Source organism: Nicotiana tabacum, chromosome 2 (assembly GCF_000715075.1).
Source record: "Nicotiana tabacum cultivar K326 chromosome 2, ASM71507v2, whole genome shotgun sequence".
Classification (NCBI taxonomy): Eukaryota; Viridiplantae; Streptophyta; class Magnoliopsida; order Solanales; family Solanaceae; genus Nicotiana; species Nicotiana tabacum.
Genome location: NC_134081.1, coordinates 22,989,706 through 23,061,794, shown reverse-complemented (window position 1 = coordinate 23,061,794; position 72,089 = coordinate 22,989,706). Strand labels below are relative to the sequence as shown.

Genomic DNA, 72,089 nt, shown 5'->3' with positions numbered 1-72,089 from the left:
GTTTTGTGTAGAGATTATGATTATGATTACACCTCCACCCGCACACATTGGGATGAGGTGGCGGGGCCGCTTTGTGTAGATCGAATGTCTTTGGGTGAGACAGCCTAGCCAATCGGGCCGTGATCATACTCCGTGCTAAAACACGGTGGTATATCAGTACTAATGATCTCCCAACTAAAACATATATATGTTATATCCATATTTTGAAAATTGTTATGTTTTAAACTTGGCATTTGGATATTGTTGATTGTTACTTGTTGTTTCCATAGTTTTTCCCCTTCTTATATAGGCATTCTGTTTCAAAAGAGGACATTTAGCTTCACCTACTAGTACTATTTCACATATACTAACGTCCCTTTTGATGGGGGCACTGCATCTTCAATAGATGCAGGTGGTTCGTCAGCGAGCAACTTTGACCCTCGTTAGTAGTTACTCCCTATTCAGCAGATTTTGGTGAGCCCTACTCTGTTCCGGGCTTTATGTCATTTGACGTTATATTTTGTGCTTTGAGGTATAGCAGGGGCCTTGTCGACAACACTTCCATTCTTCACTTATGTTGTACTTAGAAGCTCTGTAGACAGGTTGTGGGTGATGTCTGATGTTGGGAATTGAACTAGAAGTGTTGGTATTTGGCAAACCTATTTTTCATCATATCTATAAACTTGTAATATTTTGGAAATCGTAAATGGATATCTTTTGAATAATGGGAAAAGAATGTGGAACACTTTATTATCCTCATGTATATCTCTGGATATTGATTTTGTATTGGTCATGGGTAAGATTGGATAGAAGGCATCAAGTAGGCTTTCTTTACCGGGGTATCTCGATTGAGCGCCGGTCGCGCTCCCCAATGTCGGGGCGTGACAGTGAGCCTGATGGTTGACTTTGTTGACTTTTCCAGCGGAGTTGGAAATTGTTATTAATGGATTAATTATGAGTGTTGGAGTATATTTTTCTTGGTTTACATGTTGTTTGACTAGTTTTGGATTGACGGACATCGGTTTGAGGTGTTAGAGAGGCGTTGGAGCCGGTTATGGAATTTCAGAGTGAGGTAAGTCTTATGTCTAACCTTGTGAGGGATAAACTACCTCGTAGGCATTAAATTGTTATGTTCTACTAGTTGTGGATGCTACGTACGTATGAGGTGATGAGAGTTCGTACGTAGCTAAAAGTATGTTTATGTAGGGGTAGACTTAGGACTTTATCATATAATATTTGAATTATTTGAACTCAATTTGCTAGTTTAATTACTTGAATTTATAACTGAAATTGATTTGGGAATATAATAGGCCGAGCTTTATCACCTTGAGTTGTTTGGCGAGATATTTAGTAGACAGTAAAAACATGTTTCTTTTATGCTCATGTACTTGTATTGCAAACACTTGACCCGTAATTCAATAAGTTTCTTCATTTCCTGTGGATCGGGTCGAACACCTCGGCTGTATACTGAGATGCATCTCTGATTCGTGTCAGTCGACCCTTGGCAGTGTATACACCACTCTGGATCAGGTCGTACAACCTCGGCAGAATTGTGCGTGATACCGCTAGGAGTCCGAATATTCATGAGATTCCCCCATGATTGAGACCTGGCATTTATGTGGTATGTCTTATCCATTTAAGAATGCACTTGATATTTCTGAACTGTTGAGATAGCATATGAGATTTGAGAGATTTATATCGTCAAAAGAAATGTTGGAGGATTGTGTGAGTTACAGTTTTTACCTCATTGTTACTGTTGTGTTTCATATGTGTTTATACTTTATATTATCATTTTATTGGACCACTAGTAAGTGTTGATGTCGACCCCTAGTCACTACTTTTTCGGGGTTAGGCTAAATACTTACTGGGTACACGTTGATTTGCGTACTCATGCTACACTTCTGCACTAAATGTGCACGATCCGATAGGTTCATTTGGTGGTCATCTTGGCGCGTAGGCGCAGCTGCTGAGGGGACTTTATGGTGAGCTGCATTCCATGCCACGTGTCACAACCCATAGAGTCTCCATCATATTTATTTTCTTTATCCTGTCTAATTTACATTCCAGGCAGATGTTGTATTAGTATTGTACTCCTTAGTAAATGCTCATGCACTTGTGACACCAGATTTTTGGATATTCTAGTTGATGTTAATAGTTTTTCTTTAATATTGTAACCTTTTGTTTTATATCCTACTAATATTTTATGTACTTATGATTTCAAATGCATTAATTTCTTTATTTTAATAAAACTTATGATTCAAAAGCAATAAAATAAATAATTATTTAGATGGTTCACCGTTGGCTTGCCCAACGGTGGCGTTGGGTGCCATTATGGACTATAGTGAATTTTGGGTCGTGACAGCTTGATATCAGAGCACTAGGTTCACTTAGGTCTCACGAGTCATGAGAAATTCTAGTAGAGTCTTGCGGATCGATATGGAGATGTCTGTACTTATCTTCGAGAGGCTACATGGATGTTAGGAGAACTTCCCTTCCTTGATTACTCATTGTGCGGTTTGATTCTATTGAAGCTTGTGTGTTCACTTCCTTCCTACTCATTCTTATACGATGTTGAGTGCTTGTTACCAATTGGGCATCGAGAAATTGTAGTGGTGTTGTAGCTATGGTGCAGGATGTTTTTCCCTACGCATTTGGGCGGGCTATTATCATCGCCTTGTGGAAGGGTGATATGCCATCTCAGCTTAGTGGTAGTGTTGTCTACGGTTCGAGGCTATACATGATGTATTGTGATGTTCATGCATTGTTGTCGTGCAGTGCTGGTGTAAATCGTAGGGTGCCTAAATAAGTGTTGTGACAGTGAATGACTCGAGAGGAGGATTATTCGTTTCATGGTTTAGAGGTTCGGTATTCAATTCCAGCGGAAGAGAGGCGATTTAACTATGGATATTCAGTCTTTGGTTGACGGAGTAGCGAGATTTGATATTTCTAACTTGGTGGAATTCTTGTTGTGTTGTGGCATCATCGTCCCTGTTTGAACGCAGTAAGGCTCGTTGGTATGATGGTCTCCATTTGTTTGACTTCGGGGCATGTTATTGTGAAATAGTGCTTTAGAAGCGGTTATTAGAGATGGATTATGATTTGAGGCAGTATCTTGGGAACGAAGGGGGAGGAAGGACATGGTGGGAGGTGTCTCGCGGTGGTTGAATTGCTAGAGGTTGAGTAGTTTGCTTCGGAAGATGGTTAACTCAGAGTGAGAATGTTAGCGTATCGTATGGATTTTATGGTGGGATAGCCACATGCTTGAGAAAGTTTGGTGCGATTATGGTCATGGTGGACAAATGACTATGTCTATGAATTTCATTTGGGATGGTGGCTACTGTAATAAGAAAGATTGTAATATGACGGAAATGAGTTTGCTTGGAATGAAGAGGGGTGTGAAAGCTTGATCATGGTTTTGGGATGCAACATAACTTTGAGTTTTGGAACATATTGTTGGACCTTCAATTGATGCTAATAAGGAATGAACGGACTCTTACAGCTGGTGGACGAGCATGGGCTCGGGAGGGTTTACTGATTTCGTAGTAGTTGTAACCAGGGCTTGTCGTTGGAAGATGTAGATATGGAGTTACACAATTGGGCTATATTCTGTTAGAAGGTTAGCGGTTGCATGATTATTGATGAAGTTCCTACGAAGAGTTCTACTTTCTACCCAACGGGAGGTATGTACTGATATATGAGCTTGGATCGCTTGAAGAAGATGGTATGACTTTCAGGAGGTCAAATGTGAGATTGTGGCTGACAATTTGAAATGTTTTATGAAAAGTTTAACAAAAGATTGCGAGAAATTTGATGGGTTAATGGTGTGAGATCATGGTGACTGATAAGGGGAAGTCATTGTGGGTTCTGATTTTATGTGATTATGTCTTAACGCCAAGTGGGGGAGCCTACCGTCTATGATTGGGTCACGTGGTTGTCTGCTTGTGTAGTTTCTGGTCATCAGTACATTAGTGGATCATTTGTGACTAAGGAAAGAACACATTGGGGGTAATTCGAGAAAGGGATTTGATGGGTGTGTATCTTATATTTTTGCCTTATCGGTTTATGTGAAGGTTGGGAAATGACTCGAATTTCATACTTCTTGTGGATGTGATGTAGAAGGAAAAGAATTCATCTGGTTACTTTTTTGGGAGTGTTCATCTACTAACAGAGCACTAGAGTTTGGTTAGATATTCGGGACCAAGTCAGAGTGGGTGACTCACAACAATGGGTCTAGTGGGTTCAATAATTAAATTGCGGTGTCTAAGGATTTTTGGTTTGTTGTGTAGTTAAGGATTGAGTTTTGCAATGTATTATGAAATGGACTTTGGGGTGTTTCTCTGTAGCAACAGGGTCTGTGGTGCGGTGTTAGAGAGATAGAAGGAAACAACTTCGGATTCGCAGAAGATCTTTCAGAACGGGTGTATCAGTTGGAGATACTATTGAATGCAGGAGGAGAGTATGAGATAGCTTATGGGTATTGAGACAATGCGGTCTCGTGATTTGGGTCACTCGGGATGAGTGTTGTTTGAGGTCCGTTATGTATCTGAATAGAGCTATTATTTTGAAGGCAAGTCAAGAGTAAATTGGAAAAAGTTGAGTCAGTTAGTAATGGTTTGGATCAGCATGGGTTTGGAAATGATCAGTTCCTTCGATGTGGTAAGGCTATACAGGTGATTCGTGGTTGTACGTGCAGCTTGACATCTATCGTGATTTGATTGATTTGGAGGTATTTGATTCTGATGGCTCAGTTATGTGTAAATGGATCCCAGAAAAGTTATGGCGGTTTATACCACGACTTGAGGTTTGTATTTTCTATGGTTATGGGAAGTTGGTTGTGGGTGGCGATTCTTTTTTGAAATGAGTTAAGTGAAAGGTTCGAGACGATGAAGTGTTAATTGTACTGATTATTCAGGAGTTATGATGAAATTCATGTACTCTCGCGTAGCAGCATGATGTGTGCAGTGAGCGGTATAGAATTTGAAAGTTGAGGATCAAGGTTGGGGTTTCGTTTTGATAAGAATGTCACAAGCTCGGAGGAGCGGGGGCGGGGGAAGACTTTAGATGTTCAGAGTATGCTGGTGCTATCTTAGTGTCGCCTCAAAATGGTATCCTATGTAAGAGGCATTGTATATTGATTTGCATATTCTTTATTTGCATTACAGAATTAATACGGTAGTTGGTATGGATATGCAGACTTTTCGACCGGGTGCGGAAGGTCGTGTGAGTACCTCCCATGGGATGATCGTATAAGCATGGTGTGTTAGTCATTTAAAGGGCAGAGATTGAAATCACGTATGGTGATTTTGGTATTGTCGTTGAATGGAGAATTTATGTCTGAGAGACACTCTATTCCTTTAGTTATGGACTATGGAAGTTTGTTCCGGATTTGAAGGTCGGTCGTATGTGTCATGGATAGGGTCATTGTGGATCTTTAGGAGGTTACATACCTATTTGGAGATGATCAGAATCAGCTTTAAGGTTCTTGGGTAGAATGGGGATGTATATTTTATGCCATATCAGATATGCTTAGTCAGCATAGCGTTGCTTATGGATGATTCTTCGGGCATAGTGGATGATATTCCTAGCGTCGTCTATTTCAGGTGCTACTCTTTTATGCCATATGGATTATGAGGAGGCTTGATTATTCACGCGTGTGTTGTGATCCGGCATAGCTTGTGGTATTATATGAGAGAGATGGCTTTCGAGATGTTGGTTGTTTGATGCAACTTTGTCGTGCTTGACTTCTGTAGCGCATGACGCTACGTCTCCCCCGAGTTATATCTCTGCACTTGATGTGTTGTTGTCGATATTCGGGCATCTCGTGGGTATGAGCATTATGACTTGACGAGTTTTTTTCTTATTGGTTGTTAGGTGTGGATCGGGTGGCACGTCGCCTCGGGTATGATGTTCGGAACGGTATCATGTTGGGTATGGTCCTTATACGTACCTCAAAAGCTCAGAACACACACCTAAATTATGCTCGCTAGTCAAATATAGTATAGTATAATATTGTATCCACATGGATTGGATTGAAACAGTCAATATGATCAACAATTGAGATTTCTATGATTTCTAACTACAATTAACTAAGAATCTAAAGCTATTGACTAATGACAATCGCAAGAAAGGTAAGCAAGGAAGTTATAAATGGGAGAAAATAGGGGTTGATAGGATAGGTGAAAGATAATTGTTGGGATCTAACTCTATGTAATTCACTTCTAATGTTTAAGTGAGTTTCTCTAATTCACTCAATTATTAGTCCAAACGTTAGGCAAAACTCCTCTCTCGATTAAGTCTTAACCTCACAAGATGAACCAATTTAAGCACGTGAAGATATGCAAGAATGCGTAGTGGATTGGTCTTTAGAAAAACCTCTTTCGATTATTCTCCTAACTAGGTTTAATCAATGATTCAACTAGCCTATTTCGATTACTAAGAAGAATTAGTGAACTCAACAAACAATATAATGCAAAAAGATATCACAAGTTATGCATCTCTCGATCACATGAACAAGTGAATATAGATGCAACAATTAAATCATCCAAAATTACTTCAATACATAAAGCTAGAGTTATAATCCACAAAAATACACCAACTCCATCAAACCCTAAAGAGAACTATTCCATAGATATGGAGCAATTCATCACAAATATAAGGCAAAATGGCCTCCTGGCCACCTAAACTTACACTCGTTTGTCAATCCGGTAAAGAAACTTAGAACTTTCCCATTTGAACACCTCAAATCAATGAAATAAATATCAATAAACACATCCATCAGAACGTGAGCTTCAATTGCCTGACAAGAATGACAAGTCACACTATATAACTTTTTATTTCGACACGTGTAATTTGTGGGTACCACATTTGTATTACCAATTCAGCAAATTTCTAATTTATTATTTTCTTTCTCTTTATCACTGTCATGTACCAACTTTTACTCCACCATAACTCCGCCACCAGCACCACCACACATCGTCAAGTCAAGCCTAAATGGCCAAACCAAAATTTAACAGAAAGCCTACTCCTTCTGCGCCTTCTTCATTATCACCAATTTTACTTACCGATTTTGATTCTCGGCAAAGCCACCATTTTCTCTGGCCAACTCCAACATTTTTAGCCGCTAAGTAATTTGGTCCGGCAACGGAGTAGTAAAGAATTTTATCGGCGTCAATCTGCATCTCCATCTCCTCAATACAATTTCCTCCTATTATCAATTTCTCTATCCATTAATAGACTAACTATCCGTCAGACTAAACATCCCATCTTCTTCTTATAAAGCCAATCCTTCACACACAGTTATCTCTTCCACCTTCAACTCTTTTTCTTTTTTTAACTGAAAAATACCTTTTGACAAGAAGAAAGGGGAGAAGAAAAAAAACGAAGAGATTCTGGACGGGAAAAAGGGGAGGAGTAGAGGAATGACATAGCATAGAGGAAAGGGGGACAAAGGGTATTGGGGGTGGGGGTGGCATGGGGGGAGGGGCGGAGAAAGGGAGAGATGGGAGAATTTGATTTGTTATATTTGCTTTTTCTTTTTATTCTTTTAGTTACTTTATTTATAAATATTTCTATTTCAGTATTTTTAATCAAATTGTTTCTATCGACGCGCCTTTTAAGTGTGATTTGTACACACTTTTGCCACATAAGAATAGTCAACGGTCAAAGGTATTTATTGATATCCATTTTATTGAGTTTAGGTGTTCAAATGGGAAAATTCTAAGTTGATTTACCGGTTTGATAAACCAGTACAAGTTTAAGTGGTCAGGAGGCCATTTTGCCGAAATATAATAAACGTATAGGAAAACATAAGTTCGATCCAAACTCGGGTCTTGAGCGAGGAAGGAATGATGAAATCCATGTGCTCGTGTTCTTCCAACTCCTCCTTAGCCTCATTAGGTCGATTCTATGTCAAAAGTCCAGAAAATAATATTTTTCCATGTATTTATACCAAGTAGGGTCGGGCCTAGACGAAATCACCTTCTCCTAACCGAAATTAGATTTTCACTCTGTAAACATTGCACAGGAGCATCGCATGGGGCGACGCGCCATGCGGGGCATTAGTGGAGAAATCCAGAGAGATAGTTCTGACATGCAGCAGAGAATTTCACAGCCGCGGAGCCCCACACTCCGCGCCGCGCACCGCGGTAGTGAAGATTTCTGAGAGTACAGATTTTTCGTGCGTTTTGACGTTCAGACTTGGTCCTCGACCCCCGAACACAATCTCGGCTTAATCCCTTGGGCTTTTACTCAAATTTCAAAGCTCCAAATCACTCGAATTCATTCCATAACATCTACATAGTTTGGAATCACTCCTACAAGGCATAAAACACACAATGAGTGAAAAACACTATCAATTAAAGCTCAAAACAAGTAAAGTGCAGTAAATTAGAGTGCAATAAGAGACTAAAATATGAGATTATAGCCTACCATCAACACCCCACACTTAAACCATTGCTCGTCCTCGAGCAATCAAACTACACTTCACATAGACACGATCGTTTTCAACAACTCTCATAACTCATCATACCAAGAATATATAAAATAGATTAAGCACAATACCGTAACATCCTAGCCTCAAGATTTGACTCACAGGCACCATGCATTATTTATAACCCGCTCACTTACTCTAACATAGAGGTCAACGACATTACTTGTCCTTCATGAATCAAGTGCCCTCACACAACAATAGAGAGTATTTCCACACACAATAAAAATTAAGAACAATTAGGAACTCAAGATAGAAAGAATTTGCTCACTCTCAGAAACAACATTCATATGACACAAAAGACGTATCATAAGCTGGTCCGTAGTGTACTACTCTACTAATTTAGCTCATTCAGTCAAGGATCAAGTAGGACTTTAACTGGTTGTAATATAGGCTACGGGATGGGTAGGATACATTTGGATATAAGAGTGACTACACCTCCCTAAGCACTTTAATACATACATTTCATTGTTCAAAACCCCACACTTATGTCAAACCATACCTCCGCCTTCACATCAATATACATCAACTCCCTACTTCTTTAAGCACAATTACATCAAGAGCCACCACTATCAAGGAATATTTTGTACAACAATACAACTATATTTTATAATCTCTTTCAATTCAAGTGGCTCTTATTTTTTTCAAAACAATGCACTTTCTGTCCTATTTCAATAGTTCCACTCAAAAGCCAAACCAACCATCCCACACTTCAACTTTTACAAAGTTCATAACAAATTCAAGTGCTCACGAGAGGTATAATGTTCAAATAGATTGTCAATTCAAACAAATAGGTAGGGCTTGTAATGTGGTTGCCAAAGAAATAGGATTATAGGCTCAAAGGGGTTAACTAAGATACATAACAATTAGGTGGGTAAACATATCATTGCTCAACAAAGAAATGCCTATATCATTTCCAAGACTGAATAAAACAATTATTTCGTTTTGCAAACACATGGGGCAAGTTCTAGACATCAATTGCAATGCACAGAATACCACAAAACCTCCCACACACATGGCACATGACTTACTCAGGATTGGACTATCAAGATACTCTAGTCAAAGCACTTAAGCAAAGTTAAGATCATACAATTTAAGGTACTTATACAAGAGTTAAAAACTGAGCCTAAGCGTCACAACTAAAGTACTTACTATTCTCAAGGTATAATAAAGTCAAGAGATATTGCTTCCAATTCAAATTACAGCACAAGGCCTCCTACTACTCTACAAAACAAAAACTAACTACACTCGGTTCAAACGAAATCCTTGGAAAAGAACCACGGCACAAAGAAAACCCAAGGAAGAATTAATACACTACCTACAAGAGAAAGTCTTTTTGTCTTTTTTATTTAGACTTTAATCTCTCAAGAAACCAGTTGAATGATATCTATCGTCGGGAAAAATAAAATAAAAAACATTTTTTATGGTTTTTTCAATTATTTTCTATCTCTAACTACTAAAACCAACAAAACTAATACATATACATACAACATACAATATATTCCCCACCCCACACTTTAAGTTGTGGTATGTTCCCATGACACACAATTAAAAAGTATAAGTTAAAGGAAACTTTCTTGAACATCTAGTCGGGGTCTGAGTCGAAGTCGGGAGCCATCCTCGCACCCGAACCAATGCACACATCCATGCCGATAGCTTCTTCTCAGCCTTTTTGGGGTACACCCCACACGTATCTTTCTCACTTAGTGCAGTCTTCTCTTTTAAGCCCTTTACTTTCTACTCAACACTTGCAGCTAGTTTTTTCTTTTGTTCCCTCTTTGCTACATTCATCTAAAAATCGCAATCTCCTCACTCACTCCCAGCGTGAGTTTTCTTTTGTGTATATCTAATATAGCTCTACCCATTGCTAAAAATGGTCTTCCTAGGATGATAGGGACCTCCTTGTTCTCCTCCATATTCACCACTATAAAATCTACAGGAAATACAAACTTATCCACCTGAACTAACACATCTTCCACTATCCCCTCGGGTATTAAAGTTGTTTGGTCTGCCAGCTGCAAAGATATGGGTACAGACATTATCTCTCCAATCTTTGTCTCCAGTTTTGTGTAAATAGATAGAGGCATTAAATTAATTGAGGCACCAAAATCACATACTGATTTATTAAAATGAATAGTTCCTACAGAGCAAGGTATAGTAAAACTCCCTGGATCTCCACACCTTTGAGGGAGTTTGTTTGCAATATCGCGTTGCAATGCTCTGTGAGCTTGCCCACTGAGGTCTCCTCAATTTTCCTCTTATTTGTAAGGATCTCTTTCAAGAATTTTGCATAACAAGACATTTGTGAGAGCACTTTTGTGAATGGTAAGTTTACATGAACATGTTTCAGCACATCCAGAAATCTCCCAAACTGCTTGTCCAGTTTTTATCTATATAGCTTTTGGGGGAAAGGTAAAGCAGGCATGTGCTCGATCTCATCATGTTCCTCCCATCTTGATTTTTCTTCCTTCTTCTTCTTCTCCGCTTTTATCGGTCCTTCCTTCTTCTTTTCAGCATCACTCTTCAGTTGCTCCCCACTTTCTTTTTTAAGTATCACATCTTTTTGGATCGGGACGGGATCTTTCAACACTTGCCATCTTCTCAGAGTTACAACATTCATTGTTTCTTTAGGATTCTTTTCTGTATCAGTGGGGAGAGTTTTTGGAGCCCTCTCATATAATATTGCTATAATCTGTCCCACTTGTCTCTCCAAGTTCAAAAATCAGTGCCCAGTTCTTTGAAAGTTGCTCCATGGGCATCTAGCCTCTCATCTATTTTCAAAATAAAGGCCTTCATGAGATCTTCTATGCCAGACTAAATGGGTTGTTAAGGCTGAAATTTCTGCCTCTGCTAATTCATAAAGCCAGGAGCTCCTTGTCCCTGAGGTCTAGAGTTATTTTGTTGCCAAGCATTTGCAGTACCTCCAGGTGAACTCCATGAAAAACGGGGGTGCCTCTGACCCATTACATTATAATTTCCCACAGTATTCACTTCCTCATTTGAAGCTTGACACTCATGTGTAGGGTGTCCTCTTCCACATATATCACAAGTTGCGTGAGGCTCCTTTTGTATCGAGGCTAAGGTCAGCTTCCATATTTTCTTAGCCATAGCATCAAGTTGTACCTGCACAGATGTATTAGCATCAGCTTGGTGAACACCAGTCGATCTTCTTATTTCAGTACTTTCAGAGGGCCACTAATTTGCATCTTCCGATAACTCATCAAGAATTGTAACCATCTCCTCAGGAGTCTTCTTCATCAAAGGGCCTCCAACTGCAATGCTAAATGTTCTACGCGAGGCCGGTGTCAATCCTTCCCAAAAATCCTGGAGTTGCATCCAGAGTTCAATTGCATTATGTTGACACTTTCTAACAATCTCCTTAAACCTCTCACATGCTTCAAAAACAGTTTCAAACTCTTTCTGACAGAAGTTATGGATTTCTCTTCTAATCCTGCTCGTCTTAGCCGAGGAGAAATATTTATCAAGGATTTTTCTGGTCATCTCCTACCAAGTTCTGATCGATCCACTGGGCAAACTTCGAAGCCACTCCTTAGCATCATCTTTAAGTGAAAAGGGGAATGCCCTTAAGTACACTGCATCTTGTGACACCCCATTATATTGAAAGGTGTTCACGATCTTCTCGAAATCAATTAGATGAGTGTTTGGATTTTTGTTTGGCTTACATATGAAGACACAACAATTCTGAAGGGTTTGAAGCAACCCTTGCTTCGACTCAAAATTGTTTGCCGTAATTGAAGGTGGTCTAACACTTGATAAACCTTGATTGTAGACCGGTCTAGCATATTCTCCAAGTGGTCTCCCATACAAGGGTTGATGTTGATTAAGTTTGAGACCCCTCTTTTCTTCATAGATATTCTGTGTATCTCTAATAATTGCTTCCTCAGCATCCCATGCAACATTTTCTCATTGTTGGGTTACCTCTCTTGCAACCAAATCTACATTGTCATCACCGTTTTCAGCCATATTTGCTTTGTTTGAGGACAACCCAACCTTTTCTGAGGTCTCGGTGAGATTTCTTTCCTTCCTCAACTGTCACAGATGTTTTTCTATCTCTGGTTTGTATGGTAGCACTTCCTTCGTAGAAGTTCTAGTCATGCACCACTATGAACCTGTAAACTGCGCACAATCAAAGAGCACCAAACGTAAAAAGGGAAAAATAAAATAAACTAAAACGAAAAATTCTTGAATTAGAACTACAAACTATTTCAAACACTATTAATTGCCAATCCCCGGCAACGGCGCCAAAATTTGACGAGCTCAGAACACACACCAAAATTATGCTCGCTAGTTAAATATAGTATAGTATAATATCGTATCCACAAAGATTGGATTTAAATAGTATTCTTTTAGTTTCTAGCTTGATTGCTATCCAATATGATCAAAAATTGAGATTTCTATGATTTCTAACTATAATTAACTAAGAATCTAAAGCTATTGACTAATAACAATCGCAACAAAGGCAATCAAGGAAGTTATCAATGGGAGAAAATAGGGGTTGATAGGATAGGTGAAAGATAATTATTGGGATCTAACTCTAGGTAATTCACTTCTAATGTTTAAGTGAGTCTCTCAAATTTACTCAATTATTAGTTCAAACGTTAGGAAAAACTCCTCTCTCGATTAAGTCTTAACCTCACAAGATGAACTAATTTAAGCACGTGAAGATATGCAAGAATGCATAATGGATTGGTCTTTAGGAAAACCTCTTTCGGCTATTCTCTTAACTAGGTTTAATCAATGATTCAACTAGCCTCTTTCGATTACTAAGAAGAACTAATGAACTCAACCAACAATATAATGCAAAGATATCACAAGTTATGTATCTCTCGATCACATGAACAAGTGAATATAGATGCAACAATTAAATCATCCAAAAACGCATCAATGCATAAAACTAGAGTTATAACCCAAAAACAATAGTCAATACACCAACTCCATCAAACCCTAAAGAGAACTACTCCATATATATGGAGCAATTCATCACAAATATAATAAAAGTATAGGAAAATATAAGTTCGATCCAAACTCGGGTTTTGAGTGAGGAAGAAATGATGAAATTCTTGTGCTCGTATTCTTCCAACTCCTCATTACCCTCTTTATGTCGACTCTGTCTCAAAAGTCCAAAAAATAATATTTTTCCATGTATTTATACCAAGTAGGGTGGGCCCCAGACGAAATCACCTTCTCCTAGCCGAAATTGGATTTTTGCACTGTACAAATTACACAGGGAAATCTATAGAGCTAGTTCTGATATGCAGCAGAGAATTTCACAATCGCGGCACCCTACGCGATGCGGCAGTGAAAATTTCTTAGAGTACAGATTTTTCGTGTGTTTTGACGTCCAGACTTGGTCCTCGACCCCCGAACACGATCTCGACTTAATCTCTTGCGCTTTTACTCAGACTTCAAAGCTCAAAATCACTCAAATTCATTTCATAACATCCACATAGCTCGAAATCACTCCTACAAGGCATAAAACATACAATGAGTGCAAAACACTATCAATTAAAGCTCAAAACAAGTAAAGTGCAGTAAATTAGAGTGCAATAAGCGACTAAAATACGAGATTATAGCCTACCATAAATACCTTGTGTGTTATGTTTCTCACCTTTGATATAGGTATGTAGTATTGTTTTGGATGTCATATTCGTCATGCGGGTTGGGTAGTTCTTTGCCAGAGGTCGTTCTTCTTTATGGGTCATATTCGAGTTGTAGCTTGTCAGTGCATTGATGGCGTCATATGAAATTTTAAAAGGTTTTTGAGGTGGCTTATTGCCCGATCAGCTTGCATTGGTGAGACAAGGTTATTGGACCTGAAATCAGTGCAATCCGATTTATGTAAGGTATATTAAAGAGAAAATGTCACTAATCAGTTCAAAGTGAGGAAATGGTTCTTGTCAAGCAGAGAGACTCCACGAATTATTGATTTAGCAGGTGGTAATGAGTTTCTACACATCTCTTTCATCATTGAAGTATTGCAAGGGTCGAAATAGGGCTTATATGTGTTATGAGGTATCCTAAAGGCATCGGGATAGTAAATTTGCAGCTTTTACGGTTAGAGGATGCTATTATAGGCATATGAATTATGCAGTGCATTGTGTGGTTTCAACATGGGTGCATGATCATGTTTGGTATAGCGTGTTGAGATTGATACAGTATTCGTATGTTAGAATCAAGTCTCGTAGAGAATTCTGAATGTTAGAATTTGGTTCTAAGGCTTGTGGGCTAAGGTAGCAGGAAGGATCTTCAGTCTGGCTCGAGCTAATGTCCTCACATGGGTTGTGGTGACACGAGTAGGTGCACAAGGTGTTAAACAACGATTTTGGACAGCTCCGGAATGGTTCTTGGCACGTTCAAGGACGAATGTATGTTTAAGTGGGGAGAATGTAATGACATGGCTAGTCGTTTTGAGTTCTAGCGCGTTATTCGGCAGTTTGAGACCTTGAATAGCTTCACTTCATGTTTTATGACTTGTATGCATAGTAGGAATTGAATTTAAAGATTTGAGACCTTGGCATTTGAAGATTTTTGAATTTCCTAAGTTTAATTTGAAGTGGACTTTGGTATTATTGATGTTCATTTGGGATTCTGAGCCTTGGAGTAGGTTTGTATCGTGATTTGTGACTTGTACATAAAAATTTGTGTAATTCTGAATGTTTAAGTATGATTCGGACGCGTTCATCAAAGTTTGAAGGTTTGAAAGTTAAAAGAAAGATTTTGATCGTCGATTTGTAGTTTAGATGTTGTTTGGTGTAATTTGAGGCCTCGAGCAGGTTCTTGTCAGGTATTGGGACTTGTTGGTGTGATTGGACGGGGTCCCGAGGGCCTCGGATGTATTTTGGGGAGGTTTCAGATCATTTCTCCATGTTTTGCTTCTGCTACTATTGGTGTCTGGTTTTGTTCTTCGCAAACGCGAAGGGATTCACGCGGTCGCGAAGAAGGATTTTGGCTGCTGAGATATTGTGCTTCACGTTCACAGACGTTTGGATGGCAATGCTACGCGTTTGCGATGTCAGCTTCGCATTCGCGATCAAGAAGCTGGCCTAAGGGAATTTGGCATTCGCGCTCGCGATGGCGTGGACGCGTTCGCGATGGTGCAGCCTGGTAAAGAATCGCGTCTGCGAGACAAGTCTCGCGTTCGCGTAGAATAGTTTTGGGTCCAAAGTTTGTTGAGCTTCGCGAACACGAGAGTAGTGTCGCGTTTGCGATGAAAGGATGTCTGGCAGTGTATAAGTTTGGAAATCGGGCTTGGGTTCATTTTTATCTCATTTACTCCATTGGAGCCGATTTTGGGGCGATATTGAAGTAGTGTTTTCATCATCCATCATAAGGCAAGTAATTGCTACATACTATGTGTTAAACACATGAATTATATATGGATTTTAACCTGAATATTGGTGAAAATTGTGAGATTTTGAAGAAAAAATTAGAAATGGTAAATTTGGATTTTTACCACAAAATTAGACATGAAATTAGGAATAAATTATATATTTGAGTTTGTGGTGTTATGGGTAATGATTATCTTCAAAACCTTTTGGAATCTGGCACGTGGGACCGAGGGTTGACTTTGTTGACATTTTGAGCGGAGTTGAGAATTGTTATTAATTGATTAATTATGAGTGTTGGAGTATATTTTATTGGTTTGCATGTTGTTTGACTAGTTTCAGATTGATGGGCACCGGTTTGAGGTATTAGAGAGGCGTTGGAGCCGACTATGGAACTTCAGAGCGAGGTAAGCCTCCTCTCTAATCTTGTGAGGGGACTTTATGGTGAGCTACATTCCATCCCACGTGTTGCAGCCCACAGAGTCTCCATCATATTTATTTACTTCATCTTGTCTAATTTACATTCCAGACAGATGTTGTATTATTATTGTACTCCTTAGTAAATGTCCATGCACTTGTGACACCGGGTTTTGAGATATTCTAGTTGATGTTAATGGATTTGCTTTAATATTATCACGTTTTATTTTATGTCTTACTAATATTGTATGTACTTATGATTTCAAATGCATTAATTTCTTTATTTTAATAAAACTTATGATTTCAAAAGTAATAAAATAAATAATTAATCAGATAGTTCACCATTGGCTTGCCCAACGGCAACATTGGACGTCAGCACGGCCTATATTTTTCTTGTATGTGTCATGCACCTTACGTGACTTGTTGTGTTGTTTCCAATGAGCTATTTGATGTATTGATATTACTTGTGGACTTGGACTGAAATAGTTCACTGGCATATGCATACAATGTTGCTTGTCACTTATACCAGTTCAGGAGTACGAAACTTGACATTTATCGATCATGCACATGAGCACTTGTATATTATGCTTTCATTGTAAAATTGAGCATGTGACCATGTCGGGCGGATTGAGGCATTGGCACATGAGTTGTCCCTGCGGTTGTAATTGTTAATGAGAGCATGAGGTGCCATGTGAATGTAGTTCGTGAACTGGACTCGTGACTTGTGATTATGAGGAGTGGTATCTCGGGGTGATTTTGTTGAAACCCGTATGTTAGAATGGTGTGATTATTTGGTTGTCATTTGTTTATCTTAGTTGGTTTACTGGTAATTTTAAGGGTGTTCTGATTACTTTACTGTTTATATCACATGTTTATTCCTTATTTCCATTTACTGATTCTTGCTTCCATTATTAGCTTTATATTTATATATTGCATAGGTTATTAGGTGTCTTGACTTTTACCTCGTCGCTACTCCACCGAGGTTAGTCTTGATACTTACTAGGTACCGACTGTGGTGTACTCATATTACACTTCTGCATATTTTTGTGTAGATACAGTTACCTCGGAGCGCGCCGGTCATTAGTTAGCTGATTGCGAGTTGCGGCGGAGACTTGAAGGGATACCTGCCATTGAGTTCGCAGGCCTCAGAGTCACCTTCTGAAGTTTTGCATTGATACTATTTACTTCTATTCCAAACAGTGATGTAATTTATATTCTTAGTTATTGTCAAAATGACCTATGACTTGTACTACCGGTTTTGGGATATTTTAACTCGAAGTTGACTATTATACATGAATCCATCAATATTTTTATCATTTATTTAGTGTTTTGAGATGGAATAATTGTGAAAACTGCCTAAGCTATAATTTGAGGATTTGAAAGTCGGTTTGAGGTCGGAATTGAATAGTTTTAGTATGGTTGGACTCGTTATTGAATGGGTGTTCGGATTTTGTAAGTTTGGTCGGGTTCTGAGACGCGAGTCTGGGGTTGACTTTTTGAAATGACTTTTCAGTTATCTTTAAAGATTGCAATTTTATTATCCAGAATAGTTTCATGTGGTTTACCAGTGGATTGAGTTAGCTTGTTTGAGGTAAAGGCTTACTAGTGGATATTAGCTTGTTTGAGGTAAAGGCTTACTAGTGGATTGAGTTAGCTTGTTTGAGGTAAGTATCTTGCCTAACTTTGTGTGGGAAAATTACCCCTTAGGATTTGGGTTGATTGTTCAATTTATGATTTGTGAAAGCCATGTACGCAAGATGATGAGTGGGTACACGGGCTATATGTAGTATTTACCGGTTTAGGCTATTTGGACTCTTTTCATTGACTTTAATTGAATCGTCATAGCATGTTATTTTTTCATTGTTAGTCTACCCTTACATGTATTAATCTACCCTCACATGCCTTATTTGACAATGTTAACACATGTTCCACATTTTACTTGTTAATTGCTCTTATATGCTTTAGTTGAAGTTATTGTCTTCCTAATTGTCTGTTACTTCTTTAATTGATGAATTAGTTACTTGAAGTTGTGTTTTTACGGAATAGCTTCTTGTTGAGTTATTGGTGTTGAATTTGTAAAAGTCGTGATCACATTGAGGCAAAGTTGTTAATTGTTTAAATACCATTCTTGTTGAGCTATTCAATTTCAGTTTGCTATTATTGAGACTCTTGTACACATTGTGCTTGAGCCAAGGGCTGTTTGTTGTGAAAATATTGATATTGTTGATTCTTTTGGCAAGTGGTGGCATTTTGGCACTTAGGGTGCGAGTTGTGATATTTATACGCATGCGGTGGTTTAAGGTGGGCTTGATGCACATATTGCTAGTAGGGGAACAACTTGAAGCCATACGGTGTGATAAGATGAGCTAAAGCACGGGTAGCTATTTCAGGAAAAATGATTTTCAAACTAAATTTAAGGCTCTCGTGGTGATATATGGAAAGATTGTGATTGTGAATGTCAAATGAGATACGAGGCGGTACCTCGGTTGTGATTCTTGTGTTACCTTTCATTTACATCACTTATGTTTGTCTACATCATTTTCTTGGTGTTCTTCTTATATGTTCCTCCCTTGTTACCTTGCTGCCTTAAATTTAGTTGTGGCATATCTTGTTGTATTTCTTCATTGCCTCATTTCCATTACTTATATTGTGATATACGTGTTCAATATTTTTTTCTTATCCTAGTAGGTGTCTTGACCTAACCTCGTCACTACTCTACCGAGGTTAGGCTTGATACTTACTAAGTACCATTGTGGTATACTCATACTACGCTTCTGCGTATCTTTTTGTGCAGATCTAGGTACCTCATACCATGCTAGGCACCAATGAGTAAAGCATTCAGACCGGAGACTTCAAGGTATACATGTCGGCATTTACAGGCCTCGAAGTCACCCTTTATGTCCTTGTTTTTCTATTGCATACTCTTTATTTAGAAAGTGATATATAATTGATGTTTTAGTATACTCTTGTAGAGCTTATGACTAAGTTTTACAGAGTTATTGTCAGCGGTATTGTTGAGTTCTATTATAGTAGCTAGATAGTTTAATTTGAAGTTCTATTGTTATTTCCGTTATATCTTCATGTATATTAGGATTACCTAGTCTTAGAGACTATGTGCCATCACGATATCCTACGGTGGGAGATTTGGTGTCGTGACAAGTTGGTACCAGAGCTCTAGGTTCTTTAGTATTACGAGTTATAAGTAGTTTTAGTAGAGTATTGCGGATCAGAACGGAGACATCTTTACTTATCTTAGAGAGGCTATGGAACTGTTAGGAAACTTCACTTCTTTGATTACTAATCATGCAAATTTGTTGACTTCGAAATTTTGAATCTTTGTCTTTTATTCTCTCACAGATGGTGAGAACATGCACTGCTAGATCCGACGATTAGACACTCGTGCTCCCTGCTAGAGCCGGGAGAGGCCGGGGCAGAGGCCGTGAGGGGCACATGGTACATCTAGAATACCTGCCTAAGCTATGACAGAGGGGTCACTAGTAGCTCCAGTTGGGGCGAGGTGCCTGTTTCCACCCTACACTTCAGGATACCCTCGCACAGTTCTTGAGCATGTTCGGTACCTTAGCTCAGGCGGGGTTGATTCCACTTGCACCAGCCACATCTCAGGATGGGGGAGGAGCTCAGACGCCCGTGGCCCATATCCCAGAGCTGCAGGTTGAGGTTGATTAGGTACCATAGGTTATACCAGTACATCCTGCCATTACAGTTCAGCCCAAGGTTAGGGCAGCAGCATCTGAGAAGGAGCAGCTTAGACTTGAGAGGTACAAGAAGTACCATCCTCCTACTTTCAGCGGCCTAGCTACATAGGACTTTCTAGAAAAGTGTCACTGCACCATGGGTATTGTGAAGACAAGCGGAGTTACTTTTACTCTATTCCAGCTATCAGGAGTTGTGTATCAGTAGTGACGGGCTTACAAGGAGGGTAGCCCTGCCGATGCAGCTTCACTCACGCGGGCTCAATTTTCGGAGATATTCTTGAGAGATTTTGTTCCCCAGAGCCTTCAGGATGCATGGCGTGCAGAGTTTGAGCAGCTGCGCTAGTGTACCATGACAGTGTTAGAGTATGCTGTCAGATTTAGTGAGTTATCCAGACATGCACCTCCCTGAGTTTCTACAGTCAGAGAGTGAGTCTGTTGATTTATCGAGGGGCTCGACTATGGTATTAGATTCAGCATGGCTCGAGAGTTTGATACATATTCCCTATATCAATAGGTGGTAGAGATCGCATAGAGACTGAAGGGTATGCGGGGCCGTGAGAGAGAGGATAGGGAGGCCAAAAGGCCTCCAGATTCTGGTGGATATAGTGGTACCCGTGCCCCAGTTGCAGTCCGTCATGGCAGGGGCTATGTGAGTCGTCGAGTTCATTTAGCACTTCCAGCTTCTAGTGGTGCTCCGGCTACTTCCAACTCTCATGTTGCCCATTATGCATCGCCACTGTCTAGTGCACCTCCTACATGGGGTGCTTTCAGTGGTCAGTCCAACCGACTAGGCCCGGGCCACCTTTAGTAGCCACGCCCACCGAGAGCTTGTTTTGAGTGGGGTTATACCCGTCATATAGTGAGGGACTACCCCAGACTCAGGAGGGGTGCACCTCTACCGACTATTCAGGCTCCACGTATTCCACAAGGTCTCTAGACTTCTCAGGTCGTGGTTGCTGCTCCAGTTGCCGTTCCACCTGCACAACCAGCTAGGGGTGGAGGTCAGGCGGGTATGGGTCACCCTAGAGGGGGAGGATAGGCCAGGTGCTATGCTTTTCTAGGTAAGACGGAGACGGTTGCATCAGAGGCAATTATCACAGGTATTGTTCCAGCTTGTCATAAAGATGCATCAGTCTTATTTGATCCAGGATCCACTTACTCGTATGTATCATCTTAATTTGCTCCGTATTTGGGTATATCTCGTGATTTCTTGAGTTCTCCTGTTTATGTGTCCATACCTGTGAGAGATTATGTTGTTGTGGACCGTGTGTATCGGTCGTGTTTAGCTGCTATTGGTGGTTTTGAGACCAGAGTTGATCTATTGTTAATTAGTATGGTAGATTTTGATTATCTTGGGCATGGACTGGTTGTCACTCTATCATGCTATTCTTGATTGTCACTCCAAGATAGTTACATTGGTTATGCCAAGTTTACCGCGGTTGGAGTGGAGGGGTACTTTGGATTATGTTCCTAGCAGGGTTGTATCCTTCCTTAAGGCATAACAGATGGTTGAGAAGGGGTGTGATGCATACCTAGCCTTTGTGAGAGATGTGAGTGTTGATACTCCTACCGTTGAGTCAGTTCCGGTAGTGAGAGACTTCCCAGATATATTTTCGGCAGATCTTTCGGGCATGCTGCCTGATAGAGATATCGATTTTGGTATTGACTTGTTGCCAGGCACTCAGCCTATTCCTATTCCACCATATCGTATGGCCCCAGCAGAGTTGAAGGAGTTAAAGGAGCAGTTGCAAGAGTTGCTTGATAAGAGTTTCATTCGTCCTAGTGTGTCACCTTGGGGTGCTCCGGTTCTATTTGTGAAGAAGAAGGATGGTTTTATGTGCATGTGTATTAACTATCGGCAGTTGAACAAGGTTACAGTGAAGAACATGTACCCATTGCCGCACATTGATGACTTATTTGACCATCTACATGGTGCCAGAGTGTTCTCAAAGATTGATTTGTGGTCAGGGTATCATCAGGTGAAGATTCGGGATCCGGATATCCCAAAAACTCCTTTTAGGACTCGGTAAGGTCATTACGAGTTCCTTGTGATGTCATTTGGGCTAACCAATGCCCCCAACAACATTTATTGTAATGATCCGGCCAGTCGTTCCGAGAGTTATAACCATGTTTCCCCATTCCTGCTTCTTTATGTGTTGTTCAGCGGTGTTGAGTTGTATCGAGTTGGTAGGTTTGGGTCCGGAGTAGTTTTGGAGTGAAATGAACACTTAGTCTCTTAGTTATAAAGTTAAGTTAGAAAAGTCAACCGGAAGTTGACTTATGAGTAAACGAATTCGGATGTGGATTTTTATGATTCGATTAGCTTCGTTGGGTGATTTTAGACTTAGGAGTGTGTCCGGAATATAATTTGGAGTTCCGTGGTAGAATTAGGCTTGAATTGGCGAAAGTTGAAAGTTTAGAAGTTCTTAGGCTTGAATCCGAGGTTGATTTGGTGTTTTGATGTTGTTTTGGGTGTTCCGAAGATTAGACTAAGTTCGGGTAGTGATATATGACTTGTAGGAATTATTGATTGAGGTCCCGAGGGCCTCGGGTGAGCTTCAGATAGGTTTGGGTTGTGTTGCGCTCCTTTATCTTATGTTTTGACGTCGTTTCTTCAAGCATAAATGATATCATATTGAACAAATGAGCTCCGATTTCTTTTTTGATTGAAGCATTAGAACTGTATCATAATTACGGACCCGTAGCAAAAAGAATCGTTGAATTTAGACATCGTATGAGGAGGTTTTGGTCATTTTACTAAGAATTAGGTTGCTAGATTTTTTAGATTAATTACGAAATTGCGACTGACGGCGTATTTAAAAATCTGCACTATTTGCAAATATTAAAACCTACATATCTCCTTCATTATAAGGTCAAATGGAGTGATTCAAAAACCTAACTTGACTAGAATTTTACAAGGAATCTATTGGAGGCATAAATAGCGGGTTTCGGGGATTGTTTGGCATGATAAATGAGGCAGAATATCTGACAGAAAAAAATATAAAACAAGAGTTTGTTCATTCGGTCATATTTTGAGTTGGGGAGCTCGGATTTGGGCGATTTTGGGGGCGATTTTAACCATAAGGATTGGGGTAAATGTTCTCTACTCAGTTTGGGTTATATTTCATGAATCTATCTTCGTTTTTGGGATTTGATTGATGATTTCAAAGTGAAATTGAGGGAGTTAGGGTTTGAGTTTTGGAGAGTTTAAGTGAGGATTTGAGGGACCAAACGGAGTCCGATTTTGATGAATTTTATATGGTTAGACTCGGGAGAGGACGATGTTTATTATTCTGCCATTTTTGACTGATTTCAACACATGTTCCTGGGGGTCGGGTTTTGGCCGATTTCAGATTTTTGGCATGTTTTGTAGTTTTTATTGTGGAATTCGATTCGTTAGCCTATGTTGATGGTACTAATCTGATTTTGGTTAGATGTGAAGTTTTTGGAGACCGAGTCCAGAGACGAGGGCATCCCGGAGTAGGATTTTACGCTGTTAAGGTAAGTAACAATTTTAACTCTGGCCTTGAGGGTATAGACCCGGAGATTTGACATCACATGATTGTTTGGAAGTGATACCTATGCTAGGTGACGGGCGTGTGGGTATGCACCGCGATGGATTGAGACTTGGTCCGCCCCGTGAGGTTGTGAGGCCTAATGGCTATTATCTGTGGTTATGTATTTATTTGTTGTTGAATTTATTTGCCTTCATGTTAGAGATCATGCTTAGGCTTTATTCATGCTCACATTATTTGAACTCAGTCATAGAAATTATTGTACATGTTTACCTCAGTCTCTATTATTTTACTAATATGTTGTGATACTTGATGTGGGATGTATCCCCTTATTTGTAGTGCATTGTGAGGCTGGAGAGGTACATGACTGAGTGAGGCCGAGGGCCTGGTTGTGAGGATATTAATACAATAGCGCGTGAGTTGTCCGCGTAGCACGTGAGCTGACCGTGCGGGTCCAGGTATTGATACCATAGTGCGTGAGTTATCCGCGTAGCACGTGAGCTGACCGTGCGGATCCAAGTATTGATATTATGGCACGTGAGCTGTCCATGCTTAGCGCTTGGGCATTGGGAGCCCCTCCAGAGTCTCACACACACCCAGTGAGCGCAGAGTGTTGAGCGTTGAGTGTTGAGTGCGAGTGCTGAGTGATGGAGTGACATTGTTGTGAGGTTGCATTTACTTTTGTTGTTGCTGCATTTTACCTGTTAATTTCTTTGTAATATTTATTGAGTTGATGGAATTTACCTGTTTATTCCTCTTTATTTTAAATTGTGATAAAGAAATAATTGGATTATTCTGCTTAGCTCGTCACTACTGCTCAGTTCCTTAGTTATTTCTGTTACCATTCAGTAGGTTGTACTCATACTACACCCTGCACTTTATGTGCAGATCCAGGTGAGTTAGAGCGCAGTGATCGTTGAGTTCAGGCCGGCTATCTGTGGAGATTGCAAGGTACTTGCTAGCGTCCGCAGGACCTTGTTACTCCTTTTGTCATTTCTTCTTTTGGACAGTTAGACAGTTTATTTCTTAGTTCATAGATTTAGACGCTCATGACTTAGTGACACCCCGATGTTTGGGGTTCGTTTTTGTATTTTCGATATTATATTTAGAGTTGATTTAGTTTATGAGAAATTCAAATATTGGCATTGTTTTATTAAATTTTTATATCGATTTAGTAGTAATATTTTGGGAAATAGGCTTGCCTTGTAACACGATAGGCACCATCACGATCATGGTTAGATTTTGATTCGTGACAAGTTGGTATAAGAGCCTAGGTTACATAGGTCTCACGAGTCATGACCGGGTTTAGTAGAGTCTTGTGGATCGGTATGGAGACATCTGTACTTATCTTCGAGAGGCTGCAGAAACTTAGGAAAACTTCACATTCTTGAATTCTTTTCATGCGATATTAATTCAGCTTGAAGTGTAACTCTTTGAATTCCTTCCACGCATTCGTATGCGCATATAGGCGCTCAGTATCAGTTGTGCATCGATGGCTTGTGATTCCCTGGATGAGGTGCGAGATGTGATTTTTGTGTGTTGATGTCGGGCCAGTCTGGAGGACATAAGGCCGGGTTTTGACTGTAGCTTCAACATTGAGGTGTTGATTGTGTGAGCGCGTGCTTGTGGTACTTTTGGGGATATTTAAGAGAGTATTCAACGGCTTATGAGCCTTAGGGCGGTGTGGTTTTATGCTTGGATCTTGTGTGGTAAGTCTGGGTTGAGGATTATGATATTATGGCGGGGCGAAGTATCAATTTGAAGGTAATTCAGAAGGGACTCGGATAGATAGGACATCTTGGTAGTAGGTTGGATCGGCATGGTAATGGGTATGATTAGTTCTTTGGGTGTGTATGAGGTAATGAGTTCTACATGTGCTTTGTAGCAATGTCCTTGGGGTTTTGGTGGTTTGCGTAGCTTGGCCGAGTTAGAAGGATTCAGTCCTGACGGATTGATTTTGTGCCATTGGGGTTCGAAGAGAGTTCTTGATGGTTTTGAGAACAACTCTTGGCACATTCGAGGACGAACATTTGTTTAAGAAGGGGAGGATGTAACGACTCGGCCAGTCGTTCCGAGAGTTATAGCCCTATTTCCCCATTCCTGCTTCTTTATGTGTTGTTCAGCGGTGTTGAGTTGTATCTAGTTGGTAGGTTTTGGTGCGGAGTAGTTTTGGAGTGAAATGAACACTTAGTCTCTTAGTTATAAAGTTAAGTTAGAAAAGTCAACTGGAAGTTGACTTATGAGAAAACGAATTCGGATGTGGATTTTTATGATTCGATTAGCTTCGTTGGGTGATTTTAGACTTAGGAATGTGTTCGGAATGTAATTTGGAGGTCCGTGGTAGAATTAGGCTTGAATTGACGAAAGTTAGAATTTTAGAAGTTCTTAGGCTTGAATCCGAGGTTGATTTGGTGTTTTGATGTTGTTTTGGGTGTTCCGAAGATTCGACTAAGTTCGGGTAGTGATATATGACTTGTTGGAATTATTGGTTGAGGTTCCGAGGGTTTCGGGTGAGTTTCGGATAGGTTTGGGTTGTGTTGCGCTCATTTTTCTTATGTTTCGACGTCGTTTCTTCAAGCATAAATGATATCATATTGAACAAATGAGCTCTGATTTCTTTTTTTAATTGAAGCATTAGATCTCTATCGTAATTATGGACTCATAGCAAAAAGAATCATCGAATTTGGATATCGTATGAAGAGGTTTTGGTCATTTTACTAAGAATTAGGTTGCCAGATTTTTTTTCAGATTAATTACGTAATTGCCACTGATGGCGTATTTAAAAATCTGCACTATTTGCAAATATTAAAACCTACATATCTCCTTCATTATAAGGTCAAATTGAGTGATTCAAATGCCTAAATTGACTAGAATTTCACAAGGAATCCATTAGAGGCATAAAAAGCAGGTTTCGTTATTGTTTGGCATGAGAAAAGAGGTAGAATAACTGGCAGAAAAATATATAAAACAAGAGTTTGTTCATTCAGTCATATTTTGAGTTGGGGAGCTCGAATTTGGGCGATTTTGGGGGCGATTTTCACCATAAGGATTGGGATAAGTGTTTTCTACTCAGTTTGGATTATATTTCATGAATCCATCTTCGTTTTTGGGATCTGATTGATGATTTCAAAGTGAAATTGAGGGAGTTATGGTTTGAGTTTTGGAGAGTTTAAGTGAGGATTTGAGAGACCAAACGGAGTCCGATTTTGATGAATTTTATATGGTTAGACTCGGGAGAGGACGATGTTTATTATTCTGCTATTTTTGACTGATTTCGAGACCTGGGCCCGGGGGCCGAGTTTTTGCCGATTTCGGATTTTTGGCATATTTTATAGTTTTTATCGTGGAATTTGATTCGTTAGCCTATGTTGATGGTACTAATCTAATTATAGTTAGATTTGGAGATTTTGGAGACCAAGCCCAGAGACGAGGGCATCCCGGAGAAGGATTTTACGTTATTAAGGTAAGTAACAATTTTAACTCTGGTCTTGAGGGTATAGACCCGGAGATTTGACATCATGTGATTGTTTGGAAGTGATACCCATGCTAGATGATGGCGTGTGGGTATGCACCACGAGGGATTGAGACTTGGTCCGTCCCGTGAGGCTGTGAGGCCTAATGGCTATTATCTGTGGTTATATGCTTATTTGTTGTTGAACTTGTTTGCCTTCATGTTAGAGATCATGCTTAGGCTTTATTCATGCTCACATTATTTGCACTCAGTCATAGAAATTGTTGTACATGTTTACCTCAATCTCTATTATTTTGCTTATATGTTGTGATACTTGATGTGGGTTGTGTCCCCTTATTTGTGGTGCATTGTGAGGCTGGAGAGGTACATGACTGAGTGAGGCCGAGGGCCTGGTTGTGAGGATATTAATACCATAGCGTGTGAGCTGTCAGCGTAGCACGTGAGCTGGCCGTGCGGGTCCAGGTATTGATACCATAGCGCGTGAGTTATCCGCGTAGCACGTGAGCTAACCGTGCGGATCTAGGTATTGATATTATGGCACATGAGTTGTCCGTGCTTAGCGCTTGGGCATTGGGAGCCCCTCCGGAGTCTCACACACACCCAGTGAGCGCAGAGTGTTGAGCGTTGAGTGCTGAGTGCGAGTGCTGAGTGATGGAGTGACATTGTTGTGAGGTTGCATTTACTTTTGTTGTTGCTGCATTTTACCTGTTAATTTCTTTGTAACATTTATTGAGTAGATGGAATTTACTTATTTATTCCTGTTTATTTTAAATTGCGATAAATAAATAATTCCATTATTCTGCTTAGCTCGCCACTACTACTCAGTTCCTTAGTTATTTCTGTTACCACTAAGTTGGTTGTATTCATACTACACATTGCACTTTATGTACAGATCCAGGTGAGTTAGAGCGCGACGATCGTTGAGTTCAGGCCGGCTATCTGTGGAGATTGCAAGGTAGCTGCTAGCGTCCGCAGGACCTTGTTACTCCTTTTGTCATTTCTTCTTTTGGATAGTTAGACAGTTTATTTCTTAGTTCATAGATTTAGACGCTCATGACTTAGTGACACCCCGATGTTTGGGGCTTGTTTTCGTATTTTCTATATTATATTTAGAGTTGATTTAGTTTATGAGAAATTCAAATGTTGGTATTGTTTTATTAAACTCTTATAATCGATTTAGTAGTAATATTTTGGGAAATAGGCTTGCCTTGTAACACGATAGGCGTCATCACGACCATGGTTAGATTTTGGGTCATGACATTTATGTACCTGATAATAGTGTATTCCAACCATATATTGATTCATTAATCATTGTGTTTATTGATGACATCATGGTGTATTCTTGCAACCGGGAGGAGCATGAGCAACATTTGAAGATTGTACTCCAGACCTTGAGAAAAAAGAAGTTATATGCAAAATTATCAAAATGTGAATTCTGGCTTGATTCGGTGATGCTTTTGGGCCATGTAGTGTCGAGTGAGGGGATCAAGGTAGATCCTAATAAGATTAAAGCAGTGTAGAGTTGGCCCAGACCGTCTTCAGCTACTGAGATTCGAAGTTTTCTTGGTTTGGAGGGTATTATCGACGTTTAGAGAGTTTCTTATCCATTATTGCACCTATGACTAGATTGACCCATAAAGGTGCTCCTTTTAGATGGTCCGAGGAGTGTGAGGAGAGCTTTCAAAAGCTCAAAACTGCATTGACTACAACCCCAGTATTGGTGTTGCCTACGGGTTCGGAGTCTTACACTGTGTACTGTGATACATCATGTGTTGGCCTTGGCGTGGTGTTGATGCACGAGGGTATGGTGATTGCCTACATATCTTGGCAGCTGAAGATTTATGAGAAGAATTATCCTATCCATGACTTAGAGTTGGCAACTATAGTTCATACATTGAAGATCTTGCGGCACTATTTGTACGGTGTCCCATGTGAGGTCTATACTGACCATCAGAGTCTCCAGCATCTGTTCAAACAGAAAGATCTTAATTTGCGGCAGCGAAGATGGTTAGAGTTGCTTAAAGATTATGATATTATTAGTCTATATCATCAGTTGAAGGCCAATGTAGTGGCTGATACCTTGAGTCGGAAGGCAGAGAGTATGTGTAGTTCTCCACCCAGGCCTTGGCCAATTAGTTTATTAGATTGGATGTTTCGAAGCCCAGTCAAGTCCTTGCATGCGCGGTTTCCCAGTTTTCTTTATATGAGCATCAGAGAGCGTCGGTATAACCGCCTAAATTTTCTTGTCCTTAAGGACACAGTACAACACGGCAATGACAAGGATGTTTCTATCGGGGATGACGGTGTGTTGCGGATGCAGGGCCGGTTGTGTGTGCCCAATGTGGATGAGTTGCGTGAGCTGATCTTTCAAGAGGCCCACAGTTCGCGGTACTCCATTCATCTGGGTGCCGCTAAGATGTATCAGGATTTGAGGCAGCACTATTGGTGGAGGAGAATGAAGAAAGACATAGTGGAGTATGTAGCTCGGTGCCTAAATTGTCAGCAAGTGAAGTATTAAATAAAAATGCACAGACAAATGCGAACAATTAGCAAAAATGCCACAAAAATCCACAAAATTGCAAATACTGAAAGAAATTATTTTGTTTTGAATTTATGGGAGTGATTCATATAGGGCAAAATTCATGTGCTCACAACTACCTATTCTTTAGATCAACTGGCTTAGATTTATATCCATAAGATTGTTCAACTTCATGGCGTGCCAATATCCATTATCTCTGACTGGGGCACGCAGTTTACATCAGGTTTTCTGGAGAGTTGTATAGTGTGAGTTAGGCACATGGGTTGAATTGAGTACAACATTTCACCCCCAGACGGACGGACAGTCCATGCACAACATTCAGTTATTAGAGGATATTCTTCGTGCATGTGTTATGGATTTCAGGGTTTCTTGGGAACAGTTCTTTTCGCGTTTGGAGTTTGCCTACAACAACAGCTAACAATCGAGTATTTATATGGCTCATTATGAGTCCTTATATGGGAGGCAATGTCATTATCCAGTTGGTTGGTTTGAGCCGGGTGATGCTAGATTGTTGGACACAGATTTGGTCCAAGATGCCTTGGAGCAGGATCGACTTCATACAGCACAGTCTTAGCAGAAAAGTTATGTTGATCGAAAGGCTCGTGATGTAGCAAATATGGTTGGAGAGGGAGTTTTGCTCCGGGTTTCACCCATGAAGGGTGTGGTGAGGTTCGGGAAGAAGGGCAAGTTGAGCGCTAGGTATATCGGCCCTTTTGAGATCCTTAAGAGAGTGGGAGAGGTCTACAAGCTTGCATTTCCACCTAGTTTATCTGCATTTCATCCGGTGTTCCATGTTTCCATGCTCCAGAAGTATCACGGTGATCCGTCCCATGTTTTTACATTTCAGCTCAATCCAATTGGACAAGGATTTGTCTTATGTTGATGAACTGGTGGCCATCTTGGATAGGCAGGTCCGAAAGTTGAGGTCAAAGAACATTGCTTCAGTGAGGTTCGGTGAAGGGGTCAACCAGTCGAGGAGGTGACTTGGGAGACCAAGCATGATATGCGTAGCCATTATCCTCATCTTTTCACCACTTCAGGTATGTCTCTATACTCGTTTGAGGACGAACATTTGTTTTAAGTGGGGGGGATGTAACGACTCGGCCGGTCATTTCGAGTATTTTAGACTCGTTCCCCTATTTATTGCCTCCTCTATGTTATATTGTGGCTATGTAACTTGTCGGGGTGGTTGTCTTGGGTTTCAGATGAGTTTCAGAGTGAATTAGGATACTTAGTTCCAAAGTTGAAAGCTTAAGTTAAAAGAGTTGACCAAAGTTTGACTTTTGACTAGACGACCTCGAAATGGAGTTTTGGTGGTTCTTATAGCTTCGTATTGTGATTGTGGACTTAGGAGCGTGTTCGGATATTGATTTGGAGGTCTGTACGTCATTTTGGTTTGAATTGGCGAAAGTTAAAAAGTTGAAGGTTTGGAAGGTTGAAAAGTTTCATCGAGAGTTAACTTTATTGGTATCAGGGTCGATTCTAATTCTAGAAGTTGGAAGAGGTTCTTGTGTCATTTATGACTTGTGTGCAAAATTTGAGGTCAATTAGAGTTGACTTGGTATAAATCGGCGTTAGTCTTGGAAGATGAATGTTCATAGATTTAATAGGTTTGAATTGGGATGTGATCTGTTGATTCGATGTTGTTTGATGTCATTTTAGGCCTCGAGTAGGTTCGTTATGTGTTTTGGAACTTAATGGTATGTTTGGACAGAGTCCCGGGGACCCCGAATGTGATTCGAATTGAATCCGGAACAATTTTGGACTTGGTTAATTATCGAAACACTACTAAGTTTGGTGCAATCGCACCTGCGCACTTTGGGCCGCATAAGCGAGGGTTGGACTGGTGCACTGGTTCCATTGGTACGGAGTAAGGCGCGCAGATGTGCATTCGCAGAAACGGAAGTGGCACCACAGATATGGAATTTGGACTTTTGGTACTGGACAACAGGTGCGGTCGAGCGATGCAGAAGCGGGCTCGCAGAAGCGGTCAATGTTCCGCAGAACTGTATTTAATTTGAGGGTTGTTCATTTTATCATATTTTTAGATTTGGAGCTAGGGTTTTGGATGATTTTGGAAAGGAATTTCACCACATGGATTGCGGTAAGTATTCTTGACTCGGTTTTGATTATATTTCATAAATCTATCTTCGATTTTGGCATTTGAATTGTGACTTTTAAAAAGAAATTGATTTTGCCTAAACTTCCCTAAAGTGAACTTTTGAGTTTTGAGCATCAATTAGGAGTCAGATTTGAGTGAAATTTGTATGGTTGGACTGGTAATTGAATGGGTTGTCGGATTTGTAAGTTTTGTAGGGTTCCGAGGTGCGATACCGAGTTTGACATTTTGGTTGACTTTGAGTAAATATGTAAAGATTTGACCTTTATCATTTGGGATTGTTTTTTACGCATTATTTGATATTTTTAAGTTTCTTTTGACTAGTTTCGAGCTGTTCGGAGGTTGATACGCGCATGATGGTATTTTTAGAGTATTGTTTGGTTTGCTCAACATTTGATTTGGCTTATTCGAGGTAAGTAATATCTCTAAACTTGGATTTATGGGTAATATCCCTGAGAACTATGATATTCGAGATGGGTTGAGGGTGACTCACGTGTTAGGTGAAGGGCGCGGGTGCATGCATCGAGGTATTCATGATCCGGGTAGTTTTTAGGCTATTATATGCCTTATTTTGCTATCATGTTTCTTTGATATCATGTTTTCTCCATTTATGTAACTACGTGGGATGTTATTCTCTGTACACTTTTTATATGTTGTCTCACGTGTTATTGGTGTTCGTGTACGTGATACAAGTTTGGATTGTATTTAACGCATATTATGATATTTTATGTTATATAATTGTATCATGCTTATGTGAGATGTTTGCATATTGAGACTTGAGAGGATTGATGACTGATGTGGGCTATAGAGTCGTATTTATATTGATATTTGGATTGGGTTGCATGCCGCAACGGTTATATTGATATTGAGGTGACGTGTATGCCAGGCCCCGCATTGGGCTAAGTTGTACTAATTTGAGGCTTCACGTGCACCAGGTCCCGCTATTGGGCTAAGTGATTATGATTAGCTCTTGGGTATGATCCGCCCCTCTGGAGTCTGACATGCCAGCAGTGGGCGCAGACACAATATTTCATATACGTGCTTTGATGATGGGCAATTATACCAGGCACCCGTATAGTGCTAAATATGATTATTTTGATGGATCCATGGTAACGTTGTTGGGGCATTAGTGCCAGGCACCTGGAGTGTGCTAAGATTGTGTGTACTTAATGAGTTCATTGTGAAATTGAGTCATTGACATGTAGGCATAGAAATGTATCTTTCTCATGCTAAACAGTGACATGACATTTGATTACTTGACATGTATACCTGACATGTAGGCATATAGATTCATTTTTCCTCATGCTAGACGACAAAGTGATATTTATGATTTGACATGTAGGCATAGAGATGTATATTCCTTACTCTAGACGGTATATGATAATTGATGACTTGACATGTATATTGACATGTAGGCATGGAGATGTACTTTTCTTATGCTAATTGGTGACGGAAATTCTTATCTGGTATTGTAAATTGAGAATGCAGTTCTCTTGATAAACTCATGTTTAGTTGTTTCTCAGTGGTGAGATTTGGAATTGACTGTTTTACTTGAAAATCATGCATGCTTTCCCGTAACTGTGATCAAGCTAAGCATATATCTCCTGAGTCGCGTACCTTTACTGGCTTCACTACAATGTTATTGGCTATTGATGTTGGTTACCGGCCTTCTTCTGAGCTCGTCACTGCTTTCAACCTAAGGTTAGGTTTATTACTTATTTAGTGCATATAGTCCCTTGTACTCATACTATACTTATGCACCTTGCATGTAGATTTTGGAGCCGATGGTGATGTGTATGGTGGGAGCTGGCATTAAAGTTGTACCTGCGTTCCGGTTATATCTGCCACTTGTCTTTGGTAGCTCTAGATTTTCAAATCTATTTATGTATATTTCGAACATGTGATGTACTTATTTCATACCAACTTTGTAAATTCTAAGTTTTAGAAGCTCATGACTTGTAGTACCAATCCTTGGAATTTTTTATAGAAGTTTAGTTATTTTATTCATTGGCTCTTATGTTTCTTATTTGAGATGTGTAGTCTGTTAATTGACTTACCTATCGGGTTAGGTTAGGTGCCATCACGACTAGTAAATTTTGGATCGTGACAAATATGGACCTACTCGAGACCTAAAAATGATACATAGCAACATCAAAACCACGAATCACACCTCAAATCAAACATAATGAACTTTTGAACTTTTAACTTTCGAAACTTGTGCCGAACCATATCAAATCAACTCGGAATAACCTCAAATTTTACACACAAGTTTTAAATGACATAACGAAGCTATTTCAACTTGCGAAATCAAAATCCGAACCCGATATCATCAAATTCAACTCCTGGTCAAACTTATAAACTTTCTAAACCTTCAAATTGTCAACTTTCGCCAAATAGTGCCAAAACTCTAGAAACATCCAAATGAAATTCCGGGCATACGCTCAAATCCAAAATCATCGTCCGGACCTACCGGAATCATAAAAACCTCTATCCGAGGTCAAATACATAAAAGTCCAACTTGGTCTACTCTTCCAACTTAAAGTTTCCTAGTTGAGGATCATTATTCCAAAATAATCTCGAATCACCTGAAAACCAAAACCGACAATTCACACAAGTTATAATACATCATATGAAGCTACTAAAAACTTCAAATAGCTGAATGGAATGCAAAAGTTCAAAACGACCGGTCGGGTTACTACCCGTATGTTGGTTAATGTTAAGAGGAAGCATTGGAAGCAAGTAAAGAAGGAAGTGATAGCAGCAATGCGGGAAGCAATCATATACCGTATATGGAGGGTAAGAAATTGAAAAAAAATCAAAGGACAGACTGTACAAAATGAGCTGTTAGTTGCACAAATTAAAACAGAGATTATAGGAAGAGTAGAGAAACTTAACATGTCTAGGAAATTAAATAGTTGTAGTGGTTTCTTGCAAAGACTTATGTGTAATTAGAGGATTATTTTCCTGAAGCCTAGATCACAGCTAAAGTGTGACTAGGTGCTCTTTAGTTTGTATACTCTTATTATTGTTATTAATGGTAATTTACATCGTTACCAAAAAAAATAGTATTAAGTTGTGCCTCAGCGGAAAAAGTTGTGAATAATGGCAACACATGCAAGATTGCTCATCCAGCAAAACATGCGAATAATTTAACAGGATAGGTAGGACGGAGATATTAGCATATTGTGTAATAAAACTCGTACATGGGACAAAACTTATGCACAATTTAATAATATATATAAAATAAAGATAGTATCAAAGTTCTATCCCAACCCGGCAAAACTTGTGAACAAGATAAATTCACACGTCCGACAAAATTTGTGAATAATTTAGCAAGATAAATAAATGAAGATAGTACCAGAATTTTGCTCGCCTGAAAAACTTGTGAACCAGTAAAGAAGCGTAATTTTCGTTCTTTCCATTTTATAGCGCAAAACTATTTTTGCAAGACTTACTTAAACGAGGACAAAATGTAAACAATGGCTTCAAATCCCCCTATTTCTGCTAATCACCCTACATCCCATTGTATATGGGTTGACTTGCACAAATAGCCACGTTAGTGGCATTGTATTTAGAATTAGCTACTTTTTCGAAAGTGGACCAGTGGTCTAAAGTGTAAGTTCAAAAGTGGTCATCTGACCTGAAATTTAAAACGTGAAAATAGCAGCCAGTTTTCGGACTGGTAATTGAAAAATAGTCAGTATTTGCAGAGTCATTGAAAAATAGCCACTATTTTGCTGCAACACGGAAAGTTCCAGCATAATATACTAGAGATTGGTGCACCTGTGTATGAACTTCCAACATATTATGTTGTAACTCCAACACACGAAAAGTTCCAGTATAATATACTAGAGATTGGAGCACCTGTGTATGAACTTCCAGCATATTATGTTGGACCAGTATATTATGCCGGAACTCCAGTATATCATGCTGGAATATTTTCGGATTTTGAACAGTGTTTTCATTCAAATTTATCTTTACATGAAAAGTGGCTAAATTTCGATTACTTTTAAAATTGTAGCTATTTTTCAATTACCACTTGTAAATCTGATTATTTTTGAATTTCACCCATTTAAAACTCAAAACTAAAATTCAAGCCACGATTTTTTTTTTTTGAAGAAGTAGCAAATAATAAAAACAATGCCATAAAAGTGGCCACATGATGTAAATAACACCGTTTTATTTGGGGTCTTTGATTGGACATGAGCCCTTAGAATTTATAGTTTTAAAATAAAAATTCTTTTTTTGCAACAAATTAAAAATGAAAAGGTGTTACATAAATATGAAGAGATTGATGATTCATTTGCATTGAAAGTTTAACCCTATAGTTTGACTTTGATGAGAAGATCCAGCTCACCAGAAAATGATTTGAGTGTGCAATTGTTAAATATGTTAATTTTATTTTAAAAACTTCATGGACTTGAGCACCAATTCACAGATTAAAAAAAGGTACATTGGGTGGACATAGTTTGGCCAAACCCGAAATTCAAATTGAAATTCGAATTTTTTTAAATTTTTCAAAATTTTTGGATTGGATATTTGATTTGGTACTTCGGACTTTTGGATATATCCAAAACTACAAATTTTTTATTCTTTATATTTTAATCCATTATCCATATGCCAATAGTAATAAATTAAATACCCTACACATTGGATATTATCTTATATATTGAATATTAATTACTAAGTTTCTGTCATATTACTTTTTATTGAACATAATTTTACTATTGCTACTCCTTATCGATCGTATTAATGTCTCTGTTGTATTTTCTTGATAATAATTTCATTATTTAAATACTTTATTTGGATGATTGCGGTGAAAATAAGAAACTTTTCAGGCAATTTAATATGAGTACTTCATTTGGATATTCATTTTTGTAAAAAAAGAAAAAGAAAAAGAAGAAAAATCTCAACTTATAAGGTCAAAATCGAAAATCCAAAATATTCAAACCGATTAATCAGAATCCGAACTAACAAAATCCGATTCAATCCGAACTTATTTGGATTGAATTTGGATTGTCATTTCTTCGAACCGAAAATTAAAAATCCAAACCGAAATTTTCATATTCAATCCGAACTGCCCGAATGCCCACCCCTAGTTAAATCGACCTTTTTACTCAAATCTCACAATTTATTTTAAGACGGGTGAATTAATTTCTTGATGGTCTGCCATGTATTTATTTATTATTATTTGCTGGACATTTTGATATAATATCTACCATTATGTTATAAACTAAGGGTGTGTTTGGTATGAAGGAAAACACTTTCTGAAAAATATTTTTCAATTTTTCCATGTTTAGTTGGCCTAAATATTTTGGAAAACATTTTCCTCATGAACTCATTTTACTCCAATTGGAGGAAAATATTTTCCATATTAAGAGAAGGGAAAACATTTTCTAAAACTCCTTCTCAACCTTCCCCACCCTATTCCCCATCACCGCCAACCCTCACCAATCCACCCCACACCCCACCACATCCACCCAACCCCACCCAGCCCCCACCTACCCACCCCCATCCCCACCCCGCCCCACCATAAATAAAAATATTATTACTAATAGTAATTTCTTTTCATGTTATAGATAGATTTTTTTTTGATTTCAACAAATTAGTATTTTTTTTGATGATATAATTTTTTTTTTTTTTTTTTAACAAAAATATACTTTCTTTTCAGGTAGAAGAAGTATTTTTTTTCATTTCAACCAAAAAAATATTTTATTTTCATGATGTAAAAAAAGTATTTTTTTCATTTTAACAAACCGAGTATTTTCTTTTAATGATTTAGAAAAAGTATATTTTTTTTATTTCAATAAAATGAGTACTTTATTTTCATGTTGTAGAAAGTGTACTTTCCTTTTCAACCAAAAAAGGAGTATTTTCTTTTTAGTTATTGAGCACAAACTTCAACGTTATTTTTGTTTAAAAACGTAAAGCAACACATAAGTTCATTTGAGTTTTTATGAATTTTCCTAAAAATATTATTTCTACTCTCTAACCAAACACTAGAAAGTATTTTTCGAAAAATATTTTACACTCACCAACTAAACAAGGAAAAATAAGTGATAAAATCACTCATTTTTCGTAAAAACATTTTCCTTCGTGACACACCCTAATTGGTTAAGAGTTTTACAAAAACAACCCATATGGACACTTCGTGTAAATAGGGGAAAAAACTTTTGCTTGTGAAGGTTTAAAAATACGAGACCACATTATTCCCCAGTACTACTTTTTAAAATTGATTATTTGTGATTATAATGGTAAAATGCAAGTTTATTTGGTTTGATAGAGTCAATATAGATATTTAAATGACTAAAACCTTAAGATTAAAAACCTTTGCAAAAGTTGAAAACTAAAAAAAAAACAAAACAAAAGGACGTACTCCAATTTCCACCAAAATTTTCGAAAACTGGCGCGCGTTTTCTCATCTGCACATTCTTCACCACGTTCCCTCCTCTTTCTTTTAACCTTTCCCTCCATATTCTCAGCTCTTACAAATATCAATGCTTTTTTTTCCCTCCCAAAATCTTCCTTACATTTCCTTCTGCTTCTCCTTCACTTCTTCCAGATGCAGAAACAGAAAATGGGGAAACAAAGCAAATCGCGAAAAACCGAAAACGTTGGCAAAGGAAAGGTTACTCCTGTACAAATCGCTTTCATCGTCGACCGCTACCTCTCTGATAACCGTTTCACTGAAACCCGATCCACTTTTCGATCCGAAGCTTCCCATCTTCTCGCTAAGTCTCCCATTAATGAGGTACCCCTACCTTTTCATTCAGTTACAATTATATTAATTCGTCTAATTTAGGATTTCAAATCATTGGATATTTCGATGCACATTTTAATTTATATACATGTCGCTAAAAGTTCTGATAAATTGTATATAGCATATCTGATTAAATTTAGGATTTGAAATTAGTGGGTGCAAGGGGAAAAATATATATATCCATACTTCTAATTTTTTTGAGAAATTATTGTTTAATAGCGTTTCTTATCAATTTTCCTTATATTACTTCGATTTAGAATCTAGGGTTTTAAATCAGTATGTGTGTAAGTTTTGATAACTTACCTACGTAATTAGGGTGAATTACTGTCTCCATCCTCATTTCTTAGGTTGATAAACTATTTAATTCCTCATTTCTTAGGTTATGGAAGTATGTGTGTGTGTGTGTGCGTGCAAATTTTGATAACTTACCTACGTAATGAGGGTGAATTACTGTCTCGATCCTCATTTCTTAGGTCGATGAATTATTTAATTCCTCATTTCTTAGGTTAATCCCTTTCTTTCATGTGGTTTTTGTGTGTGATAATGAATAGGCGCCAAGGAGTTTATTGAGTTTAGGAGATATGTTGGATGAGTACATAAGTTTGAAAGAGCAGAAAGTGTTTTTGGATCAAGAGAAGTGCAGATTGGATCATGAAAAAACACGGGTTCAGAATTTACTAAGTGGGATGCAACATGTTATGAATGCTTACAATGCTAGTACAAATCTGATGCCGCCTTCCTCAATTGCTGCTGCTGCTTCTTCAATGCCCAAAATAGGTGCTTTGCCAAGCATAGTTAATGGGTCTTCCCCAGTAACCACAGGTATGCATTCTATAATCTCTTGGAATATATGCAGACTTAGTAAAATATAGGATCTTAATGGAAGAATAAGATCTACAAAAGAGAGATTTATTAGTTGAGGATATGTTGTTGTGTTAGCACTTTTACTTTAAATCATATGCTTTTATATGAATGTTTAGCATTTCAGAAATTTATACTTCACTAGAAAATATAAAGAACATCTAGCACATTTTTATATGAAGCCACACAGTCTACGAGGATTCATATTGTGTCATTGCTTTTCAGTTTCAGTTGCTTTAGATTATCAATGCGCTTTATATTTAACTAGGTTGCTGTATGTGCTACTATCTTGTTTGGTACATGGTACGTTTAAACTAGCTAGATCTATTACTTCAAGTAGTTATTCTCAAGGTAAGAGAAATTGACACCAGTGGCTTTAGCTCCACAGCTTCAATGTCCTTATTGTATATGCAGAAGCTACATTCAACCCTGCCACTTTGTAGTAGATCTTTATTTCCTAGGGAGAGATTTGATTATTGCACTTTCTCTATTTTCATTTGCTTTAGATTATTACCTGAATACGTGGAAGGAACAGAGGATCTCATATTCCTAAGTCTCTTTCAAAAAACCATAATAGGCAAAAAACTGAATATTTTTGCATATATTCCTCCCAAAATACCGTCTTGCATTTGCATGACCATCATGTACTAGTATGCGATGAGAAGTACAACATCTATTCTCTAGACTGCATATAGTTATTAACTGAAGTCATGCAGCATATATTTTTAGTTGAAGAGCAGAACCATCTTCACCCCTAAAGAGAAATATCTCCGAAAGAATGATTGGAATGTAAAACTGTCACTGATTGCCCATGATTATATTCAAGAAATAGTATATCATTTTGTTCGTAGAAAGACATGCTATGCTCTGTGTTGGATGTCATTGTTATTTCTTAGGTACTATGATCAATAACCAGCCTGTTGGTTCGTGCCATAATTTGGATACTTTCTTTACCATTTACCTGAAGAATTATACTGTACTACTTTTATCAGGTTATTATTCTACATACAAAACTGCAGCACTGATGTCAGCATCAATGCCTTCAAATGCTGCTCCAGATACCATGAAATTCTCTACTCCAAATTCCATTCCATCAACCTCAAAAAGAAAAGGCATCAAAGACGTCTCTGCAGCTCCCATAACTGCCAAGAGATCTCGTAAACACTTGATCACCAACCAGTTGTCACTTAAAGGTAAAAATCCATTTGAAGTTGGTCTTTTGTCACTTCATGTGACATGTCCTTAATATTTTGACATCATATTTATCACACTTTCTTGCAGATCCTAGTACAGATGCACAACCAACCGGTGTTCATAAACACAACAACAATGTGAATAGTTCTGCAGTTCAATTATCAGATCCTGCGACCGCATCTGATAAGACACCAGTTCAAGGATCTAATGTTGCCAAGTCTTTGTTCAATCAGCCCATTCAGTCCCCTCCAACTAATTCTTCTGGCCCTAAAACACCACCAAGAGCATCTTCATCCCAAACTGACAAATCTATCTCTCCACTGGAAGTTTGTTCAACTGCTACTTCCAGCAAAAATGTTACACCATCTCGTGTAACAGCCACAAACTGCACAATCATCTCGTCAGAAACAATTCGAATGACCCCTACCAAGCAAATAATTTACTCCATTGAAAGAAATCACTGCATTTCAACATCCTCACCAGTAAAGACCAACCTGAAGAGGCCTATTAAGCGAGATCAAGTAAAAAGTAGGTTGGACTTTGATACCTCTGATAACATCCCATGTAATTCAGAAATGGCATCTGGCTCTGACATGATTTCTACTTCTGATTCTGAGAAAGAAGGAGATATTTTTGACTTAGATTTGCCTAATTTAGATGCTTTAGGGGTGGATTTTAATCTGTCTGAACTACTAGTTGATTTTGACCTTGATGGAGAGGGGATTGATTATTCTTGCCAGCAAACATTAGATTCTTCCCCAGATACTTTTTCAGGGTAAAGTTACCTACCTTGCCCATATATTCTCATAGTTTCCTTTATCTAATGCAAGTTTAGGAATGGTTCTTGAGTCTCCATTTGATGTTTAATGAACAGGTCACCTCATGAGTCAGGAAATGTCAATGCTGATACAAACCAGATGACCTCTCAGATTTCATCTACAGTTACTGAAGTCTTTTCAGAGCAAGACATGAATTTACTAGGTAAAAGGAAATCCTTGTCAATAAAATTGACTGGACTGTTTTCATTGAAATGTGGGAAAGGGTCTTAATTTTTTCACATTGATCATTCAGGTTCAGACTCCATGACCACTATGAAATCAGTTACCAAATGCATCAAAATTTTAAGTCCTGGTAATTGCTTGACTTTTTGCTTTCTCCTTTTCATTTTGCAAAAAGTACTGAAGATATGATTCCATGACTCACTTTTGCAGTTAAAAATATCTGAAGCTTGAGGGATTAGGAGAGCTTTGTCCAAGAGATTGACTGAACTCTTACGCAGATTACTGAGGCTGAAATGCCATAATTGATCACAGTTGAGTTGACTGGATTTATGCAACCCAAACAAATTTACCTAACTAGTTTCACATATTAACTGTCCATTCAATAGCAAAAGGGTGTATGGCGTTGGATTATGATTTATTTTCCATAGAATCAACAGCTCCAGTCCTAGTTAGAATATTGATTATATATAGCTTATGGCTAAGCATATTAGGAATTTGTATAAATTTATTTGACATGAACAAGCTTATAGCAAATTTGATTATGAGAAACATCTGATTATCTGGAGAAAGAAATTTGGCATTTTGATATCTTGATGTGCAAAACAAAGTCTGTATGTTGGATCATGTAAATGCATTCACTCCTTTTCTTACAGAGAGTGTGAAGATCACTGAACTTGAATAAAGATTGTCCTGCTACTATATTGTTCCCTGGCAGGCACTTGCTCACTAAGCACTTCTCTTTGGCTTGGTTAAGCTGAAAATCGTTAATCTAAACAACTATGCCTTCCCAAATTTTGTGGTTGGTTTTGCTTTTCATGTCTAAATTTATGTGAGAATTCTGTGAAATTATCAACGATGTTTTAAAGGCAGTGCTCATTTGGTCCATAGATGCTGAAAATGGAACCAGTTGTTTAGGGCTTATGGTAATATTGATGTAGCAGATCTATCAATGGGGTGTAGCAATACAATGTGTTGAGAGAATCAAAAGGGATGAGGCAGTAACTGCAAGGGAAGTTGACAAATTAATAATGATGGAGAATAGAAGGATGAATCCTTTCTGACTCGAGGGCAACTTAGGAAGATCAAAAGCCCCAAAAGAAAGTGGGTAACTGTCAGAACTCAGAAGATGGACTTTGTCATGATTTTAGTTGTTAAATGGCTGCTTCAATATGCCATGCTTGCAAAAGCAAAGCAAAGCATACTTAGTTAATGCGGCTACTTGGTTTCAGCTCAAGATTTACCCCTTTTTTTGTTAGTCTTCAGTTTACACTGTTTTATAGCATGAGGTTAATGTCCTTCGCGAGTTCTGTGTTGGTTAGTCTATCCTTTTATTCCCCAACAGAAATAGTGAAAAGAGAACAACTACTTTAAGAGATAGGATGACACATTTAAGGCACGGAAAAGCCTTTACATTGTTGTATAAATTGAATTTCTGCAAAGCTTTTCAAGAACCTATAATAATTTTAGCCATTGGTACCATCCTAGACTTGTGAAAAGAATTTCTTTATAGTATTACAACTTCACAGTCTTGCTTTGCTTACAAAATGATCTGAAAGTGGTCACATCAAGACAAACTCGATTTCCACTTTCACCTTGATTTTTCGAATTAAGATAAGTACTTCTCCAACTTTTCAACTTCTTCTGTGCTTCCAATGTACAATGGGACTCGCTGGTGTATCTGCAAAGTTAGAAACAAAAGAAACACCAAATTAACTGACTGACATATTCTCTTATTGGTAACAGATGTAGCAGTTATTTGATTCTCACCTCAGTTGGTTGGATATCAAGAACTCTTTGGTGGCCGTCAGATCCTTTGCCACCAGCTTGTTCCACAAGGAAGCTCATAGGAGCACACTCATACAAAAGCCTCAACTTTCCGTTCTTACTCTTTTTGTCTCTAGGATAGCCATAAATGCCACCATATAGAAGAGTTCTATGGAAGTCACCAACCAAACTACCAATGTACCTCGCAGAGTAAGGCTTGCCGCTAGGGCCAGGATCCTTCAAGTCATCGATGTACTTCTTCAACTTGTCATCCCAGAGCTGGTAGTTTCCTTCATTGAATGAATAAATCTTTCCAGACTTTGGTATTTGGATGTTTTCTTGGGTCAGAACGAATTCTCCATACATCGGATCCAAGTTGAAGGCAAAGACTCCGTTTCCCAAGGTGACCACAAAAATCACAGAGCTTGAGTACATGCAGTAGCCTGCTGCAAGAAGGTTGCTCCCTGGTTGGCATACATTCACAATACACCTCTGTTCAACATTGTCAAGCTGCAATATTGGACAGATATTTGGTGAATTGTTGGTTAACTATTTACATATAATGAATCGATATTTTGGCTTATGCCAACCTTAGCAAGTAAATGGTCCTACTTCTCGGTGCACTATGTGTAAAGGTACCAACCACATTGTCACAAAGTCAAAACATGCTTGGCAAAAGCACATTATTTAGTTTGGTGATTACCGTGGAATCATCTCCATGATCTGCGAGGCACTCATCATTTGGGCTGTATATTCCGAAAATAGAACCAGTAGAAACAGCAGCATCAATGTTTGATGATCCATCAAGAGGGTCAAACACCACAATGTAGTTTCCTGAGTAACTCTCTTCCACTGCCACTGGTACATCCTCTTCCTCTGATGCTATAATCCCAGTCCTTCCACTCGACCTTAGACAATTCGAGAAAACCTGCTCAATCCATCAAACATAATGACTTTATTATTATTATTATTATTATTATTATTATTGTGACTAACATTTAGTTACTTTAACGTTACAAAAATAGTTTTGTAACTTTACTATTATAGTGGATAAAGTTCAGTGACCATACATGAAATTAAGCTTCTGTCTAACAAGAAGATCAAACATATTCACGCATCATTTGAAAGTAATAATTTTCAATTCAAAATGAAAGAGATGATTCTATTTCATAATTCATACTTCGAGGATAATATGAAGAAGAAAACATAAAAGATGGGGTAACTTAATATAGCAATATCTTTGATATAGTTCTAATATTAACCAATCTTATTATGAGATAAATTTAACAATGTAAAGAATTCTTACACTACAAGAATATCTTAACGAATTGTAACATATAAATTGTCTTATTTATTTTCCAGGCTACTAATTTCACTTCTCATAGACTATTATCAATAGTGTAAGCAGAGGCGGACCTATGCTATACCGAGAGAGGTCACCGGTACCCATGAAGTTCGGAAAAATTCTATGTATACATGAATATGTCTTTAGAAAATAATAATATATTAACAGTGAGCACCCTGTATACAAAACAGATTTTGGTTGAATCCAAAAATGTATCCCCGACCTTCAAATCCTGAGTACGCCTCAGGGTAAGGATAGAGTACTAGTATGTTTCTATTGAGCTATAGGAAGAAGTTGTAACAAACAAACCTCGTTAGAGACAACATCAAGCTTCTTCTGGTCTTCTCCTTGAATATTGACAGCACCTTGAACTCCAGTAAGGTTAGAAATTCCAGCTCTCTGAACCAAAGAAGCAATCTGCTTACAAGCCATAGAAATACTTGAAATCACTATGGTAAGTTCAGCATCAATACTCCCAGCTTGTTCTTGCCTTAATAGCCAGCTTGTTAAAGTTTGTAACTCATAGCCACTTCTTTTCTTGGTCTCTGTAGCTCCTGCTGTTGTCTCTATTGCCATGCACTTCACTCCTCCATTAAATGACCTTCTCTTTGTTGTGCTGCTGCCTTTTGGGCATAAAAATGGAGTACCTTTTTTGTCTAGAGTACATAAAAATGGAGTCTTTTTGTCTAAAGCACATAAAAATGAAGTTGTTGCTGTTGCTGTTGCTGATGATGCTGCCATTGTGATTTTCTTGGAATTTTGATTACTGAATTTTTCACTTAAAGTTCATGTTTATTCCAAAGATTTCTTTTTTGGGGCTTATTGTTATTTATTGTGCGTAGGGGGTGAGAAGTGTAAGGCTGGAAAAAGATTTCTGTTAAGAGGGTCCCACTTATCCTCCGCCATGAAAATCTTTTCCTTTCATTTGTGGTTAAGCTTTCGAAATCTATAAATGACATCATCTCTGGGCTAAGAAATTTGAGTATATTCTTGGAGGTAGTTCCAACGATAGAATTTTTCATAAACCACTACAGTTTAGAGCATAATTACCATCGTAATTATAATTTATCTAATTATTTATAGCTACTATTTAATTGTATAATTTGTATCACTTGTATTCAAACGCGTAACGAATGCAATCTATGTCAACTGTATTTGTTCGCACAACTTATACAACCTATATTAACTGTATTCATTCGCACAACGAATACAACCAAGGCAAAATATAAGGGTGTATACAAAGGATACAATCTGTATCAACTATATTCGTCATTCGCGCAACGAATACAACCAATGCAAATACAGAAATACAGAAAAATAGAACACTCTCATTAAAAGTCAAATTCAAGACCTTCGCTTACAAAGCGGTGCTCTAACCAAATGGGCTACAAAAGCTGGTTGCTCTCTTATTTCAGTTCAAAATAATTGATCTTTTGTTTCAGTACTACAGATAGATTTGCTATAAAATTCAAATATATCTACGGATAGTAATTTTCTAAAAGTATAGCTACGAACAATAAATAAAGTGTATATATTTGCTGAGTCGCTTAATTTTTCCTTCCAACAACTTGCAGTGTGTGTGTGGGGTTTTTTTTTTTTTTTTTGTTGGTTGTTGTAAAGATTAATGTAATGATCCAATTAGCCCATTGGTGATAGCCCATTAAAAGGCTTGTGACACATTGGTTTGGACTTGGAATATTATCACAAAGATTATTTTCATCGTATGACGTGTTTTTGAGACCACATTCAGATTCTGTCCCTGTTAGCACATTGGCTAAATTACGCCTTTAAAAATAGGGGCATTTGCATATATATATATATATATATATATATATATATATATATATATATATATATATATATATATATATATATATATATATATATTCATTTTTGAGATCACCATTAAATTTATACCCGTATTGTACATAAATTTTGTAAAGTATACCTGCTCGGATCTAAAGTAGTTCAATTTGTTCAATGCAACTTCAAAAATCAAATCTAAAGTTCTCCTATCTTTCAACTGCAACTTCAGAAATTCAAATCTTAAGTAGTTCAATCTCTTCAAATCAACTTCACATTTCGAATATGAAGTTCTTCTATCTTTCAATTGCAACTTCAAAAATTCGAATATTAAGTAGTTCAATTTTTCAATACAACTTCAAATTCAAAAAATTTGAAGTTCTAAAACATAAACTGTTCTTCGAATTTCAACAATCGAACACACGATTCAACACCTAAATCTACTCCAAATGAGCTCAAATTTGAAACTTAACTTTCAAATATCATAAAGAACAAATCTCAATCATCAAATTGTTAAAACAAAAATAAATTTAACAAACCCATTTTGTAACTAAGACGAAGAAGAAACCCTAAACACAAAGAAAAAGAAAGTAGCAGTGAAGAAGAAGAAAAAAATGTATATATCTGAAATTACTAAAAAATTTGATACCAGTTAACTTTTTTTTTGAAAAGTGGGTACATATTTAATCGATAACACAAAACTGGGCGCCACATCAAAATTTACTTAAAAATAGTTGTATGATGGTTTTCTTTTTGCATATAAACATTTCAGCCCACTAGACTGACTGATGATAAAATTTAAAAAGTGGCCTCAAGAAATGCGATTTCTGTAGTATTATCTTCTATATGACAAATGGTAAAGGTGTCCAATAACCTAATTGATAGAATTAAGTTCTGAATCCGATAGCCCTTCGGTTTAATTTATGGATGACAATGGGTAGGTTGATAGGAGAATCCAAAATTTGAAATTTGCGCAGTATGTATTTATTACACTTTTGTGATAATGGAAACGAATTTAATATAAACGTATGTGCTTTTAAAAGTTTTCAAATTTGATACGAATATATATGCTTTTAAAAGTTTTCAACAATATGTATATAGCTCGATCGAAGGCAGCAAACGTGTTGACTATGGAAGAACACGTATATAGTTATATGTAATGTCTCATTATTGTAGTACCAATATATCTTTGTATATGTTTAAACTAATATGTGATTGTTTTCAAATGTCTCTGTTATCATAATACTTCTTGTATTTTAATATCTGTTTTATGACATTAAGTTATTCCTCGTGAACTTGTAATTGGAACATATATATATCCATTGATATATATATATTCTAACAGAAAAAAATGGAACATCGGAGTTTAGCCGCTAATAGGAAATCTTATTAGCATGTAGCTTGTCTTATTTTCAAGTCTACAAACTTGTAGAATATATTCTGACGATTATTTCTTTACACTATCGAAGTATATGATAAATCATTATCGAGTGAGTACTCGATTGTATATTCCTAATTTGGTTTAGGATTAATAGTTTCACAGTTAGCACTTAGCTAGCTAGTTCTTTTTCTTTGATTGCATGTCCCCCTCTGTACGATATTCTCAGTAATTAAGTCTTTCACAACGTAAAAATGAGAAGAATTAATGCTGGAAGCCTTTGCTTGGTTCATGACTAGGTCTGTCGTTGGGGTGTGGAGGAGGACTATGCTACTCTTTATTGCATGTCAAATGGTATTAAATGAGATTTTGTATAGTGACTATATATGCTACTTTTCATTGATTTATTTAATAAATTGTGCATAGAACATAACATATTTAGTAAGTTATGCACAAGGGATACAGTGTTACTGTACATTCATGAATGTACTTATCTCTAGTTTGCAAGTTCAAAAGAAGAGGCCAAACTCTAACGACAATTAGACCCAATTTTTCTACAAGAAATTCAAAAGCCATTAACATTTAGGAAGGAGGCCAAACTTGGAGACGTTCGTCCTCAGTCCTCTATAAGTATTTTTGCAATTAATTTTAGTTCTAGAGAGATAGAAAAGTAAAATCTTTTATTTCACTTTCATTAAAATAACTAGTCGTCAAAGTGAATACTCTTTCCAGCCTAGTATAATGGATCGACTAGCCAGGCAAAAACTTCTCCAGAAATGGAGTGGTATGTATCCCGTGATCACCTTAAACAAGATAGATTTACCTAGCTATGAAATAGAAAGGGCAGGAAACAATCAGTATAACAATAACAATAATAAATTCGTATAATTCTACAAGTACGGACTGAAGAGGATATTGTGTACATAGATCTTACCCTTACCTTGTGAGGATAAAGATGTTGTTTCTGATACTCTCTGCTCAAGAACAGAAGAAAAATAAGCAGTAACAAGCAACACTGACAAGTAACAACAAGATAAGATGCTAAGAAAATTGAAGCGAAAGAATTAAGAGATTTCTAATAATAAAGATCTACGAATAAGAAACTACGAAAATAATATTAATACTACTGGTGTGAAAAAGAGATGATCTCAACTACCTACTAATCAACAACTCTAATTCTCGACCTCCATACCCTTCTATTAAGGGTCATGTCCTCGGTCAGCTGAAGCTGCACAATATCCTGCCTAATCACTTCTCCCCAGTACTCATTTGGCCTACCTCTACCTCTCCTCAGGCCCACCATGGTCAACCTTTCACACCTCCTCACTAGAACATCAATGCATATCCTCTTCACATGCTCGTACGATCTCAGCCTCGCGTCCCTCATCTTGTTCACCACGTAAGCCCCACCCATGCCTTGTTCCGAATAACTTCATCTTAATCTTGTCCTTCCTAGTACGCCCACACATCCATCTCAGCATTGTCAATTCTGTTACTTGCAATTTCTGGACATAAAAATTCTTCACTGGGCAATACTCCGCCCCATACAATATTATTAGTCTGACCATCACACCAGAAACAATCAGTGGCAGCAGATCAAAAATTCTAATAAGGGGTTAAAAAATGCAAGCATCACGTACACCTAGTATTTAAACTTGCAACCTAAAGCCATTTTTATCCATTTTTTCCACTGCACCAAAGTTCTCCTTATGCACGCGGATCCGATAATTGATGTATATATAAAAAATTATTTATACCTTATTAGTATTGTATATCTTTTCAGCGAAAGAGATTCGGTCAAACTCCGTCATTATATATAACTGATCTGCTACTATATTGCTTGTTTACTCGTAAAACGGTACAGTTGAATTTATTATGTAGTTTATAGACAAGCGAATTAATTTGATCCAAAAATAATAAAGAAATAAGATTAAAAGTAAGACTTAGCAATTGAAATTGAAGAAGATGACAAGTCTGGCTCCGATAGCAGTGTCTTCGAGGAAAAAAATGAGAGCAATATAAAAGAGCAAATAAAAGTATTTAATTGAGAGCGAAAATGAAATACAACATATGTTTTGCCAATAATTTCCTCCCTTACAATGGCTGTTGAGCCTGCTATTTACAGTTATACCTAAGGAAACAAGATCCTAGGATCAAGCCCCACTTAAATGACAATAAAGGAGTCATAGATGAATATGTAACGGCAGGTCATGAATACAAATATTCTCTCCAACGGCTGCCCATTTAATGTTAGAGAATATTCTTCATTGAATGATATCCGATGGCAAATATTCGACATGCTCCTGTTGACCATGCTCCCTTCGAAATTTATCCGATGTCAATTGCAGTTGTTATTCCCGGTACCGGTTGCTACTTGATTCGTTTCTTACCTTTTTTGGTTCCACGTGTCATGCTCTTATTCAACCATTTATTATAAACTAATTTTACCCTATACAGATAGTCCCCCTGCTTTCCGGTGACATATCCTTCTGTTATCGGAAAGTTGGTGAAGATCCCTTTCTTGGCGAGAAATCTCCTGAATAGTCTCTAACACTTGAAAGGACACACGTCTTCTCGCATTTAATACCCCGAACACGTGTTGTTCCACGATTCGGCAAATATTTTCACCGATTTTTGAGGTAATCATGACCACAATTTTTGTCGTCTATAACTTCACCCCTACTCATCATTTTACATCTTTTACTTCCAAAATTTTCATAAGTCCTTCTTCTTTTCTGCACTCTTCTGCTTAAAAAATTTTCCATCTCTTCTGACTTTGTTCAGCAAATGTTTTACTAACCCTTTATTATCATGTCTTCTTTCACCGCACCTTGTGGAAATTCTGGCTTTCTCTTCATTGGAGGCCCAAAGAAAAAAAAGGAGGCTGATGTTAATTCTGAGGCTCCCACCGTAAACACCATTATACCCAAAAACCTCAGCACTATTAACGACTTCCAAGAGAAGGCCCCTACTGCGTTTTTAAGAACTCGAGTTGTTAGTAGGTATCCCTTCTCTATTCAGCCTTCTCGTATCCCCACTATAAAGGAGTACTGCAACTGCCCCAACCTTGATATTCTTGCTTAGGATATTATAGAGCGGGTCACCTTCACCAAAGAGGGTTTTACGTATGTTTATACGTATCCCTTTACCTTGTGTCCCTTTTCTCTAGGGTCGAGTGTAGGGCTTGACCCAGTAATTTTGGAGTTTTGCCACCAGTACTCCGTCTGGGTCTTCTTAGCACAAGTAGGCCCATCTTTATGGCGAATGGTGGCTTGCCTTCGCCGACCGTGTACGGAGACTGGGGAAACCCTAACCCTTGCACACATGATGAATCTCTACTCTCCCCAAATTTTCCGTGGGGGAGTAATAAACTTCAGCAAATGTGGCCACAATGCTCGTCTCACCAGCGTGGATGATGACAATGATCGCGGGTGGATGAAGCAGTTTGTCATCATCGCTACCAGGGACATCATCCCGGCTACAGCTCTGTCTTTTCCTGAATCATGGAACCGCTTTCGTAAGTTTACGATTTATTCATTTCCTTCATTCGTGAAAAGATCGTTTTCATTACTTACCTCTTTGTTTCCGTTATTCCAGTTACCCGGTGGGAACCACCACGGGTTCATACCTAGATCAGTGGGTTCAGAAGATTCTAGACATTACAACACCAGAATCCCGTCGGTGAAAGTAAATGACCCTCAAATATGGGTGGAAGGCCATGAACCACGGTAAACTAAGTCCTTCTTCCTTTTGTCTTTGTATGAACATATGTAACTTTGCTAACTCCATTTTTTGCTTGATTCAGGACTCCCGCAGGGCTCTGTCACCTGCCCTAAGGTTGACGTTTCGGCTGATCCCAAGGAGGCCATGGGGGTGCTGCAAAATGCCCTTGCTCGACGTAATGCCCGCGGATCTGATTCCGGTGAGAGTGCCAACCATAGTGGTCATTGTAGAGGACGGGGAAGCCAGTGATGAATCGTCTCCCCTTCAAAGAAAAAGAATATCTTCATCAGCTCAACCGGATGCTTAGCCGGGAGAGCTTCAAAACCCATCTGCAGGAGAAACCCAAGAGCTTTGGGGCAAGATGGACTTGGCAGACAACGCCGATTCTCACTTTCCAATCCCCATTGCTGCCTCCGGTCCAAGGAGTTCAGACCCCAGGCCTCTTCTGCCTTCGGCCAATGAGCAAACAATAATCAGCGCTGCTCCTGCCGTAGCTGCTTCTCAACCTTCTACGCTAACAACTTCACGCCCTTGAACACCAGTTTTACCTTCGCCACCAGCACTTACTGCATCTCCTCTACTGGTAACAGACGTCTGAGAGGGGTGCTTGTCCTCCTCGGTCTTCCGATCATGAGAGTTTGGGGCACAATTACTCACCTCCTTCCCCAGATTCACGAGGAAGGAGAAGTGCTACTCTTTTAGTTTTGAAGGAGTGCCATCTGTTGTCCAAGCCGGTGGAGCTTGCGAACTACCTGAAGCTGCTAGTTTCAGAAAAATATTGGAAGAAGATGCATTCCCTTTCGGTGGAGTTCTTGTTAAATAATGCTATGCACAATGCGGCAGCGGTACCATACTTGCTTTCTTATCACTTCTTTTCTATTTATCTGCTGCAATGGGATTTCTAACTTGATATTCTTTTTTACAGGCCAACTTTCTTGCTTCCCAAGGCCTGCAGAAATTGATCCTCGATAAGCAAGGACTCGCCTCCGAGCGGGATCAACTGTTGGCTGAAAAGAAGCAACTTGTGGCACGCCTACCGATTTTGGAGGCAAAAGCTGCTGAGGCGGGTGAACTTGAGGCCTGTTTACAGAAAAGTGAGCAAGAGATGATGGTCCACAACCAAGAAGCCACTCAATTACATGTACAACTTCAAGAGGCTAAGGCTAAGTGGGTTGAGCTCCAAGATACAGTGCTTGCTGCTGGCGAGCGTGATTTAGCATCGAAGGACCAAATAAATAATCTGAAGGTAGAGATGACCTCCAAAATAGATGAAGCCAATGTTGCTGAGGAGAAGAGGTCCAAGATGGAGGAGAGGATTAAGAGAATCATGGAACAAAATCGGATCCATTTATCTACAACTATGGAACTTGATTCTCGCCTCGGTGCCATGAGATCTGAAAGGGACGACCCCCAAGCCGAGGTTGATAGGCTTAAAGAAAGAATCCAGTACTAAGAGGATTCCCTCATGTTTGAAAAGACTTATGTTGTATATCACATGAGGAGGAAAACCTTGGAATAGGCCAAAGCGGACATCGTCGATATTGATGATTGCATCGTCAATGCCCGAGAACTGGAGCTAACTGCACGAGAAAATCTTCCTGCTCGGCCTGCTGTAACCGACTCTTCGAGCACCGATTTCGAATACTCGGGAAGCAAAGTGGAGGTTGAAGAAAATAATGATGATGAAGGTCCAGGCCCCGAACCAATAGCTGATTCGCCTTCTTCCCCGGGGACACAAATCCCTTTCTCCCTTCGGGCTCTGACGACGATAATGCTTCGATTCTTTCTTCCTTTCCTTTTGTTTTTTTTCCTTATTTGTACTTTGTAATTATGCCAAAATTTTTATTGATTTTGGCATTTTGATAAATAAAGAAGAATTTTGGTTAAGTGTTGTGCAAAATACATTCTCTTTCTGTTGAATTAGTTAAAGCTTCGAGTACTTTCATTCGATAACTTCTGATTCCGGGTATGAATTCTTCCGGAATCAAACCTTTACTATGAGAGTTTCGAAAGAGAGGGCCCTCTTATGTTTATGGTGTTCTTGAAGAGGACGTTTCCTGTTCATTCCGGTGCAAGCATTTGAAGTTTTTTGTTAACCTTCAAATGATAAAATCAACTCATCGTTTGGACAAGAAACAAGATAAAAATAAAATGACTTTATTTTATTCCTTTTATCTTTAAAAGTACATACGCATTCGTTTGCTAAAGGAAAAAAAGAAACTGCTAATACATGTGGCTAACTTGTACAACTTATTTCAACGGGGCTGGTCATGCAGTCCCTGGTCCCCATGAGACATTATTGTTCCTGATTCTCGCAGTCCTTAGTTTTCGTGGCATTTTTATTGCCGTATCTTATACTATTCCCCCTAGTATTCGAATGTGGAGTATGCTTATTGGTACTTTGTAAGTCTTGCTTTGTTGATAGAAACAACCCGTGAATGATTAAATAGTCTTTGGTTCGATGGCAAGCTTTTCTTCCCATTAGGAATTTTCAATCGAGCCAAATATTACTTAACTATCCCATAGCGGTTTATCATTGATGTGTAGACTTCAATTCCCTGTCGTTTAAAGGTCTTAACCTTCCAGATGGCGCTCCTTTCGTAGTATGCTTTCTGTTGCTACCTCGTTAAAAACCTTGCTAGAAAAACCCGATTGGGATAAAAGCTGGTCGAAGGGAAAAAGAACGCAGCACATACTTTCAGTATTGATAGGATCCATCAGCAGTAATACCTTTTGAGGTAAGTCACGTTCCAATTGCTGGGCAATTTGACTCCATCTTGATTTTCCAATTCGTACGATCCTTTACCGGTGATAGTTGAAACCCGGTAGGGACCTTTCCATTGGACCCAGCTTCCCAGCGTTGATTTTTCGAGTGCTCCGAGTTATCTTTTCCAAAACCAAGTCTCCTACTTTGAAGTAGCTAAGATTGGCCCTCCGATTATAATATCTTTCCATCCTTTGCTTTTGAGCCACTATCCTTACGTATGCAGTGTCCTTTTGTTCATCGAGCAAATCCAGCTTCACCAGCAATGCCTCATTGTTTCCTTCTTTGTTTGCTCGGGAAAACCGTAAAGTTGGCTCCCCTACTTCCACCGTTATCATAGCTTACACGCCATATACGAGGTAGAAAGGTGTTTCTCTCATTCTTGATTTCGCCGTTGTCCGATATGCCCGTAGAACACCAGATAATTCTTCGAACCATTTGCCTTTAGCAACGTCTAACCTCTTTTTGAGGTTTTGGATAATCACCTTATTGGTTGACTCCGCCTGTCAGTTATCACTCGTATGGTATGGTGAGGATGTAATCCTCTTCATTTTCAAATCTTCTAGAAATTTTGTGACTTTTGAGCCTATGAACCGTGGTCCGTTGTCACATGCAATCTCCTTCGGTATTCCGAATCGGCAGATTATGTGGTCCCATAGGAAGTCGACCACTTCGCGCTCACCGACCTTTTGGTAAGGGACTGTTTCAACCCATTTAGTGAAGTAATCAGTTAAAATTAAAAGGAATCTTACCTTACCGGGACCCGATGGCAGTGGACCAAATATATCCATCCTCTATTTCATGAAGGGCCATGAGGACAATACCAAATGCAAGAGTTCTGATGGTTGGTGTACCAACTTTGCATAGCGTTGACTTTTGTCACATTTCTAAACGAACGTATTTTCATCTTGTTCCATCCAGGGTCAATATTATCCTTCCCTAACCAGCTTCAGTACCAACGAAGTTGCACCCGAATAGTCCCCTCAAATTCTTTCATGGAATTTTCTCATCACGTAATCCACCTCCGAGGATCCTAGACATCGGGCCAACGTGCCTTGGTACGATCTCCTATATAATCCCATCCATGAGGTAGTAACGAGCCGCTTTGGCGCGTAGTGTTGATACCTAATTTTGCCCTCATATTTTTTAAATGATATATATATACTTTCAAAACATCATTTTTTGCATCATTATTTAGTTTACAAATCTATACAAGCATTGTTTATAATTTTCCATAATTTTAGAGCTTTAAAATTGATTTTTCTGTATTTAAATTTACTTGAATAATTATTAATTACTCCTTCAAATTATTTTTGTGATGACTTAGTTACCTAAAATTATTATTTGAACCTATAATACATGTTTTTAATTATTTACTTCATTTTATGTAATTACATTAATATTTTTAATCTATTTGCATAATTTTGCAGTAATAGCCTATATATGTACATAAATGCTCTTTATTTATATTATTTGTGTCAAAATAGTATTTTATATTTTTATAATACAAAGTTATTATTTTTAAGTATTTCAGTGTATCAATAATATTTTTACTTATTTGTCAAGCATTTTTATAAATTATTTTTTTTTGTATTTAAATAATAGCCTAGCTTTAAACTAATATTTTGAACCAAATTGGCCCAATATCCTTAGCCCAATAGACCCTAAGCCCAAACCAGGCGACCCTTGTATAATACCCGGTCGGTACCCATTTTTATGACCCGACCCGTTCGTTTTTTAATCCCAGCAGTTGATCTCTCAAGATCAACGGCCTTCGCCCACTCTCCTTCTTTAATTAACCAAACCCGCCCAAATCCTATCATTTTCTCTTAACCCGCCTCCCCTAAATCCTCTCATCTCTCTTTCTCCCTCCTTCAGAAACCCTAGCCGCCTCACCAATCTTCTCCAAATCCAAGTAAATCATGGATTCCCTTTGTAATGTATTTGCCTTTTACGCGTTATCTCGTTGTTACTTGCAAGATTATGGTGTTACTTGGTGCTTGCCTAAACATGGCAAGTACCATCTCTCTGATTCTGCCCATTCACTTCAAACGTTTGAATCTGGATGATATCTCGTCCATATGCATCATGGCCAGGCTATATTGGGTCCGATTAGCCAAGATTCTCGGTCAATCTTCGATTACTGTCGAATTAGGGTTCAGAACTTTATACTTTTCCTTTTACCCATTTCATTACTGATAGAATATGGTACTTTCTTTCCATATTTATGTTTGATTGATTGTTTTCCTTGTTTATTTTCTTGATTCCTACTACTATATAAACCCCTCCCCTTTCCCCTTTGAGAGAGACTTTTAATCACCCAGATTCACTAAAAATCGAAGCTATTATTCTATTGTTCTCTTATTCTCTTGTTCTATACTCTGATTCTTGGCCGGCTGAAAGCCAAGGCTATTAAACGACCTCCTCCGGTGCAAGCACTGCTCGGAGCCCATTCTCGAGGCTCTTGTGAACTTTGAAGCATCAAAGATCTGGGGTTCTTGCTATTACGCTCTTTATTACTCTTTTGATTTTGCTACTGCTTAGTGCTTTTAACCCTTGCAATGTTAAATTTCTTTCTTTCCTTTTGCATACCTATATGTGTTTGAATTACATACGCATGACTTAATTGTGAGTCCCTAATATCACACTACTGTGATAATGCTCAATACTCTTTGTTATTTTGTGTTAGTTGAACGCATGAGATAGTTTACTGCTTTGTCCTTAGTTTGTATTAGGCTAATCTGTAATATTCACTACAGTTTGCACTTCTATGTTGATTCTTTATTTTTCTGGAATGAGTTCTGTACCTCCAGCATCTGAATATGTTCAGTTTTGAGTCTCAATGCAAGTCCATTTTGATATAAATATGACTACTGTGACCATGTGTTGTTAGTTACAAAATTTCTGCATATTTTGTTTTGGATACCACCCCAACTCTATGGAAGCCACCCCCACATGAATGAATCCTTTAGTGCTAAGTCCTGTGTCTGTTTGACTGCTCTTTGTGTATTAGTCCTAACTATATGGAATAATGCTTCAAAGTTTGCTCTAAATATGTTTCCTTGCTATCTTGATTTTAAGATAAATACTCCATTTTTTCTATCAACTGTGACCTTGCTTCTATGCTAATATGTTTCTCCAGTATGCCTTTGGCTCATTTGCTACCCTGTCCCTTCAGTAAACATCATAATGTGTGCCCCCAATCATGTCTACATACTGATTAACATGGCACTAGGATGTATACTTAACTTAATTTGGATCTCTAGGTCTCAACTAGTTTAACTTCATGCATCTGTACATGATAATCTATGTATGCTTGTAAACCGATTCTTCTCCTAATTCTTTCAATATAAGGTTGTCTATGTAGTACTTTTCTATGTGTGAAATCCTGCTGAACCTACTGGGCTGCTTGACTAGTTGCTATGTATGCTCAATTTGGTGTATTACTTGATTTATGTCCCTCTATCACTATCCACTCTCCTTACTTGCTACTCATGCAATTCTGAATTCTCATTCTAAGCCGGCTGAAAGCCAAGGATATCTAGGTTCTATTGTTGGCCTTCCTAGTGTGAGCATTGCTCGGGGTCCAATTGAGGCCCTTGTGAACTCTGACACACTAGGGCTTGGTCCTAGTCACTCCCTCAACCTCCAAAATTGTTCCTACTCTTCTACTTCCCTGTCATGTACTGTGTATCTATATTGGTTGTTCCAAGTGGTGCAATACTTGGTGTTGTGGCTAAGTGAATTGGTTTGGACTCTTCTATGGACCCTTGGGTTGTGTATTGAACGTGGCTCTTTGTTGAAGGCCTGGGTACGCTGTGTAAGAGATATGGAAGGCCCAACAATGCTGGGTATTTATTTGTTTTATTTGGGCCTATATTGGGCCTGTTCACTGTTATATAATATTGTTACTTTACTCATTATTGGGCATGTAATAATCTTTGTATAAACAATTGAGGTTGTTAGTAAAAGGGAATGGGGTAGATTTTAATATTTACCTATGACGGGTAGATAGCATGCCTATAGGACTTAATAATATGTTTGCTATATGTATCATTCACTCTCTACGCACACTGTAGAAATCATGCCATTAGGAAAAGCACACACTCACACTACTTGTCTACTAGCAAAGCATGAGCTCAAATGCCTCCATTATCCTTGTTGCTACATGTTATTAGAAAACCTGCCCATAGGAAATAAATATCGTTGAACTTTCCTTCGATTTGCATCGCTGCAGTATATCCATTAGAGATCATGCCTATAGGATTTTAATCATCTCATTTGTTATTGTATCGCACTGTTCACCTAGAAAACATGCCTATAAGGTTAAAGTATAACAATAAAATCAGTTCCAAGTGCTAATCGTTAAAAATCCTGCCTATAGGATACCACAATTCGCCTTAATAACTGTTAATGATGCCCCTCTCAACATTGTTTATTGTTCACTTAGACCACTATCAAAAGCGTGAGCAATTCTGGGTTTCTCCCGTTAGATTTCATTGTCTTTACTACATAAATAACTTAGACGCAACATCTACAGGATTAATAACTGGAAATCTGCAATTTCAACAATCAATATGCGACAACTGTACAATCCTGTCTATGGGCAATGCTTGGTTTCTGAAACTGCTTGCATGCCTTAACGCCTTGTCACATAGAAATCATGTCTATAGGGATTTAAGTTCTTAATTCTGAACTGCTTAACATACAATTTGTCTTGCGTGCATTTGTTGCTTAAGTGTGGAGGCAAACTTGAGCCTTGACTGCCTATATGTAAAGTCCAATATGTTTGTATGTAGCCTAGTTTTGACATTTCTGAGCAACCTAAGTGAGGTCTAGAACCATCCAAAGTAAAGGTCCAATACCTCCTGAATCATAGGTATGGGACGGGTAGTGCACGCATAGGGTACGACCTATAATTGTATTAGAATGCTTTTAGGTAACAACTTTAACATAGTAATCGGGTAGCAGGAGATAATAGTCTGTGCCCGCTGAATAATATGAGTAACACCCCATCTTGAGGGAGTTACGAAGTATTATTTATGTTGCACGGGGTGATCCTTTAGGCTAAAAAACTTAGGACTCCCCTCCTCTTTATATGTTGTTATTAGATCTAAATAGTTGTATCCCTATATTCGCACTAAGATCTGTATTAATCATGTTGTAATAAAGTTCTTTGACTTCTGAATTCCCTTTATTTATTTGATCACCTAGCTTAATCATAATCCACATAACCATAAGTTCGGCCAGGTCCCACAGTTGTGGACCTCAAGGAGTTCCTAACACCTTCTCTTTGAGGTAACTTGAGCCCTTACCCGATCTTTGGTGGCGTTGACTAGTCAAGCAGAGTTATCTGCATAATAGGTGCCCTAACGCACCTTAAAACTCGTTAGGTGGTGACTCTTATCCTTTAGCACTCTATCTCCCATTCTAAAAGGAGTTGTCACATGTCGAAGCCCGCTTTTTGCGAGAAAAACGGGGCGCGACAGCATGGCGACTCTGCTGGGGATTTACTTTTAGGCTCTTACCATAATGAACTTGGCTTATGTGGATTAGTTTTCTTTGTTATAAAATGCACATTCTTTTTCCATCTTTATTTGTTAGATTTGCTATTACATGCACATCCCTTTCCCGTTCGCCTTTACTTGTTTAAAACCGTTATAACATGCACATCCCTTCCCTTCTCCACCTTTATTTGCTTAAATTTATTATAACATGCACATCCCTTTCCTTATTCACCCTTAGTTGCTCTAACTGCTATTTATTAGCTATATCATGTCTCTCCCACCCCTACTCCCTTGCTTACTTTATTATATTCCCTATATTCCACGAACTAACTTCTTCTTTTATCTTTCTTTTTACGTCCTTTATGTTTTATCTTAATACTGCGTTTATTGCTTTCACATATTTATCATGCAAATACTTGACAACGTGTTATTATTGCTGCATAAGGCATGCTCCACATCATATTCCACTCGTGCCTAACTAATACCATAGCGGCACTTGATGAGTGTCCGCTCTCTTCCAAAATTACCCTTTAAATTAGAAAGACTTATTTGCGGTAAACTAGTCGATCAACGGTGTAGGTTCCGTGCCTTTCCCTCTCAAGTTGTCCACTTGAGAGTACCAGTCGAGATCCTTCCAGAAACCTCGCTTCAATATCAACTGTTATATGCATCATGTCAAACCTAGTATGGGTTAGAACGTTGTCCGCGTGATTTCTATAATCCCAATGGGCACCATCACGTTATGTTCATTACTTGGAGAAAACATGCCGGTATGTTAATCATTAATGTGTAAATAGTCAGACCCGGAGGGGGAAAGGGCTAACTCTATTTGTTTTGCAGAAAATGAGGCACGAAGTCACCAGGTTCGGCATGGTTCAAAACATCCCACCTTTGCTGCTTGATTGGTGGAAGAACCTCTTACCTAGTTACAAGAATCATGTGAAAAGGGACCTCGGAAATTTACCTTCCTTATTGGACATTCGGCCAAATAACGCATTGATTGAGGCCGCCACTATATTTTGGGATGAGCAAAGACCTATATTCCGCTTTGGTGATGTAGAAATGACTCCTCTCTTAGAGGAAATAGGAGGCTTCGCTAGGCTGCCATGGGATAGTCCGGGTTTATTAGTACCAGAAAATCGCACTCCCCGCGGCTTTTTGAAAATGATGGGTTTCAAGAAAAATGATGAGTTACTCTGTATGAAGGAGTCATACATACCATTTGAATTCCTTTATGAACGTTATGGGCATAGCAAGTCATATCGCCTTCACCGTGATGAACTTGCCGTTACTTCTTTAGGTCGGACACACCGCCGAGTTTTTGTGTTCATTGTCTATTTCTTGGGGTTGCTGATATTTCCAATGAAAGGGGGGAAGATCTACACTCGCTTAGCCATGGCCGCTAGGACTCTAATGGAAGGAATTGAGGGACAAACTTACACTATCATCCCCATGATCTTGGCAGAAATGTACCGAGCTCTAGATCGATGCAAGCAGGGATATGTGCACTTCGAGGGCTGTAATCTATTGCTGCAGGTTTGGTTATTAGAACATTTCCAGAGAGGTGAATATCGTTAGGAGCTTCTGCGACGACCATTGAATGACTACATAGCCTACCATCATCCAAAAAAAATGACATTTATCCCAGATAGGTTCGCGCAACCTGGAAGTGCTGCGAGCTGGGTGCGTTTCTTCAGCAATTTGACTGACGAAAAGGTACATTGGATGTTCGAATGGTTCCCTAGTAGCTAGTTTATCATCAGGTCAAGAGAAACCACTTATTTAGTGCTGATCGGGTTAAGAGAAATCTATCTTTATGCTCCTATAAGGGTAATGAGGCAAGCGGGAAGAAAGCAAGTTATACCTTGGGTTTCCAACATGGTCCAGTACAAAGCAGACTTTAAAGGGAACATCATTCCGTTCAAGTTCGAGGCACAACATATGTGGAATCAAATGGTCATTGTAGAGAAAGACACTATCGAGCCAGACAGGTACCATGCCGACCATGTATACTTCTACCCATCATGATTGGTAGATGATATAGCGGGAGATGTCAAGCCATGGATTAATCTAAAAAATAGGGTTATAGATGATGCTGCTGAAGCACAAGTCAAGTATAGGATGCTGCGCAAGAGGGTTTTCGAGTCTGAAGCTAGGCATTTGGAACAACACAAAGTGGATATGGAAGCAATCAACGAATGGAAAGAAATTGCTACTAAATCAATAGAAAGATTGGAATATTTGGAGCAAGGTCTAATAGAACTTGAGGGGAAGATGAGGAAGAGGCTCTCGGATTGTCAGAATACGGAAGGCAATGAGGGAGGGCATCTAGCAAGGGCTTACCTACTATTGGACATGCGCGACCTGGGGAACTTGATTGATGGATCCAAAAAGGCCAAGCATGGAGAAGGTCCCTCTGGGGCCAAGTAGATTAGGAAATGATGTTCTTTACTACTTTTTAACTTAGTTTTAGATTTCGATTGTAATAAGGCAAATGATTTTTCTTATTATTGTCATTTTAGTAAGGATCTGATTCATTTTTGCATTAATGAAATGACACAATTATTGGCATCAATTTTCTCCAAGTCTATGTGTCGCTTAGGCCTACCTCGGGCATAATGAGGTCCCCCAAATTAGGACGCGATTCTGTTACATAATTTTGCAAAGCATGTTCAATATTGCAAGCATTTTTTCAGTATCCCTTAATGAATTGGTTACCTTTTTGTTTTTCTTTTCTTTTATTTATTCCCATTCCTCAAAGGTTGGTTCATGCATACTTGCATTATCCGCATATCACACTAGATCTAGAGGTCCTTCACCTCCTCCACCACCAAGTGATCCTAAAGGCAGAAGCAAAGGGAAAGGAAAAATGGACGATTTAAGCGGTATCGGAAAGGACAATGCAAAGAACGTTGAAACTTCGGACGATCGGAATACTCCAGCATAGAATGAATTAGTCCTACGTCTGGAAGAGAAAATATTGGAGCTACAAGGGGAACTTCAGCAGGTCCGGAACTTGGCAAACCTTTCCCTTACCCTAAATGCCCCCGACATTAACCAACAAAACACAAACGCCCAAAACCCGTCACCTTCCCAAAACACACAAAATCAAAATCCGCAAAATCCTCCCGCACCACATAAATACGCCACACCTCCTCAGACTCACAACCCTCCACCAGTACCTACTCCTCAATAACACCATCAGCACCCAACTCAGTACCCACAAACAACCACATACCATACCCCTCAGAATGCACCACAACCTACTCCTGACCCGCAAAACTCAACCAATGACCACCATTATGCCCAGATTCCCGGAGTCCACCAAAACAATCCTATATATGTGGAAACTTTACCCCACACCCCACAACAGACCCTATACATACCCAAATCCACCGAGAAGGACATGCTCATCAAGAACATGGCGAAAGAACTCAAGAAACTTACTGGCAGAGTTCAAAGTGTCGAAGGGGGCAAATGCATTGAGGGTTTGAATTATGAAGATTTGTGTATTCAGCCAGATGTAGAATTGCCAGAAGGTTACAAACCTCCTAAGTTCGAAATGTTCGACGGGACTAGTGATCTGAAGGTGCACTTGAGAACGTATTGTGACAAGCTTGTAGGAGTTGGCAAGGATGAAAGAATCCATATGAAGTTGTTCATGAGGAGCCTCACCTGAGACGCCCTGTCTTAGTACATCAGTTAGAACCCAAAGAAATGGGTTAATTGGGTGAGCATGGCATCAGATTTCATGGATCGGTTCAGGTTAACACAGAAAACGCACCAGATATTTTATACATTCAGAATCTTAAGAAGAAGCCAACGGAAACTTTCCGCGAGTATGCTACTCGGTGGAGGTCTGAAGCTGCAAAAGTAAGGCCAGCACTGGAAGAAAAATAGATGAATAAGTTCTTCATCAGATCTCAAGATCCGCAATACTATGAAAGACTAATGGTTATTGAAAACCATAAATTTTCTGACATCATCAAATTGGGAGAAAGAATAGAAAAAGGGATCAAAAGTGGAATGGTGACAAATTTTGAAGCACTCCAAGCCACAAATAAAGCCTTACAGTCAGGAGGTATCTCCAAGAAGAAAGAAGTAGGTGCGGCGATGGTAGCCCAAGGTCCAAAGTCTCCTCTTACATACCAAACACCCCCACCCATATATCAGCCTACACCTCCTAGATACCAACAACCTACCGCCACTTACCATACTTATAACACCCAACCAGCATACTACCACTCACCACCAGCCCGCCAAAACTACCAAAAACCTAGACCAAATTTCGACCGCAGACCACCTAGACAATACACCCTAATTGCTGAACCCATAGACCAACTGTACGAGAGACTGAAGGTTGCCAGTTATGTCACTCCCCTTCTCGCTGTTGCTATGGAAAACTCCTCCCAGTGGATTAATCCAAATAAGACATGTGCCTATCACTCAGGCATGAAGGGTCATACTATTGATGAGTGTCGTACTTTGAAGGATAAGATTCAAACATTAATTGACACCAAAGTCATACAGGCAAATGAGGATGTACCCAATGTCCGTAACAATCCTCTCCCAGATCACAGGGGTAAAAGGGTAAACGTGATAGAGACCGATGAAGAATGGGACTCAGAGGGGTTAATTGGACTCATTCGAGAAGGGGATAACCCTGAAATATCTCCAGTCACTCTCACACCTATCGTGGTACAAACTCAGGCACTAATTGAAGTTGAGGTAGCCGTACCAACTCCATTTGAGGTTGAGGTAACAACACCCTTCACCGTGATGGTGGCACCCACTCCGTCTTTTAAGTCTAATGCTTGATGTGTGGCTATAATTCCATAGTTTCGTACATTATTTGCCTTGCATTTTATATGATTTAATGATAAATTGCACTTTATTTGTGTGTAATGGAGTCTATTTTATGTGTAGGTGAATTAGAGATGAAAGTAGAGTAAAAGGGATACTTAAACATTGAAAGTGTGCTCGAAAACAGTGAAAAGGAGAAAGCTGGCGACGCCAGGATTGTATGCAAGCGTTAGACCTGGTGAAGTGTGCTCGAGAACAGTGAAAAGAAGAGACCTGGAGAGGCCAAACAAAGGCCAGCTTAACCAGACGTTAGCCCGACAACACCAGGCCTAGGGCGAGGTCCAGTCCGAGTTTTGAAGATTTATTTCGTCTCCTGGTTTGACTGGGACTTGACCTACACGTTTAGGTCTTTTCCTACACATATAAATAGACCTAAAAATGCCACTTTGAGGAGTTGTTTTGGCGACCGGAGGCAAGAACATCACGTGGACAACTTTTGGAGGAGAAAATCATAGAGTTCTGCATCCTTTTATCTTTTCTTTGTTATTTGTTTATGCAAAATACTTGAAAAATTGTTACTACGAACATGAGTGGCTAAGCACTCTACTTTTCAGGGTTGTGGTTGACATGATTATTAACGTTTATTAATTACATCTTCGTTAATTCGGATTATCATCTTGTGGTTGTTTCTTTAATTCTAGTTTTCACTTGTGAATTGTTTTAGCTACCAATTCACCCTACTATCTATGCTATGCTTGGGAAAGCCGTGTATCGATTAGATTATAACTAGAGAGAGCTTGTTTCTGAACCCGTGGCTCGGGGGGAGATTTTACGGTTAGGATAGGAATATACCTAACAGTCTTGCTTAATTAAATACCGTATTATATTCGTTCATGATAGACTCAATACCATAGGAATATAGGATTGATATATTGTGGGAAGGCGAGTAGTATTGTGGGAACATGCTATTCATATAAACGATCCGGTTAATTAGCAACCATAGATAATCTGGATTAACGAGTGTAATTATTGAACTTAATAGGATTGATAAACCAACCACAACCCTGTAATTTTCATCTCCTATGAAGTAAAATCTAATCATACGCATTTGCATTCTTGATAAATTAGTTGTTACTTGTTTAATTTCCGCAATAGTAGATTAATAGAAAAATGTGACTCTTAAATAGCTTGGACAATTAATTGATTTTAGTTTGCTTAGTTAACGATCAATCTAAGTCTCTGTGGGTTCGACATCTGACTATCGAGTCACTTTATTACTTGACGGCCACGTATACTTGCGTGTACTTGGGGAACCAACAAGTTTTTGGCGCCGTTGTCTGGGACTTAGTTATTGATTATTTAGTTAAGTTAGGCTTTTATTCGTTATTTGTTTAAGTTTTAATTTTTAGTTTGCTTTATTTGTGATAACGCAAGCTCTTCTCTTGAATGCGAAGGAGTAGAAGAGCAAACAATCTCCTTCCTCTTGATCTTGAAATCGAACAAACACTTCATAGAGTGAGGAGGGAAGTTGAAGCTAGAACTAGAATTGAAAGAGATTTGGACATCGTAGTTCAACCACAACCAGTAGAGATGGCAAGTAGTAAAGAGCGTCCGGTGATAGAAGCTGCAAGGCCCAATCTGGCTCTCATGACTCAGGCGATTGTGAAGCCTGATATCACGAGTCACTTTGAACTCAAATAGTACATGGTACAGCTGATTCAATCCACAAGGCAATATGTGGGTCTATCTCATGAAGATCCGCGGAGGCACATTCAGAACTTCCTGGAAATTACGAACACTTACAATTATCCAAACGTTTCCAAGGACTATGTCAGGCTGACACTGTTTCCTTTTTCACTGCTGGGGGAAGCTAAGGAATGGTTACAAAAAGGGCCCGCAAACTCAATCCACAATTGGAATGATCTAGCAAGGAAATTCTTAATCAAGTTTTTTCCCACAAAGAAGACAAAGTCACTGAGGAGCCAGATTCTTCGGTTTCAACAACGAGATGGTGAGACTCTTCGATAAGCTTGGGAAAGATACAAGAAGTTACTCAGAGACTGCCCACACCATTGTCAGACTAATGAGGTGTTGGGTCACACTTTCGTTGATGTGTTGGACAAAGCATCAAAGATGAATCTTGACTCAGCATATGGGGGTAGTTTCATGGCAAGACCGTATAGTGAGATCCAGATCCTGCTAAACAAATTTACTGCTAATGATAATAATTGGCAAGGAGATGGGGAACCACGAAGAACACTTAAACAAAAGGCAGCAGGTTTGATCGAACTTGATGACTTCTCAGCAATGAGGATAGATATAGCGAGATTAGCGAATCAGATGAATAAAATGACAATGCACCAAGCACAACAAATGCAGCATGTGCAACAGATGTCTACTTGCTGCAAGTTATGTGGTGAAAGTCACACAAGTGACATATGTCCCATGAATCATGAATCCATCTACTCCGTGGGGAAATAAGCTAGAGGGCCGATGAATCAAAATGCTCAATATGGTAACACATACAATCCGAACTGGAGGAATCATCCTAATTTCTCTTGGGGTGGAAATCAGAATATCAGGCCACAGGCGAATTACAATCATCCACCTCAACCCCCACAACAAGCAGAGGAGAGTTTGACTGATATGATGAAAAAGCTCTTGATAGATAATCAGCAATTGTGCACATAATTCAAAAATCTAGAGAGGCAGTTTGGGCAAATGGCTAACAATCAAAATACTAGACCTGCTGGAGCTCTTCCAAGTGATACTGAGCCTAATCCTAAGGCTCAAGTCAATGCGGTTACCTTGAGAAATGGAAGAGAATTAGAAGAAGTTCCACAGAAAAAAAAGTCTACAGCTAGTCCTGAAAGAGAATTAGTTCCTAAGCCAGTTGAGGAGAATAAGAAAGAAAACAAAGGATCAGATCCAGAAATTGTGACAAGGCCACCACCTCCGTTTCCACAAAGACTGCAAAACCAAAAAGATGATGCTATGTACAAGAAATTCTTAGATATTTTGAGCCAAGTGCATGTGAATTTTCCTTTGGTGGAAATTTTGCAGGAAGTGCCTAAGTATGCAAGGTATCTCAGAGATATTGTGGCAAACAAGCGAAGACACACAAAGTTTGAAACAGTTGCACTTACTGAAGATTGCAGTGCTAGAGTTCAGAGTAAACTTCCTCCTAAGTTGAAGGATCCTGGGTGTTTCACAATTCCTATGCCTCTTGGAAAACAAGAAGTTGGTAGAGCCCCGTGTGATTTAGGGGCTAGTATAAATTTGATGCCATCCTCTTTGTTCAAGCAACTTGGATTGGGGGTGCTTAGATCTACTACAATCACTTTACAGTTGGCAGATAGGTCACTAGTTATGCTAGAAGGAATTATTGAGGATGTGTTAGTTCGAGTGAAAAAGTTTATTCTTCCTGCTGATTTTATTGTTCTTGATTACGAGGCAGATGAGGAAGTACCCATTATTTTGGGGCGACCATTCTTAGCTACTGGTGGAGCGCTTATTGATATTAGGGAAGGAAAGTTGAAGATGAGAGTTGGCGATGAGGAAATTACTTTTAATACGTATAAGGCACTTAAGCTCCCTAAGCATTATGAGGACTTGTGCATGATTACTGCGGTTCGACATCCGACTTTTGAGTCACTTTATTACTTGACGGCCACGTATACTTACGTGTACTTGGGGAACCAACACATTCTTACCTTGGGATTATGTTGCGGAAGCAAGAAGGAAAGGAAATACAAAAATGGAAGAAACAGGTACAGCACAAGGCATGACCAGAACTGGTAGGGTTTATACACCCGAGCATTTGGGAGGAACAAGCAAAGAAGCCGCCTCTAAGCCGCCCGTCATTGAGATTGGCCTAGATGATCTTTGGAGAAAGGTGCAGGCGAGAGAGTATTATGTGGTTGATCATCTGAATAAAACCCCTGCTCAAATATACATTTTATCACTGCTGCAAAACTTCGAGGCACATAGGAATGCCTTGATGAAGGTGTTGAATGAAGCTTATGTACCAAATAACATTACCAGTGGAGAGATGGCCAACATGGTAGGGCAAGTGTTAGAAAGCCACAAGATCACTTTTAATGAAGACGAGCTGCCACTAGAAGGACTAAGTCACCACAGGGCACTACATATCACTGTGCAGTTTGAGGACAAATTCATTGTCAGGGTCCTGATAGATGAGGGTTCGAGTCTCAACATATGTCCACTAACTATTTTGAAAAGGTTGGGTAAAGGTCTGCACGAGATAGGAGCAGGGAGTATAAATATGAAAGCATTTGATGGGTCTCAAAGGGCCACAACTGGGGAGACCAACCTCAGCCTATAGATAGGCCCGACCTGGTTCGATGTTGAGTTTCAAGTATTGGATATATCTGCTAAATACAATCTGTTGTTGGGGCGACCGTGGATACATGTCGCTGGGGCTGTGGCTTCTACACTACATCAGGCCGTGAAGTTTGAGTGGAACCATCAAGAAGTGATCATCCATGGGGATGGAAGTAATCCCATTTACAGCAATCAAATTGTTTCGGTCGTCGAGAATAGAAGGAAGTTGGGTGGGGAAATATACCATCACGTCGAGCACGTCAACGCAATTGAAAAAGACAAATACTGGAGCAGTAAGATAGAAAGCATATTGGTATGGACAGGGTATGAACCTGGCAAGGGTCTCGGTAAGAATCTCCAGGGGTTCACCAAACCGGTACAGCTAAAGCGTCACAGCACAACTTTTGGGTTTGGGTATGAATACACCTGGCACGAGTATCAAAATTGGTCGCCACCGTGGCGTGGTCCTTATTACCCTCTAGAGAAGCCTGTACCATATTTGAGTTAGTCATTTCATCAAGCTGGCATGATGTGGGGGTCTGAAGAAGATGAAGCTCTAGCTGGCATAAGGAAGCTATTTCTGGATGACAAAGACATGGACTGCAGTGTGATAGTTGAGGAGGAGGAGGAGGAAGACCTTATTATTCAGACAATGGAGAAGGGAGATGTTCTCAAGAATTGGACTGTTGCGCCATCAACGGCCCGTCGAGTTCCTAGCGTTATTATTACCTATCCCCATAAACCTATGACTATAACATGTAACGAGACAACGCAATATAAGGATAGTGATTAAGAGGATCTGGAAGAGGATATAATACCCGAAGAAATTGTCAGAGAAGTGAAAAATTTTGAAAACAAGCCTAAGTCCAATTTGGATGAGACTGAAACCGTTAATTTGGGAGACTCCGAAACAGTCAAGGAACTCGTGTAAGCATTCACCTATCGCTGTCAGAGAAAGAAGAATACATCCAGTTCTTAAAGGAGTATGAGGATATTTTTGCATGGTCCTATGATGATATGACTGGTTTGAGCATGTCCATAGTGGCTCATAAACTACCTACCAACCCTATGTGTCCGCCGGTAAAGCAGAAGCTCAGAAAGTTCAAACCAGATATGAGTCTGAAAATAAAAGAGGAAGTCACCAAGTAGATCAAAGCCAAGGTTCTCAGAGTGGTTGAATATCTGACCTGGTTGGCTAACATTGTGCCGGTTCCAAAGAAAGATGGGAAGGTTAGAGTGTGTGTCAACTATCGGGATTTAAACAGAGCGAGTCCCAAAGATGATTTCCCTTTGCCCAATATACACATACTGATTGACAACTGTGCCAAGCATGAACTTCAATCCTTTGTGGATTGCTTCGCGGGATATCATCAGATCTGGATGGATGAAGAGGATGCCGAAAAGACAGCCTTCATTACACCATGGGGAGTATATTGTTACAAAATGATGCTATTTGGCCTAAAGAATGCTGGAGCAACTTACATGAGGGCCATGACAACCATTTTCCACGACATGATAGACAAGGAGATAGAGGTGTACGTAGATGATGTCATCATCAAATCCAAGAGAAGCACAGTTCATATAGCAGATTTGAGGAAATTCTTTGATCGATTTTGAAGGTACAACCTGAAACTGAATCCTGCAAAATGTGCCTTTGGAGTCCCTACTGGAAAGTTGTTAGGGTTCATTGTCAGCCGCCGAGGAATTAAGCTAGACCCGTCAAAGGTCAAGGCTATCCAAGATTTGCCACCTCCGAAGAACAAGAAAGATGTGATGAGTTTCTTAGGGCGTCTCGATTACATCAACCGTTTCATAGCACAATCAACTGTGATCTGTGAACCGATTTTCAAAATGTTAAAGAAAGACGCTGCAACAAGTTGGACTACAGAGTGACAGAAAGCCTATGACAAGATCAAGGAATATTTATCCAAACCACCTGTCCTGGTCCCACCGGAACCTGGGAGACCTCTGCTACTCTATTTATATGTACAAGATGGGGCTTTCGGCTGTGTATTGGGACAACACGACGAGACGGGAAGAAAGGAACATGCCATATACTAACTGAGCAAGAAGTTCATACCCTACAAAGCACGATATTCTTTGTTGGAATGCACCTACTGTATTTTAACATGGATAGCTCAAAAGTTGAGGCACTACTTCTGTGCCTACACCACATATCTCATATCAAGGATGGATCCGTTAAAATACATCTTCCAGAAACTCATGCCCACGGGAAAGTTAGCAAAATGACAGATATTACTAAGTGAGTTCGACATCATCTTTGTAACTCAGAAGGCTATCAATGGGGAAAGCGTTGGCGGATCATTTGGCAGAAAATCCTGTAGATGGAGAGTACAAACCACTGAAAACGTATTTTCCCGACGAATAGGTATCATTCATAGGAGAAGATATCACTGAAATCTATGATGGTTGGAGAATGTTCTTCGATGGAGCTGCAAATTTCAAAGGAGTGGGTATTGGAGCAGTTTTAGTATCAGAGACAGGTCAACACTATCCAGTATCCGCAAAGCTCAGGTTTCCATGCACCAACAATATGGAAGAATATGAGGCTTGCATCTTGGGACTCAAGTTGGCCACTGACATGAACGTTCAGGAATTGCTGGTAATTGGTGACTCAGACATTTTGGTACATCAGGTTCTAGGAGAATGGGCTACAAAGAATACCAAAATACTGCCGTATTTGTACTATGTACAAGAATTGAAGAAAAGATTCACAAAGACAGAGTTCAAACATGTTCCGAGAATCTAGAATGAGTTTGCAGATGCATTGGCCACTCTATCTTCTATGATACAACAACCAGACAAGAATTTCATCGACCCTATCCCGGTAGGGATTCATAACCAGCCAGCTTATTGTGCTTACGTTGAAGAAGAAATTGATGGAAATCCATGGTTCCATGACATCAAAGAATATTTGGAAAAAGGAGAATACCCGGAGCACGCAAATCATACTAAAAACGCACACTCCGAAGATCATCTAACCACTTATTCCAAAGCGGAGGGATTTTATACAGAAGGACTCCAGATCTGGGGTTATTACAGTATGTCGACGCCAAGGAAGCATCCAAATTGCTCGAAGAAATACATGCCGGAACTTGCAAACCACACATGAATGGCTTTGTTTTAACTAAGAAGATATTAAGAGCATGGTATTTTTGGATGACTATGGAAATATACTGCATCAGGTATGTCCAAAAGTGTCATCAATGCCAAGTACATGCTGATATGATATG

The 72,089-nt window shown here is 39.0% G+C and overlaps 3 protein-coding genes and 2 non-coding genes across 5 annotated transcripts in view; 3 read left to right on the top strand and 2 right to left on the bottom strand.

The window, feature by feature from the left end:
• The first annotated feature begins 11,810 nt into the window (after positions 1 to 11,810).
• Positions 11,811 to 11,917, top strand: LOC142174224 (small nucleolar RNA R71). The gene has a single exon (XR_012703560.1). It is a non-coding gene; the product is annotated as a small nucleolar RNA R71 (small nucleolar RNA).
• A 26,151-nt stretch (positions 11,918 to 38,068) lies between these two features.
• LOC107792238 (uncharacterized) lies at positions 38,069 to 42,007 on the top strand. The gene is made up of 7 exons (XM_016614432.2): positions 38,069 to 38,339; positions 38,900 to 39,170; positions 40,202 to 40,402; positions 40,491 to 41,178; positions 41,278 to 41,384; positions 41,475 to 41,534; positions 41,615 to 42,007. The coding sequence occupies exons 1-7, from the start codon at positions 38,151 to 38,153 to the stop codon at positions 41,626 to 41,628; spliced, it is 1,530 nt and encodes a 509-aa protein (XP_016469918.1). The 5' UTR covers positions 38,069 to 38,150; the 3' UTR covers positions 41,629 to 42,007.
• Positions 42,008 to 42,791: 784 nt separating this feature from the next.
• On the bottom strand, positions 42,792 to 45,347 carry LOC107792237 (fructose-1,6-bisphosphatase, chloroplastic). The gene is made up of 4 exons (XM_016614430.2): positions 44,823 to 45,347; positions 43,872 to 44,096; positions 43,172 to 43,678; positions 42,792 to 43,082 (listed from the first exon to the last, which is right to left on the bottom strand). The coding sequence occupies exons 1-4, from the start codon at positions 45,252 to 45,254 to the stop codon at positions 43,011 to 43,013; spliced, it is 1,236 nt and encodes a 411-aa protein (XP_016469916.1). The 5' UTR covers positions 45,255 to 45,347; the 3' UTR covers positions 42,792 to 43,010.
• Positions 45,348 to 66,462: 21,115 nt separating this feature from the next.
• On the bottom strand, positions 66,463 to 66,569 carry LOC142173956 (small nucleolar RNA R71). Its single transcript, XR_012703326.1, has one exon. It is a non-coding gene; the product is annotated as a small nucleolar RNA R71 (small nucleolar RNA).
• Positions 66,570 to 67,212: 643 nt separating this feature from the next.
• The window catches only part of LOC142166310 (uncharacterized), a 14,998-nt gene continuing 10,121 nt past the window's right edge, over positions 67,213 to 72,089 (top strand). Inside the window, exons 1-2 of the mRNA XM_075225275.1 lie at positions 67,213 to 67,574; positions 67,818 to 68,121. Of these exons, the coding sequence (XP_075081376.1) occupies positions 67,213 to 67,574; positions 67,818 to 68,121 (666 nt within the window). The remainder of the gene's footprint in view (positions 67,575 to 67,817; positions 68,122 to 72,089) is intronic.

What these genes read in the sequence shown, in the direction of transcription:
- LOC107792238 (XM_016614432.2), top strand. Translation starts at nt 38,151, where the DNA reads ATGCAGAAACAGAAAATGGGGAAACAAAGCAAATCGCGAAAAACCGAA. An exon ending in CTAAGTCTCCCATTAATGAG is followed by an intron (nt 38,340 to 38,899) that starts GTACCCCTACCT and finishes GATAATGAATAG; the next exon opens with GCGCCAAGGAGTTTATTGAG. An exon ending in GCAAGACATGAATTTACTAG is followed by an intron (nt 41,385 to 41,474) that starts GTAAAAGGAAAT and finishes TTGATCATTCAG; the next exon opens with GTTCAGACTCCATGACCACT.
- LOC107792237 (XM_016614430.2), bottom strand. Translation starts at nt 45,254, where the DNA reads ATGGCAGCATCATCAGCAACAGCAACAGCAACAACTTCATTTTTATGT. An exon ending in TTGATGTTGTCTCTAACGAG is followed by an intron (nt 44,097 to 44,822) that starts GTTTGTTTGTTA and finishes TGGATTGAGCAG; the next exon opens with GTTTTCTCGAATTGTCTAAG. An exon ending in TTGATATCCAACCAACTGAG is followed by an intron (nt 43,083 to 43,171) that starts GTGAGAATCAAA and finishes CTAACTTTGCAG; the next exon opens with ATACACCAGCGAGTCCCATT.